Genomic DNA, 72,089 nt, shown 5'->3' on the forward strand with positions numbered 1-72,089 from the left:
TATTCTAATAAGGAAATGGTAATGGCACGGTCTTGATTTGTTAAATTACCAGAATACCCTGAAAAAGACCGAATCATCAAGAAATATTTTCTTAATATTTTAGTGGTTAAATATAATACAAGAGTTGTGTAACATGGCACATGATGATGTTATGATCTGTGAATCATCACGTTCCATTTAAAAACTCAGCATGACTTACTGTAATATAATCACGTTGATCAAGTGTCATTATATTATACTAATTCATGCTTCAGTTCCCAACACTACTTCAATAGTATACATATTTTAAATTCGAATTTTTCAAAATTTAGAAACTAAAATAGTTTCTTTTATGATGTAACACAGATAGCGCAAAGAGATAAATGATTTCGAATAACAATAGTTATGAAGATATCTTCAGAAACATTTAAGATATTTATAATGAAAGATATGACGATAACTTAGAATATCTAAGATCAGAGGATGATGAAGAATATTATTCACAAGGGTTTAGAGTCAGGAGTAAGGTATTTGATAATAATTTCAGCAGACACTGAATCATTTGGATTCTTTGAAGGCAGGTTTAGTCTTTGTGATTTGTCCACAGCCTCCTTCATGGTTTGCTTAATCTGTTTTCCAGTTCCAAACCTTCTCTTTTTCTGAGTTTTTCCAACACACTATCCTTTATTATCAAACTTTTGACTGTTAAGGTCGTTTACAGTTTTTGCTGCTTCATCAGCATTTTCCAAACTTCGAAGAACTAGTTCGCAGTTTAGGGTGTTTTTCAGAAACTTCACATTCGAAGTATATAAGTCTAGGAGATAGACGTTATATATATACCTATAACCGTTGGCGGAGACATGCTGCAAGATTTCAAAATACTGATTGCTGATTCCCAGTAATTGGCATGACAATTCTTGTTACAAGATGCGGATGAGTAAATGATGGGGTTTCGATAAATATAATGATTTTTTTGGAAAGTCAAAGATCAGTGAAGTTGTTGGTAAGTTCATTGCTAATGTGGTGAGACATAAAAGGTTCTCCGGTAATGATGACGAAAGGGCAACGTCTATATCAAGGTTATAATAAGACTGTTTCAACTGAAAAGTCGAAGTTGACTTGCTGGAGCTGTGACAAAACTGACTAATTTGAAAAGAAATCGCAAAGTTATTTTTGCTAATAAATGCCAAAGGGTCTGATATGGATACGTGTTAAATTATGACTCTGGTTTCGAGATCTTTTCAGATGCAAGACTGTGGTTAATATGTGGTTGGATCATCATCTCGATTGTTCATTATTTGAAGTGTCTTCAGGAATTTCGAAGGGTTTTGAGCACAGATTGTAATCGTTAATATACATATGATGTTCTAACACAGTTTTGAAGTCAAAGTATAGCTTGTGAAAGATGTAAGGATCTAAGAGTGATGATTTTGGTCATATCTTGAGTTGAATTCTAAGATTTCAAAATCAGAATATGTAATTAAATTTTGAATGAGTATGGTTGTTTTGATTTCTATAAAAGAATGTATATTGTTGTGAAAGTAGGGAGTATAATGGATGATTTGGTGAATCAGATTCGAAGAATGTAACATATTAATTGTGAATTTATATATCTCTCGGGTATTACCTACCCGTTAAACAAAAAATTTCACAATTAATATTTTGTACAAAAGAATTTTATTACAGTCTTTATGAAAAAATATATATATGTATATTTTCTTCAGATGTAACATAGATTTAATGAGTTAATGTTAAATTAAACTCATTTGATTTACGGTTGAAACTAGAATTGAATAATCCCTAAAGGCTTTAAAAATTACATAACTTTTACGAAGTATTTCTTTAATGACATTGAAATTATGAATCAATACTTCGTTATTTGTTGATGTATGATGTTCGGTTCGTGGAATTCTTGTGAATTTCGCAAAGTACGAATGATGTTATTTGAAAAGTTTCGAGTACATTGATGATGAAAGTGTAAAATCAAACATATATTTGAATAATACTCTTGATTTATTATGAGATGGAATTTATTGAATTAAAACAGAGATTGTAGTTAACGATGGTTAAGTTGTTAAGGAAGGATGTACATCTTAGCATATTAGTAATATGAATTTAATCAAGTAGTATTTACCCTTATTTAATTCATACATAATAGCTTAGTACAAAAGATTTATTTTGATCTCAAAATTTTTATATATATAATATACATATAATTTCTTTAGAGGGAATGAGTTAATACTTCATAACTCGTTGATACAATATACACGTTATTGATTCGTAATGATGTCCACGGTGATTCTTGAACTGACGGAGTTTGCGATGTTATAGGTGCTGCTGATTCTGATGACACTGACGGCACTGACTGTGATGGTGATGCTACGGTACTGTTGATGCTGTTGGTAAAACAAGTCTAGCTTATAAATCACGCATCATTCTTGTCAGGGTTTCTACTCTTCCTTCTATCATTTCGATTCACTCATCTGATTTATGGTTAGGGTTAGAATAGATAATCTATAAGATTTTAGAGATTACATAATCGCCGCGGAGTGTTTCTCCAATGAAGTTATGAATCAACACTTCATCGTTTGTTGTTGTTGGTATTCCTTGGTATCTACAGGGCGTATGACATTGGTGCTCGTGGGATAGATTGTAAAGTTGAGGTTTACGACGCGGTTGTGGTTGGGGGTGGTAATGGTACTGTTGGCGTTGATGATGGTAGTACTGGTTATGCTGTTGGTGCTGCTGCTGGTGTTTGTAACCTTTGCACCATATTCTCCAAAGCCACTACCCGAGCGCGAAGCTCGTTGATTTCTTCTAGTACACCAGGGTGATTGTCGGTTCAGACGAGCGGATAAATAAAATCTAGAATTTGATGTAGTATATAATCGTGACGAGATACTCTGGAAATGAGAGAGAAAATGGTGTTTCAGACAGGTTCGCCGGTAAGTGCTTTGGGTTCTTCGCCAAGAGGGCAATGTGGTGGATGGAAAGGATTGCCTTCTTCTTGTCTCCAATGATTGAGGAGGCTACGAACCCATCCCCAATTCATCCAAAATAGATGATGGCTGATTGGTTGATCCATTCCAATCACACTGCTTTCGGAGCTTGAGTGGGATTCCATATCGGAATTCGAGGGACTTGAACTAATGACGAATTCCATTTCGTTCGATTGAATAAAGAATTTTTCGATATGAAATGATTTTCCGGCTATCGGGTGGTATTCTAATTACATAGAATATCTATATATATAGCGCAAAAGATTTCGTAGATTACGGAGGAATTTACGGGATATGTCAGGCAAAGTTTACAGTAATAGATATGAATTTTGTCTATACACTATTCATGCAATCAATGCAGTAACACGTGTCTAGACTAAGAATGATAAGCAGGCAATTTTCAACAAAAATGATAAGCAAAACTTTTGACAATGCAGACACGGTCGAAGTCCAGGCTCACTAATGCATCCTAACGACTATCAGTTAGACACACTAATGCAGACCTGGTTCGCTAAGACCACCGCTCTGATACCAGCTGAAAGGACCCGTTCATATACATTATAAACGATTCACAATAGTTGATTACATCGCGAGGTATTTGACCTCTATATGATGCATTTTACAAACACTGCATTCGTTTTTAAAAGACAAACTTTATTCACATATAAAGTTGACGGCATGCATACCATTTCATAATACATCCAACTATAATTGACTTAATAATAATCTTGATAAAATCAATGACTCGAATGCAACGTCTTTCGAAATATGCCATGAATGACTCCAAGTAATATCCTTAAAATGAGCTAATGCACAGCGGAATATTTCTTTCAAACCTGAGAATAAACATGCTTTCAAGTGTCAACCAAAAGGTCGGTGAGTTCATTAGTTTATCATAATCATTCATTTCCATTATTTTAATAAACCACAAGATTTTTATTAAACATAATTCCAATAGCAGAATCCTCTCGTCTGCATAAAGGTAAAATCATTTCCAATAATATAATAGACCACAAGATTTTCATTTTTCATAAACATAATCCTCAAGCAGAATCCTCTCGTCTGCATTAAGGCAAAATCATTCATATGGTGAACACCTGGTAACCGACATTAACAAGATGCATATAGAATATCTCCAAAACAGAATCCTCTCGTCTGTATAACAGAATCCTCTCGTCTGTATAAAAATCGAAGTACTAAAGCATCCGTAACCCGGATGGGGTTTGTTAGGTCCATAGATCTATCTTTAGGATTCGCGTCAATTAGGGGTACTGTTCCCTAATTCTTAGGCTACCAAGCTAAAAGGGGTGATATTCGATTTCGATAATCCATTCATAGAATGTAATTTTTGAGTACTTGTGTCTATTTCGTCAAACATTTATAAAACAGCGCATGTATTCTCAGTCCCAAAAATATATATTGCAAAAGCATTTAAAAGGGGAACAAATGAAACTCACAATACTGTATTTTGTAGTAAAAATACATATGACGTCATTGAACAAGTGCAATGTTGGCCTTGGATTCACGAACCTATATTAATTATATATATTTATATGTTTGATCAATATCTGTCTAACAATTTAGGTCAAGTCGTAGTGTATCACAATCCTAATGCTCGAGACTAAATATGCAAAAGTCAACAAAAGTCATATTGACCAAAATGTCTTCCAAAATTTATACATGATTATTATATAGTTTAAATATAGTCGTTTTATTTATTTAAATATTTTTAATAGGTTTTATTAAAGTAAATAATATAGTTCTTTTATTAATAAATAAAATTTTATATTAAAATTTATATAATAAAAATATACTTTTATATATCTTAAGTAATAAAATTTATAAAGTTCATTTAATATCATAAAAATAATATAATAGGTATTATTAATGTAATTATATTATACGTAGTAAAATATCTTTGTATCACATATTTATTTGATAAAATAATATTGATAATAATAATAAGTAAAAGTTATATTATTTTGTAATAATTATTATTATTCTACTAATAAAAATAACAATAATTATATTTTCTAAAAATGATAAAATGATAATTTTTATTAACAATAGTACTAAAATGATAATAATAATGATGTTTCATATTAACAATGGTATTTTTATTAAAAATAATAATTTTAGTAAAAATGGTAGTTTTAATATTAATAATACTTTTAATAATAATAATAGTAAAATAATTAAAACGATATTTTTCCTTTAAATCAATATCTTACAATATCTTAATTTCATCATGATACTCATACTCATTATTTCCTAATCGCTTCGTTTAATAGCTTTTAGTCGTCTTTTATATCGCGTTCATATTAATAATAATAATAGTAATCATAATAATTAGATGTTACTAATATTAGTTTTAATTATAATAATACTACTAATAATAATTTTAATGATAATACTAATAACTATTTGAATGATAATAATAATAATAATAATAATAATAATAATAATAATAATAATACTAATTATAACTTTAACGATAATAACGATAGTAACAATAATAAAAATAACAATAATATCTTTTATTAATAACGACTATGATAATAATAATAATAATAATAATAATAATAATAATAATAATAATAATAATAATAATAATAATAATAATAATAATAATAATAATAATAATAATAATAATCTCCATCTCCATCTCCATCTCCATCTCCATCTCCATACTTATTAAAAGAGGAGTCAAATAGTGAAATAATCTTTCATTTTGACTCTTGAAAACAAATCCTAACCATTAGATTAAAAGTAACAACATTCATCCAACCACTGATTCAAAAACCGAAATTTTATTACTAATCACATTTAAGAATCTTAATTCAAAGACTAATCTACCCTTATAATTTAACAATATTACAATAATATTCTTACGATTAATTATCTTTAATTAATAATTCGATCCAAAAAAATAGGTCACTTACCAAATTAATCTCCATACTATAACGATCCACATATATATTGATTCATGTATTTTATACGGAGTATCATTTTAATTAATTCTGTAAAATAATTTAACACTTCATATTCATTGAACCTTGATGAGTTTTTAAAGATAAATAAATAAAATCATTATTAAATATTTAATATTTTAACCAAAGGTGTTTATTCTGTAATATGTCCAATGAATATATCATATACATACGTACTCTGTACTTTGTATCCTTTTATATTCTTTGGTACTTAATCTCGGATCAAAACATCATCAAAAAAAAAAAAAAAAAAAAAAAAGGGAACTGATATACGTATATGAACATCGTCATCATCATCAATCCTCATCACTCATTTATTTAAAACCATATTACATCCATCGACCCTAATCCCATCTAGGATTAGCTGAAATTATTCCTTAAATGGATCAAATTAATTTGATCAATAAATAAATTTTTCAACAATAATTGGGAATGCTTTGACCAAAAATTTTAAATAGCATAATATCCGCATGAAATCCCCTAAACTGCAATCAATCTATTCTTATCTCAATCCCCAATAATCAAATCGTTGAACACTTCAGAATTGCAACACATTTAAATTTCAATTTCAGATTTAATCACTTCCGTAATTATCTCAATTGATGTTTATCTCAATACTTCACAACCGCAGTTTGATTATCACTGGAATTTAAGGTTTCGAAATCAACTTAACATTAATGCGCTATAAAAGTAGTCTTATTAGACGACAAGGGAAATGACACATGCAAAATGAAAAACGTAGTATACGAAGAGGTTTTGCATAGAATAAGAATCAACTCATAGCCTCATAGGTAAAAATATTTATGTCCATATTATTACAGTCACAAAATTACTATTATTTCAATTACCACTTAGTGATTATTTAAATTTCTTGACAATCCAGGATGTTCACATCAGTCCTGCGCTTATCAGCATCAGCTGGGTTCAAAAAGCTAATAAAGGTAATGCATTATCCATAATAGTAGCAACGTATATGCACGGATGCACCTAATAGTCCATTATTATCCTTCATTTCTTAACGCACCCTGCAGCAATGTTAGTGACTTTTGGAAATGACTATTTGTTCAGGATTATTAGTTACAACGCTAATGGTAATTTTTCTATCCGAAATAAGAAATTTGAAAAGTTTCAGATTGGGTGGGTCGTTTTGGTTATCAAATGTTAATGAACTTATTTCTTATTGAAGGTGAATGACCTTAAATTCGTTGTTATGTGGTTCTAATTTGCTAAATCAGAAATGAATCTTTTTTTGTTTGCATTTCCTGATATCAGTTTTGATGAATAACTACAATCGAGGATTAACGAACATGTGTATCGATTACCTGGATCACACGCTAAACTGTCACCAAAACCAACCACTGCATTCCGGTAAAGATTTAGCTATTACGATCCTTGCAATCCTATATATTAACACAATTCATTGTGGGATCTATATGCTTTATTTCAGACTTATAATATCATTTATTATTCTTTGAATCGTATCATTTATTATTCTTTGAATATGATTTATGAATGGTAATTTATTTGGTTTGTCATTTCATTGTTTAAAACAATATCTAACAGATGCATTTTTCAGAATTATCTTTATATCTTTATACGTTATCATTCATATATCTCAAAACCAATGAAGACTTAAAATAAGATATGTAGTGTTGCAGGTTTCACTATTATGTAAATTATTGACCTTACAAATTTATTTGCTATGTTCAAAGTAACAATATTTTTAATAAAAATGGTTCAGATATTATTATTTTAAAAAGATGTTGCACGTCAATTATAGAGCAATTTTATCAATTGAATCGTGGAGACAAATCATCAAATCAACTTCTGATTCAAAATTCTTTAGCTAAATGATAGGAAACCTTTTTTATCTAAAATAAAAGTCAAATAAATCCTTTCCTTTCCTCACATAAAGCGTGAGGTCCCATCCAATGTGTCAGACCCACCTTCTCCCAATTTACAGCCTGCCACGTGTACACACTATCTGATTTTCTTTATATTTTTTTTTAAATTACCAAATAAATGAAACGTATCTCCTCCAATCCCTATTAGGTTCGGTCGTCGATTAATTTACCTCTCCATCACATACCCGCTTTTATGTTCGTCCGGCGAACAAAACTAACAACGACTCTTCGTACAAACACCTTTAATTCTGAATTCGTCATAAAATTACCTACAGATACATATGTTTTTCACTGTGTTTTTTTTTAAAACCGATTGTTAAATCCCAGACAGATTTCAATTTTAGGGCTTCTGCTAACTAAATCGCGTTAACTAAATCGCGTGAGGCGATTATCCTAAAAAACGATTTTCGGACCATCAATCCAGATTCATCATTCGTATTCATCTTGATGGTGTTAATTCGTATTCATCAAATCCTCTCCGGAGTCTTGCTATTGCCCTAATTGGTTTTTCATCTCTAAAGGTATCTCATTTTGTGATTTTTTTACTATTACAGTATAAGTTTTGTACATCAATTGTAATTGCCCTGTTACAACCTATCTGTATCCTGATGTTTATATAGCCGGAATTTATAACATATGATTGTATATAAGCATAAGGACAATTAGTAAACATAATTGAGTTATGATGTTCCAACTCGCTATGATATTATACTATGTTTATGACCTTATGATGATTTTGAAAATGTCTGATATATGTTGAATTTATATATACGCAACTTTATTATATCTTCGATGAGCCAATTGTAGATATGAACGGGTCATTGTACGGAGCATGAATTTACACCTGAACCATTTGTTTATGTTCAAGGTAAATTTTGCATCTTTTGTTTGAAGTGTGTTCGAATATTAGTGTGTGTATTTTCAGTGTTATAAATGCTTGCTAAAATTTTACTGTTATTAAATATGTAGGATTATGGCTGGAAGCCGAGTTCTCCGTATAGTTATACTATATGAAACCTTAAACATACGACAAAATGGCTATTTAATTTAATCATAACCAATTTTAATTACGGTAACTATTGTATCACTTAAGCCAAATGGATACTGATTTTTTTTTTTTAGTTTTTCAGGTATCAAAGTTGCAGGATGACATTCGAGCACTCGATCGACTTAGTAAATCAAAAAAAAAAAAAAAACTGCACTTTTAAATGCAGAGAGAACCAATGAACATTATAGATTGGATGGAAATATGAACATTTAATAAAGACACTTTGTGATAAATGTTTTTATTTTGGCGGAAAAATGCTCGAAGAAGTAATATATAACAATTATCGTGTTTTTCGAACGTATGTTAAGGTTTTAGATATTAGGGTTTAGATTTTAGGGTTTAGATATTAGGTTTTATAGGGTTTAGATATTAGGGTTTAGAAATTTAGGGTTTAGATTTAGGATTTAGATTGAGTTTTTAACACGAACAGTTTAGAGTTTAGAGTTTGGGGTTTAGGGTTTGGGGTTTAGGGTATACATATATATATATATATATATATATATATATATATATATATATATATATATATATATATATATATATATATATATATATATATATATATATATATATATATATATATATATATAGGGTTTAGGGTTTAGATTTAGGGTTTAGATTTAGGGTTTAAATTTAGGATTTAGATTGAGTTTTTAACACGAATGGTTTAGAGTTTAGGGTTTAGTGTTTAGGGAATAAACCCAAAACGCTAAATCCTAAACCCCAAACTCTAAATTGGAGTAAATTTTGACAAAAAGTACTTCACAAAACATGAAAAAAAACGTTAACATTCTTCACGATCAATATTATCTTGAATGTTATTTTGTCGATCTTTTTCCCGCCTAAATAATATCGTGTGATCTTGATGCCTAAAAAAATTCCAAACAAAAAAAAAATTGCTTCCCACCGGTTCTCCCCGATTGGTTACTTCCCCATTAATCCTGCCCCAATAAGGTCATAATTAAGAGAGAAACACTTTTTTGGGGGGAAGTGGGGGGAAGTAATTTTTTTTCTTTTTTAATTTTGGTTGTTTTCGAATTTTTTTTTCAGACATCAAAATTAGGTAAAAATATGAATATTTAAAAAAGACACTTTGTGACGAATATTATTATTTTGATGGTAAAACCCTCGAAGAAAAAAATGAAAACATTCAATGCATTGAATGTTTTGATTCCGAGTTTATTTGCATCGTTTTGTTTTCATCTTGTGTGAAGTGTTTTTTTTTCGAAATTTAGCCCGATTTAGAGTTTAGGGTTTAGGGTTTAGTGTTTTGGGTTTAGTCCCTAAACCTAAAACCCAAAACCCTAAACCCTAAACTCTAAACCGTTGGTATTAAAATATTTAATCTAAACCCCAATTTCTAAACCCTAAACCTAATTTCTAAATCCAAAACCCTAATTTCTAACCCTAATAGCTAAACCCTAATTTTTAACCCCCTAATTTCTAAACCCTAATTTCTAACCCCTTAAAAAAGCCCAGAATTACATAACAAGTAATGGTCCATCGATTAAGTTTTCATCAAGTTTTTATTTTTAACTTAACCCGCGAATTCGCGGGTCTTTAACTAGTAATAATAATAATAATAATAATAATAATAATAATAATAATAATAATAATAATAATAATTAGATTATAACTACGATAATAACGACGATAATAATAATCATTTTTAATAATAATACAAAAATTTAATTGACTATAACTTCTAAACCATTCATCGAAACCATTCGATATCTAAATGAAAAGTTCTCAAATTTTCGCTAGCTTTCCAACGACATGCATATCATATACCTTATCTTAATAGCATATGTATTTAATTCAAGATTCGACATAACCTATCTAACGACAATAACGAACGTATAACCATGCATAATCCTATATATATACTCGAGCACTAGTCAGGGATACACTAATAATATATAAAAGTTAAGTTATGAGTGCTCACGTATCAATATCGAGATTCAATATTGCAGGAAAAGTACGTAGACGCAACGGAGATGATAAACACTAGTTTGACTTACGAGCAATACTCCCGAACCATACCCATAACCTCCATAGCTATAACCCATAATTTCCTTAGCTCTATCCCCCTCGAAAAACAATTTCGAAATCACTCGGACATCACCCGTCGTAATATTTTATGTATACTAATAATATCTTGAAATAATACGGAGTAAATATATATATGTAAATCGATTGAGAGAGTTTACAGAAAAATATTTTCAAGTTTCTATAAAATAATGAACTTATTGAATTCTATTTATAATAAACTTTTGAATTATTAAAGTGAATTATTAAAGTATGAATTATTAAAGTGAATTATTAAAGTATGAATTATTAAAGTGAATTATTAAAGTATGAATTATTAAAGTGAATTATTAAAGTTAAAGTAAAGTAAAAATAAAGTAAAGGTAAAGTTTAAGTATAGTAAAAGTAGAAAACTATGTACGTATAATACGCGTATAAATATATATAATATTAATTTAAATCGTTATATATATTTAATAAAATAAAATATAAATATCGTTATCTTTATCATACTGGTTAAGTAATGAGTTGTCAAAAGTGGTTCTAGATATTTATAAAAATTATATACGTTTTAATAATAAAGTTCTTTTTAAACTGAAAACGTTTTTGTACGTTTGAAACTAAATCAAATAAATATGATAATTTTGTTTTCCAAAACTAAATATATTTAAGAATCATTTTGTTTAAAGGTTAAAATAATGGAAATCGTTATATCATAAAACGTTTTAGAAAAGTAGAATCATATATATTCATAATATGTTTCAAGTTTTTAAATTACAGTCTGTTGGTGAAGCATGCGATAAAGTTCAAAGGTTAAATAAACGTATGAAATCATCTTTATGAAAAATGTCGAGTTACTTAACTTGTCGATATCCAACATCTAAGTTATTTACACTCCACGTTCTTACTTATAAATCACTTTACCATTTTCCGAATGTTGTCAAAAAGAATAGATTTCTTAAATTACAGTGGACCTCATAACATAGACCCGTAATCATATCACAATGTATCTGATAAATCAATCATTTGATAATATCTTCTAATTCCATCGATAAACATATTGAAACAAATACGTTCATGTAAAGTATTATACGTTTAATACTTTATTAATATTCTCAAGTTATAATATATATATATATATATATATATATATATATATATATATATATATATATATATATATTTATTTATATATAACGGTTCGTGAATCGTCAGAATTTGGTCGAGGTTATAATGAATGTATGAACACAATTTAAAATTCTTGAGATTTAACTTAACAAACTTTGCTTATCGTGTCGGAATAATATAAAGATAAAGTTTAAATTTGGTTGAAAAATTTCGGATTGTCACAGCCGCAACGCGTGGGCCGGTCCGGACTAGTTTTTATTTATATATATATATATATATATATATATATATATATATAAAAGGTCGAACAAAACGTTTATACAGTTCCCTTGAAAACACGAAAAGTAAAACGAAACCAGTTGATGGAATCTAACAAATAGCGATCCGTCTATGTGAATTTCACCGTAAATCTAAATCAAAACCTAAAACGAATATAATTCTATTTTCAATTTCAATTTCAATTTCAGATGGAATCAAATTTGTGTTGTTGTAAATGACCAATTTCATTCCACTCATGCAGAATCATTCCCCGCGTTTGCTTTTCATCTAAATTTCTTCCTATAAATACCAATTATGGCGTTACGCTTCTTATGCAACTTGCTTCTGCATTCCATTTTAGTGATTGATTTCTTCGATTGTATTCAGGTAACTAAACTCCTCATTCTGTTATTTTAATCTTAATCTTAATTACCTTTCAACCATCGTCAAAGTCCCTGAAATGAATTTCAAATATTCAAAATGAATACCTAGTATTTATTAATGAAATCTTATATTATTCTTGCAAAAACGTTGATTATCGCTCGACCACATCGTATGATTTTTGTAAATTTTAAAGTATGCTCGGTTGTGCACTTGTGCTCAAAACAGTCATATAGTTCTTTTTTTTTTTTTTTGCAAAAATTTTACGTTTGTCGTTAAAATCACCTTAAGTTGCTTAAAAGTTTGACTTTGACTTTGACTTTCACAATCAGTCTTTAGAATGTTTTACGGTCAAGAATTTAGAAGTCAAACAATATAATCAAACTTAAGCGTTATGTGAAATCCTTGAATAGTAGTAGTCTACTTGTCTTCAAATATTGCAAATGGTTGGATAACAAGTTTTTGTTATGAATGCAGGATATGTCTTCGTGCTCAATCTTAATTGATCAAGCCTTAATAAAGTTATTACAGCACTCGTAAGCCGTATACTATGGGTGTCATACCAATCGTAAGTATCCTATCCTATGAAGATGGTACACACATTGAATATCTTCATTTTTTGCTTATTTGTTTAATTGTCCGTTTTTTTATTATAGGAAAATGATGATGGGCTACATCAAACACGTATCGGTATGCTTTTTTGTCTGTAACTATTTTTCCTGTTCCTTTTTTAGTAACTACTATAGCTAAATTTTATGTTCTTATTTGGCAGTGATTCGCAATGGAAGAGAAGTATTGTTACAGGTAAGCAAAGTTGACACAATTATATTAAAAACAACTGAGTTTGACTTTTTCTACTATGCTTAAGTACCTTTGACAAAGTTTGACTTTTTCTGATTTGGTGTTAACACGTTCACCATTAACAAATGTATACATCCGCTAAGGATTGATCTGATTAAAACAAATGATAATACATTTATTTGTTAATTTTCAGGCTTTCAACTGGGAGTCACATAAACATGACTGGTGGAGAAATTTGGAGAGAAAAGTACCTGATATGGCGAAATCCGGGATCACGTCAGCATGGTTACCGCCTGCAACAAATTCATTTGCTCCTGAAGGTTCCTTCAACAAAATCAACATTATTATTTATTATTTATAACTAATATTAATAAATATAATAAATCATAACATACTAGTCTTATATTAATTATTAACCATTAGTATTACTATCATATTCACAGGCTACCTTCCACAGAACCTGTATTCTCTCAACACATCATACGGGTCTGAGTCTTCGCTTAAAGCATTATTAAATAAAATGAAGCAGTACCACATTCGACCAATGGCTGACATAGTCATTAATCACCGTGTGGGGACCACCCGAGGACATGGTGGAATGTATAACCGTTATGACGGGATTGCATTACCATGGGATGAACGTGCTGTTACATCTTGTACTGGTGGACGGGTACAAACTAATATTAGTAAAATATTATTTTTTTTTACAGTAGTTACCAAATTTGAAGTGTAATATTTGCTTTCTTTATGGTTTATTATACAGGGTAATCGTAGCACTGGAGACAACTTTAATGGGGTTCCAAATATTGATCATACACAAGATTTTGTTCGAAAAGATATTATTGGTTGGCTTAAATGGCTAAGACACACTGTTGGTTTTCAGGATTTCCGTTTTGATTTTGCAAGAGGGTATGTCAGATAGATGTTTTTCATATATTATTATATGTAGATATATGTAATATATCTCGTCTGAGACTTTTCGTTATTAATTATGTATCTACTTGTGTTACCCATAGTTATTCTGCAAAATATGTGAAAGAATACATCGAGGGCGCAAAACCAATATTTTCTGTTGGAGAATACTGGGACTCGTGCAACTATAATGGGTCGTTCCTGGAATACAACCAAGGTATTTCACTTGATAACAAAATCATCGAGTGTGAATAAATGGTCAAAATGGGTAACTTTTGGTAGGTAATGAAATGGGCCATATCAGGTTGGGTTGATCCCTAACTTGTTTGTCAATTGATTAAAATTATGGTTTCCTGTATAGAAAAGTTTGTATTTCAAATTTGATATCTAAATTTGTCTTACTTTCAAGACAAATTGGATATTTTCAAGAAATTTTTTAGGGGTTTTAATGCAATGAAGTACACTTCGGACACTTTTCAAGACTCGACATGTTTCAGTCATATAGCCTATTATTGTTATCGTACCCATTTGACTCGATAGAGATAAAAAAAACATAACCCAAATTGACCCATTCATAAATAAATGGGTCAAGCTACATTTAGTTTCTATGATTACACTAACCTTATCGTTGTTTTTGACTAATTTGAATTGCAGATAGTCATAGGCAGCGTATTATCAATTGGATTGATGCTACGGGGCAACTCTCTACTGCATTTGACTTCACAACAAAAGGAATTCTTCAGGTACACTCTAGATGCCGTGTATTACTTCACAACAAGATTAATCTACTTTAAATGATATCTTATGTCATTATTTATTTATTTATTGTAGGAAGCTGTTAAGGGGCAACTTTGGCGTTTGCGTGACGCACAAGGAAAGCCTCCAGGAGTGATTGGATGGTGGCCTTCTAGAGCTGTAACTTTTCTCGATAATCATGACACGGGATCAACTCAGGTATTATTACGATACTCTTCAAAGAAACTTCGTCAAAAAATGTATGTTTTATCTGGAAATCAGTAGTCTGATTAATAAAGATCGACTTCTTTTCATGTTTCAGGGTCATTGGCCATTTCCTTCTAACCATATCATGGAGGTAAAGGACTCTGTTTCGTTATATTATACACTATAAAATATATTTATTTTATCTATGATCTTTTGCAACGAATGTATCTTATAAACTACTCTTAAGTAGTACACACCTCAATAAGATAAATAATTAGCTTATGACATCTAACAGACCAACGTTTAATTTATGATAAAAGGTAGTTTTTTTACCCTCTATGCTGATTCTTGTCTGTCTCTAAGTTATATGTAACTTATTTCTAATTTGATATTGAACTAAAAATGCTTGGTAAATTATGTTTCATGCATATTAGCATGTAGTCTAATACAGATTAGTATATTAGTCCACCCATCCGAAAAATAAGCAACACATTTCTAGGCAAAAAGCTGGCTTTTTCATATTTGACACTTGAAAATAATTAAAATTAATTCTTGATTGTATATGTTTATGTTTGTCGTTTTCTGATATAACTTGATGACACTATTCAGGGCTATGCTTACATCCTTACGCATCCAGGGATACCGTCAATCTTCTATGACCATTTGTATGACTGGGGCACTGTCATTCATGACCAAATCGTGAACCTGGTATGTATATGTGGCATAATGGTCAGGTTGGGTAATAGGTCTGATACTGTTTGATACTATTTGGATCACGCCAAACATTGACGGGTTGGGTTGGGTTGGTAATAGGTCACAACAGGTAAGTAGTGTTAAATGACCCATTTTTAGCAAATGGGTTGGGTTGGGTAACAGGTTTTTTACCCGTATTAATATGTTTCATATCCGATCCATTGTCATCTCTACCCTAAAATGACCCATTTTTCGTAAATGGGTCGAAATAGCACCTTTACTAGTGCATTAGAGTTCAGATCAACAGTGTCATTCTATGTCATCTCACATTTTCCCATTCTTTTCTCACATATTAACATCATTTAAATACAATGTGCAGATCCATATTCGCAAGCAGCAAGACATCAACAGCAGATCATCCATTAGAATACTTCAAGCTGAGTCCAATCTTTACGCAGCCATAATCGGAGATAAACTGTGCATGAAAATTGGTAGTGGTTCATGGAGTCCAACAAGTGCGGAGTGGAAATTAGCAGCCCACGGGCACCAGTATGCAGTTTGGCATAAGTAAGCTTAACAAGACTCATAGTTCTTTTCAATAAGATACATAAGTTCACAAGATTCTTGATAAACTCCTATACGTACGTGTTACAGAATAAAGTAGTTAGTCAAACAATATGTATTGTAATGTAATCATAATCAGTTGTTCCGGCATTAATATGCGGGAACATTTACATTGGCGCATATCCCATTTCAAAAGAAGTGTAAAATAGAATATACATCAATAAAGGTTCTACCGATAGAAGCTTTTTCCAGATTTTTATTTTCGTGACTACAGTTTGTAATTTGAAATAAAAAAAAAAAGATTATTAGAAGTTCAAAAGTCAACTTACATCCCTCTTTAGTCTTTTTTCTTCAAGCCAATAAAGTTTGATTTTGTCCCCATTAAGGGTGAACCATAATCCTAAACGACCCAATCACAAATTAAAACTGACCTCTTAACAACAGAGTTGGGGTACCATTAGGATGCACTAAATGTATGATTCAAACTCATTAACTTATTTTAAAAGCACGAATAGGGAAGGGTTGAACACAAAGCCAACGAGTAATCCTGCTAGGCTGCGTACATCAGAGTACGGGGCCGGATTACCGATTACTCGCCCTCCCGGGTAGCCTCAACAGGAAAAACCTTCTACCTTTTACCTTACGAGCACGAAGCAAGTAGGCGAATGAAATAGGAACAAGCATACCTCAACATTGATCCATTGACCACCCTTCAAATTTTTACAGACCGGTTAAATCGCCTTTATACATAAGGATTGTGAGGTTAGGATCTTGGGGTGCTAAAAGTTTTGGGGTGATAAACATTACACCCTACTTCTTAGCCTTGCATCATTAAATACGTTTTGAACCTTGGTACTGCACAAACACTTTAAAACACATTTAGTGTCATATGGCTAAAAAATTGTGTTGTAAATAAGGATCACCTCCCCATTACCCGGGTTTGGGCAAGGAGGGTAGAAATTTGATGACTCTTAACTGAACTTCGCTCATATCAATAATGTAACCTTCCTCGACTCCTTAAGACCTCTTCACACATCATCTCTACAATTTCAAGCTAAATTTCTTTACCTTTTAAGCTACAATCACTTCCCTGTATGCAATTTTTTACTTAGGGCCTGTTTACTGTATTTTTCATTAAGTTATGTATGAATCTTCTATCTATCTATAACCTATTATAATTCTTATGCATATGCCACGTAGCTCTACCACCTACTGCTTAACCCCTATTCTGAAATTTTATCTCACAGCCTGCCATCTGTCACAATTTCATTCGTCCAATTTTAAAGCCAAAAAACAAAACCCGTCTCTCTCTCTCTCTCTCTCTCTCTCTCAAACGCTATCTTTCCCATTCAATTCACTGAATCTCAATCGGTACCTTGATTCTCATCACATGGAATTCTTATATCATCGATCATTTTTTATCGATGCAATTCTAAATCATCAACATCACATACTTGTCTGCCGAATCATCAACATCACCGAATTGTCTACCGACGACATGAAACCACCGGCGCCGTTAAACAATCGCCGCTGACAAATAACCGTCGCCGCCGTAAGTGAACATGAAAACATATCGTAAAACATATGTTTTTATAAATACTGAAAGAGAAAATTGGAACAAATGCTTGAATGAGATCATCAATTCTGTGAAATATAGCTTAAATCATGAATACTCGAATTAGAAGTATATGATTTCGCAGTTTTTAGGGTATGTAATTTAGTCATCTTTCTTATTCTTATTAGCTTTTTTTCTGTGTTTTTAATTATTATACATATTAGGGTTTTATCTGTTTTATTCTTATTACCGATTCTGTTTATATATCTTTCTAATCGGTATAAATAAATCTAAATTAATTTGTCCAATTTAAAATCGTTTTTTGCCTAGGTTTTGCATAAATGTCAATCAATTTGTATATATCCAACATAAGTTTTGCATACTGTATGTGGCTAATGGTTAGGGTGGAGATGGCATCACCGTTGCTATGTAACTGATTATAGGTTAATATTATGCTTCAATTATCAATCGGAAAGTAATATCATCTATGATGATGCTTTGTATAAAATCGATCATTTGTTCCTGAGCAGCTAAACATATCATAGAAGCTTCAATAGATTTTATGTTTGTCATACACTAATACTATTATAAATATGCAGGAGTTCTTTTGTGAAAACTGCTGATTGTTGTATTTTAATATGTTACTTTTGATTCTGATTGTGCAGATCATGATATATGTTGTATTCACATAAAGTTCCAGCGCTATAGAATCCAAGAACAGTGTTAATGAGTCTTCACCTTCACAAATGATGGTTGATAATGATGGTGGTTGTTTATGTCATGTAGCTTGCTATTCGAATAAAGACATTGTCAACTCGACTGATAAATCATAATGGCACGTCCACCTCAATGGATAACAACTTATGGAGAGTGGGTCGTTTATTGACTGAATATAAGTCATTTTAATGAGATGAAAGATTACATCCTGATGATGTTGTTTCCGATTTTACTCAATTTTTGTTTGAGTTGTATGTCTTCTAAACAGACTTCTATTAGACAACCCAGGTTTTAACGTAAAACTCATGAACCCGTTTCATATTTTACAAAGGTGGCTATCTAGACCCATTTACAGCAACTGAGTTAGCTGCCTCTACTATCCCTTCTATGTCTAAATGTATTTTTCAATTTATCAACCAGTTTATTGTTTTATATCCCATGGCTGTATGAGCTTCGAAAATACCAACTTTGACGCTGTCACATTCTAAATACGAATATTGTCTTTAATTTGGGTTGATTTTCCTTCAGGTAAAGAAAATGAGGAACTGGCTGCAACTTTAAGACCTGAAGGTGAGGTTAGCTTTTATCAGAGGTCGAGCCTATAAAATGGCCGACTTTAGTCTTGATCTAGATGATGCCGACTTGCTGAGATAGTGACCCATCATTGTTAGTTAACTTCACTTAACTTTTTGCATTCAATATTGCTTCGTTTGAATAGAGGCACCTGTTTTTTAATTTTTTATTATGTTTTTTATGGCGGTTAGGGTAGTGATTAAGTAGCTTATTTTGTGTGTTTTTTATAGAAGCATATACTGTTACTCATATCCATGATACTTATATTTCAGAATATGGTATTTGAAGATGTGTTTTGTAATATGTGTTATCTTAACTATTTGCAGGGGTAACTGATAAATTCATTATTCATTCCGAAATTGTTTTGGTGGTTCAGCACTTCAGCAGTTGTATCATCTAATGTTACAAATGATGTATTGAATGATGAAGCCTGAAGGTATCTTTGAAAAATAGCATTTTTTTTTATAGAGGATTTTTTTTTTTAAAGTTAAAGAATACTTTGTTTCATGTGTTTTTATTTTGTTTCTTGTTTCCTGTCAGGTATTACATCATATTATCATGACCTAGGAGACTGCGGTAACATTTGTGGACATTTAATTGCTATATTTTGGTATGAAGAACGTGTCAATCCGTGTTCAAGAGAACGTAATACTCCGTATTTGGTATCATCAATGTTTTGAGGGTGGTCGTGTTTATCTTCCGACATAGACAAATCCTCCTGAATCATATATGCATCCAGCAGGCAAGTATGTCCTACACAGACTAGCACCTTTGACCACACCCCACCACCATCATTCGATACCTCAGTTAACCCTTATGGTAATATACACAACACACGCGTGTACAGATATTGAAAGGGGTAGTAGTAGCAATAACTTAATCAGATAAATAGGGCCACACACACACACACACACACACACACATCTTCACCCTTATGCATATGCCACGTGGCTCTACCACCTACTGCCTAACCCCTATTCTGAAATTTTATCTCACAGCCTGCCATCTGTCCCAATTTCATTCGTCCAATTTTAAAGCCAAAAAACAAAACCCGTCTCTCTCTCTCTCTCTCTCTCTCTCTCTCTCAAACGCTATCTTTCCCATTCAATTCACTGAATCTCAATCGGTACCTTGATTCTCATCACATGGAATTCTTATATCATCGATCATTTTTTATCGATGCGATTCTAAATCATCAACATCACATACTTGTCTGCCGAATCATCAACATCACCGAATTGTCTACCGACGACATGAAACCACCGGCGCCGTTAAACAATCGCCGCTGACAAATAACCGTCGCCGCCGTAAGTGAACATGAAAACATATCGTAAAACATATGTTTTTATAAATACTGAAAGAGAAAATTGGAACAAATGCTTGAACGAGATCATCAATTCTGTGAAATATAGCTTAAATCATGAATACTCGAATTAGAAGTATATGATTTCGCAGTTTTTAGGGTATGTAATTTAGTCATCTTTCTTATTCTTATTAGCTTTTTTTTTTCTGTGTTTTTAATTATTATACATATTAGGGTTTTATCTGTTTTATTCTTATTACCGATTCTGTTTATATATCTTTCTAATCGGTATAAATAAATCTAAATTAATTTGTCCAATTTAAAATCGTTTTTTGCCTAGGTTTTGCATAAATGTCAATCAATTTGTATATATCCAACATAAGTTTTGCATACTGTATGTGGCTAATGGTTAGGGTGGAGATGGCATCACCGTTGCTATGTAACTGATTATAGGTTAATATTATGCTTCAATTATCAATCGGAAAGTAATATCATCTATGATGATGCTTTGTATAAAATCGATCATTTGTTCCTGAGCAGCTAAACATATCATAGAAGCTTCAATAGATTTTATGTTTGTCATACACTAATACTATTATAAATATGCAGGAGTTCTTTTGTGAAAACTGCTGATTGTTGTATTTTAATATGTTACTTTTGATTCTGATTGTGCAGATCATGATATATGTTGTATTCACATAAAGTTCCAGCGCTATAGAATCCAAGAACAGTGTTAATGAGTCTTCACCTTCACAAATGATGGTTGATAATGATGGTGGTTGTTTATGTCATGTAGCTTGCTATTCGAATAAAGACATTGTCAACTCGACTGATAAATCATAATGGCACGTCCACCTCAATGGATAACAACTTATGGAGAGTGGGTCGTTTATTGACTGAATATAAGTCATTTTAATGAGATGAAAGATTACATCCTGATGATGTTGTTTCCGATTTTACTCAATTTTTGTTTGAGTTGTATGTCTTCTAAACAGACTTCTATTAGACAACCCAGGTTTTAACGTAAAACTCATGAACCCGTTTCATATTTTACAAAGGTGGCTATCTAGACCCATTTACAGCAACTGAGTTAGCTGCCTCTACTATCCCTTCTATGTCTAAATGTATTTTTCAATTTATCAACCAGTTTATTGTTTTATATCCCATGGCTGTATGAGCTTCGAAAATACCAACTTTGACGCTGTCACATTCTAAATACGAATATTGTCTTTAATTTGGGTTGATTTTCCTTCAGGTAAAGAAAATGAGGAACTGGCTGCAACTTTAAGACCTGAAGGTGAGGTTAGCTTTTATCAGAGGTCGAGCCTATAAAATGGCCGACTTTAGTCTTGATCTAGATGATGCCGACTTGCTGAGATAGTGACCCATCATTGTTAGTTAACTTCACTTAACTTTTTGCATTCAATATTGCTTCGTTTGAATAGAGGCACCTGTTTTTTAATTTTTTATTATGTTTTTTATGGCGGTTAGGGTAGTGATTAAGTAGCTTATTTTGTGTGTTTTTTATAGAAGCATATACTGTTACTCATATCCATGATACTTATATTTCAGAATATGGTATTTGAAGATGTGTTTTGTAATATGTGTTATCTTAACTATTTGCAGGGGTAACTGATAAATTCATTATTCATTCCGAAATTGTTTTGGTGGTTCAGCACTTCAGCAGTTGTATCATCTAATGTTACAAATGATGTATTGAATGATGAAGCCTGAAGGTATATTTGAAAAATAGCATTTTTTTTTATAGAGGATTTTTTTTTTAAAGTTAAAGAATACTTTGTTTCATGTGTTTTTATTTTGTTTCTTGTTTCCTGTCAGGTATTACATCATATATCATGACCTAGGAGACTGCGGTAACATTTGTGGACATTTAATTGCTATATTTTGGTATGAAGAACGTGTCAATCCGTGTTCAAGAGAACGTAATACTCCGTATTTGGTATCATCAATGTTTTGAGGGTGGTCGTGTTTATCTTCCGACATAGACAAATCCTCCTGAATCATATATGCATCCAGCAGGCAAGTATGTCCTACACAGACTAGCACCTTTGACCACACCCCACCACCATCATTCGACACCTCGGTTAACCCTTATGGTAATATACACAACACACGCGTGTACAGATATTGAAAGGGGTAGTAGTAGCAATAACTTAATCAGATAAATAGGGCCACACACACACACACACATCTTCACCCAAAACAAATCTACAATCCAAATTCTAACAGAGTTTTCAACATGGGGTTAACTAAGCTATAGTTGCCATTGATTATAGGAAAATAGATGAAGTGTTTGTGGCTTTTCATGTTAACTGAGCTAAAAGGTGTATATTTGGGAATAATTTTGTGCTATGGGCTACTAGGCTGTATATTTGGGAAACAAAACAACTATCTAATATTTACAAAGTCTTCCTTTACATTTTTCATCATAGTAATACAGAAACACAATATAATTTTTTCTAAGAGATTTCAAGTCGGGTCATATGTGTCATACTAAAGCATACTAAAGCATAAATAGAGGCAAAAGCATTATCATAAGATGTCATACTTATAAAAGTGTAATTGTAGGTGATGGTACCACAAAACAAGCAACAAATGTCACAACCAAAAAAAGTTTTATAAGTGCTGGGAATGTTTTGAGAGCTAAAATTCGAAGACCAATATCAAGATGGAAAGAGATTATTCGAAAGCCATTGAACAAGAAACCCGAGCGATCAGCCATACATAAAAGCTACAGCGATCCAACTTCTCCGATTACGAACAACAATGGTGATTTGGGGTCCACAAAGATAATAATCGATGCTGAAACAGAAGTCATAAATATATTAAATTGGCCTGAAAAAGCGGTGGACGTAAAACCAAATATTATCGCTTCTGGTGTAAGGAGCTAAGGAACAATGGGTCAACCCAATTACTAAACACAGATCTTGGCGTTACCCAACAAGCTACCTATCATTTTGCCACCTTTAAGTTACACACTGTATGATGCAACATATGCTAATTCTTGAAGATATATTTTAGGTATGTAAGGATCGTAGTAAGCAGATGGTGGGGATATACATTTCAATATGGGTCCGGAAAAGGCTGAGAAGACGTATTAAACAACTTAGAAGTTGAACCAGTTGGTGTCAGGCTTATGGGCTACATGGATAACATGGTAAATAAGCTCGGTCTCAAGCTTTTCAAGATATTTTATAGGTGATTCGTTCAAGATAGCGGTGGCAATTTCAACCCAATAATTTAAAATTGGGTTCATATGGGTTATGTGTTATCTAATGAATGAAAATGGGGCAAGAGGGTTTTCAGATGAATATGGGTCCTCAAACCATTTCTTTTTTTATTTTTATTTTTGGAAAATTAAAGCAGCACAGTGAGAAAATTGATTTCCATGGTGAAAGATGCATTAAATCAACTTATGTTCATTTTATAACATTATGATTTAAATGACTACATAGTAGTTGTATTTTTCTATATGTTTGTAATGTATTTGGTTTGTTCATGGTTGGTAATGATTTTGATAGTGGCCTTAATTATCAGAGATGGTGGTTTGACTTTTAAGAGTCAGATATTTGATTTTTTTCTGTTATTTTTTGATAATATGGTGAGTTTAGTTTTGACAGGTTATGACTTAAATGGTGGTTTTGGTTTTTTGTGTATTTGGATCGTAGTTACACGACGAGAGAAATTTTGGGCATCTTTTGCATTTTGGTGATTAATAGTTATGATTGGTGGGATGTGATTACAAGGGTAGAAAGAAGAGATATTGTCTCAAATGGTATCTATTGGTGGGCCTTTTTTGGTATATATTGGTCGAATCAGAATGATCTGGGCATGTATGTTAATAATGGGCCGAAGTATACAGAAGACACGAGATGAGCAAACGGGATGGTTTGGAGATTCATAATTTATTGGCAATTTTAATAATATTAATCATTTTGTTAGTTTTGGTTTGATATTAGTCATTTTAGAGGTAATCATTGTACGTGTTTGGGACGTACACTAAAACATCCCCTCCTTTTTGTAACTGTTTAGTTTTTATTTTATATAATTTTTTCGAGGATTTGGCCCCTTTATTAAAAAAAAAAAAAAAATTGTTTTTAGTCTCTCATTGAAAAGTAATTTTATTTAAACTATATTAATTTTTTAGTATCATAGAACAATTAAATGAAATTTGGTAACAATGATTACAATCTAATATTCATTACCGTAGTAACGTTAATGACAACATCTTTTCAAATACTTGGATACTACATGAGCAATTTTGAATTTTACTTTTGATGTCCATTTGCAAACGTTTAATGTATTTGATAGTTTTCATTTATCATTAAACATGTAGATGGAACATGCATGAATTAACATAACGTTTACATGTATTTGATAGTTTTCTTTTATCATTAAGCATGTAGATGGAACATGTGTGACTTAACATATTGTTAGTTGCTGATACAACATTTACTTAATGTATAACACATACAACATGTACGAATACTAACGTATTATTATATCAATTTTTTATGCCACCGTGCAACGCACGGGCTATTAAAGCTAGTATAGATGACATTATGGATATAGATAACTATATGCATTAATCAGTGAATAAATAATCTTGTTTACTTTTTCTGCCGAATAAAATGACTGCATGATAAAATTGACTATTATACCCCTAAAGTAAATAATTTTTGTGTTTAACAAAACACTTCACTATCATTATCATTATACTATATATACTATATTAAATTACATCAACATTAATATTAACATATTATTGTAAAGATACAAGCCAAAATGCAGGAAGTACAAGTACTTGACATACTAACACCAACAACTCCGATAAGCAAATACTCCATAAATCGTTTAACACCAAAACCATCTCAAGTTTATATGAAATCTACTAATCTTTTGTTCTATAATAAATTAATAACTAGTTTAACCAATAGAAACAAGTATTTTATCAAGATGAGTACCATTCAACCAAGAACCCATCTTTTCGTGAAACCCATTTTATTGTAAATCTACTACGACTGGATTTTGAGAACTATCTGGAGATGGTGGTACGAAGAAGATGCAGTAGGTGGTTTGTTTTGGGGAAGTGGCCGGAAGTGACGGTGGCGGTGGAGGTTTCGATGGTGGTAGTGGGGAAGAGACGGTCGAAAGTGATGGAAGTGGTCGAAAGTGATGACCGGAAGTTATAACGCCGGGGAAGTGACAAACGAGTTCAATGGTCGGACCACCACTATTTGGTGTTTTCAGACAATGGTTAGAGCAATAGCAGATGTTAGTTCAATATGTTAAAGAATGTAAACAGAAGAAAGGGTAATGTGGGAAAAAAACAAGGGAAAGATAGCTATATGGGGAGGACACATGTTTTTCAACTTTCTGATAAAGGTGTCCAGGAAGACAAGATTAATAAAAAGTCCTAAATAAACAACCATTAGTTCTGACCGAAAAATCCATCCACTCAACTAAGCCCAATAAGTCCTTAGTAAACAGGCCCTTAGAACACTATATAAGAGCGAAATACTATGCCTATATGGTGACGCGGCTAAACTATGGTGAAGCGATTTTACGAGGCTTTTATACATTTGATTTGATACACTTTAGATGACTTTAAACAGTCCATTTGAGGAATTCCTTCAGGTAAATCTGTTAGCTTTTGTGTATTTGAGCCTTTAAGGATCAAACCTATTTATATGTAAATGATCGGATTTGACACGTCTAATCAGATGTTACGAGAGCTTTTAAAAATGTTACAGCAAGATGCAGTTTTCAGCTGTAACATTTTTTTTTTTTTGAACAGTATGATGTAGTTTTGGTTTAGTTCTATACCTAAAATTTTGAGTAGGTAACACCAACATATTAACTTCCCTCTATCAGATATCATGATAAAGTGCTAATTCATTTTATGAAATGAATATATGGTATAAGAGAGCTCCCAATGGAGTAAGACCTTCATTTTAGTCCAGGTCCGCCACATCAGCGCCACATTACCACTTCCTTCTCAGGACAAAACACTCCCAACCATAACACTCCTTTCTTCCCTTAATTAATTAAATGTACAAGTTTAAGAAGCAAAAAATACCACATTTTTGAGCATTCCTTCCGTCCAGAAATATGATTAAAAAGGACGATCAGCAGCACGAGATGGTGGGCGAGTATCTGGGCGGGACCTGGGCGCCTTTGCTGCCATCGGCTTCCTTGTGGGCGTGAGCCTGGACAAATAAAGAATTCTATGCAACAAAGTCATCGTAAACAAGAGATAGTATTCGGCTAGACATTCAGGCATCAATTAGGTACAAGGAAACATCACAGATAATGAAACAGCCATGTTCAAGACTGGAGCTCCGTACGATAACAAATAGTCGATAACAGTTAGATCTAGCCATAAAGTTTCAGCCTATCGAGATCAAAATTAGGTCTCCACAAAAACATTTCTAAGCCTCAAACCACTACGCTAAAGTCTACTCCTACTATAAAACCAAAATCAAACATAAATTAAATCACTATAACTAATCTCTAAAGTCTAAAAATTTCCATTTTGTACATTACAATCATTTCAACAACTAAAATGAAAAATTGAAATCAAACATATTATAAATATAAATACTTCAGATTAAGGTTTACCATGTTCTTATTCAACATAACATATCCTTACAGAATTCATAAATTGAAAAATGTATCATCATATAACATGAACCCTAATCTATAACACTCATAGTTCAATTACTTTCCCCAAACAATACACGAAGCCGATTAGCAAAAGTACCGGTAGAATCAACCGCAGCTTCAGCAAGAAGACTATTTTTAATAAAATCAATACGATCAGAAAGTGAATTTTGTTCTTGTTGTAGAGCAGCTGTATCTTCTTCAACATCTTTGATTCGATATTTTTGACCTACTGATCGCATGCTTAGTAGAAATATACCAGACATTGCGAAGAATTGAATGAAACTGTGTTTTCTTTTGATCGCGTTAGCCACGAAACCGAGCGATTGTTTTGGCGGTGGGACGCCGGCGGCTGCGGTGGAGTGCGACGGATCCATGGCAGTGGTTTTGGTTTGGATTTAGAAGTGTGTTTGTTTGTACTAGTATATTGTCTGATTGAGTTGGGTTTGCATTATGGGCTGGCCCAATTGACTGTTAACAAGGTAGTGAAAACTACATAAGCTGCGGCCTGCGAATATACATTGTTAATTTTTTTTTGGACACAACAGTCAGTTAAGTCACCCCGGGGCTTAACCACCAACGCGTTCCCCATCAATGCGTTCCTCTCTTACAATTGCTACACCCGCCCCCAACTGCATGCCCGAGCAGTGGCGGAACTTGAGATTTGTGATTAGAAGGGTGAACATAATTTTTTTTTAATGTAATACTTGAACATAATAAGCATCAAATCAACAATAAAATAAGATAAAGAGGCAAAAAGCGTCGAATTTTTTTTGTCTATATGTTAATATGCAATACGGAATATTAAGTTTAAAAGATAAAAGATGGATACATGCTAGTAAGAGATAGTACTTTGAATCCTTGATGTAAAAATTTGGGGTTTTTTACATTTTACAGGATGACAACAACAACAATACCCGATACCACATGAGTGGTGTATGGGGGAGGTGAGATATAGACAATCATTTCTTTTTCCGAGAATAAAAACAAGTCATTTCTTTACCCAGAGTGAAACACTCTCAAAAGTAGAGAAAATCATCTGTCCTCTATTCGACGGATAAAGAGATTGCTTTCGAATGGACCTCCGGCCAATAAGTAGGAATTTTTTTTAAAAAAAATTAGTAAAATAAAATTAAAAAATAAAATTGAGATAGTGACAACTCTTTGCTTTTTTGTGCAACTCACTTTTTTATATTTTGTTTTTGCAGTAGGGAAAAATCTAGAAAGGTGTTATAAAATATCTAGATTGTGTTATAAAATATCTAGATTGGATGTTAATTTTATTATTATTATATTTCTTGCATAGTAATATTTTATACTATAAATAGACATGTATGGTAACCATTTAAGGTGCACCATTTCTCTTGAAATATCAATATCAATATTTCTTCTCTCCTTCTTCTCTCTTTTTCTCTCTTTGTTCTTATAACCATTAAAGGTAGTTATAAGCCTACTGAATTATAACACGTTATCAGCACGAAAAGCTTAGTGTAATTAAAAGATATCTCAAACGATCACGAATCACTAATCAAGGTATGAAATTATTAATAATTTTCAGACTCGAATATATCAAATTTTGAACTACTAACATTTATATTTATGTTATTTAAGTTATATATGGTCGGTTATACCACCTGAATTATATTTCTGTAATCTAACTTTTACTAACTTCACTAACATTTATATTTATGTTATTTAAGTTATATATGGTCGGTTATACCACCTGAATTATATTTTCTGTAATCTAACTCTTATTAACTTCACTAACATTTATATTTATGTTAATAAGACCTCATGATTGTACGCAACACGTCATTTGACAACACGGTACTTTATGTACGCAACACGTCATTTGACAACACGGTACCATGGGTCGAGATTAATTCCGATCAATACGAATACGACGGGGTCTTTATATGTTATCTAACATTTATGATTACTTATGCAATTAATCATTATTTATTTCATGCATACTAATGTTTATTCTTAAATTTATAATTTTAAAAGTTAAAATAAAAAAATAGTTTGTATTTTTATTAAAAGTAAATCTTAAAAGTTAAAATAAGAAAAAGTAGTTTGTACTTTTATTAAAAGTAAATCTTAAAAGTTAAAATACAAAAAGTAGTTTGTATTTTTATTAAAAGTAAATCTTAAAAGTTAAAATAAGAAAAAGTAGTTTGTATTTTTATTAAAAGTATATCTTAAAAGTTAAAGTAAGAAAAAAAAGGGGATGGTAAAATGGAATAATTTTTTTTTGTCAAAAATGAAGTATTGAAAATGAAGTGGTCTCCTTCTATAACTAAAAAAAAAAAAATATATACTTTTATCAAATGAATTTTTTTGTGGCCGACAATTTCAAACACGAGTCCGTGTTTAGTTTATCAAGAATATCTCTTGTTTTGGTGAAAGGTCACGATCACGATATCAGGTGTTGTGAAAGAATTAAAAAATTGGTCAAGTGGCCTTTTTAAAAACTAAAAAAAAAAAATTTAAACAAAAAGTTTTTTTTTATATATTTATAATTTACGGGTAACGTAAAAAAAAGGGAAGTTTTTTTTAAAAAAAAAAAAAACAAAGAAAGTGTTTAAATGAGTTTTACAGAAAGGGGGAAAGCAAAGTAAAAAAAAAAACTTTTTTCCAAACAAAGGTAAATGAAAGTAGGACTTAATACAAGAAAAAAGTAAACATCTCCTAGACGTGATAAAATCTATCAATGATAAGTATTAGACTTGATGAGCTAAATGTGACAAAAATGTTTCAACATGTCTTATGTTAATTTTCTAAAATAAGTTATTATTATTCCGAGTTTAACACATATACATATGTTAATTAAAAACAACCTTTTTGTTCTTATGTAGTGTTGGGTTGCAATTTTGGTTGTATGCCATAATTCCATCGAGTAGAGTGACAATAGAAAACTTTTGATGATAATCAATAAAAAACTTTTTTCCAAACTTGTCAAATGTTTTGTTAAAAACGTGACCGTTGAAAAAAGGAGGTTGAATAATAAAACTTAAAAAACAAATTATTTTTTTAAGAGTGTGCATCAAAATGGCCCGTTTAATAATGGGGAGTAAAAATATAGTCAAATTGTTTCAACGAACAAGGGTTCAATTGGATGTCTCTTAAAAAAAATCCGCGGGTACGGGTGATGGATCCAATGGATCCGCATCCACGACCCGCGGGTGCTATCCCTAATTGTGACAAGTACAAATCAACTAAAAGTCTAAAAAATAAATGCTCTTATAGGGACCAAATGTTCACAATAATTGCCTAAGCTAGATATGAAACAAATAGTTCATAAAAAAAAAAAAGGTCGTTGTGCGTTTTCGGGATGATAGCCGAAATACACTTACAAAAGTAGGTCAGCCGTCAATTCTTTATGGCCATATCAACGTAGATCAATAAAATCATTTATGGTTTTGATAAAAGATTAATTAAAAATTAATTGTTTTTTGGTCTTGGATTCTCGGTAACAAAAGCAAAGGTTGTTTTTGGTTGCCACAACAAACAAGACAGAGGTTGTTGACTTTTGTTGTTAAACATGGCACAAGTAAACAATAACAATAGATTATTGTTTTTGAAAAGAATAATGATGCGTTAATTTTATTGTATAAAATAAAATTAAAAAAAATGGTTTTCATTGATGACTATGAACAAACGCAAACAAAGTGTTTGTGGTATTTGGTGATTAAAAAAAAGTGCATCTAAAGCTTCTACTGAAAATAATATGCATCTAAAGCTTCTACTGAAAATTAATGTGCAAGGTACAACGTATAACTATATGGTCAAATTCATTTGTGCCTTCGGAGTCACAAGTATATGATGTATATATATATTACTCAATTAACAAAATAGTAAATCTAAATTAATTCATATGAATAGTAAAACGAAATTAATTAATTTACTATTCACATAAAAAAGCGCATATGATAAGCGCATATGATAAAAAACGAATATGATGAAAAGCACAACGCGTATGATGAAAATCGCATATGATTAAAAGCGCATATGGTGAAAAACACAGCGCATATGATTAAAAGCGTATATGGTGAAAAGGATATATGATAAAAAAAAAAAAAAAAAACACATATGGTGATTAATGGAAAGCACATATGGTGATTAATGAAAAGTATATTGTGAAAAAGAATCACAAATGTTTCTTGAAAGAATTCAAGGTAAGATATATGAACCAATTCATCCATCATGTGAAGCATTTTGATAATAGACGCATCTAGCGGATGGTCTCATATTTGTATGTTATCAAGCCGTAATATGGCATTTGCAAAGTTTCTTGCACAAATTATTAAATTGAGAACACATTATTCTGATTACACCATTAAAAGGATGAGACTTGATAATGCTGGTGAGTTAACATCTAAAACATTTAATGATCATTATATATCTACAGGGATTGTTGTTGAACATCCAGTTGCTCATGTGCATACACAAAATTAGTTTAGCTGAATCAATAGCAGCTAATAACTAGACAATTGATAATGAGTACAAATCTCTCAATATGTATATGTGGACATGTAAATTTACATGTTGCGACATTAATTCGCATTATACCATGTGGAAGTCATAAATATTTTCACTTAATACTTGATTTTGGCCAAGAGCCAAATATTTTTCACCTTAGAACATTGGTTGTGCAGTGTATATTCCAATTGTATCACCACAACACAATAAAATGGTTCTTCAAAGAAAGATGGTAATATATTTTGAATATAAAACATCTTCAATCATAAGATATATTGAACCCATGATGGGTGATGTTTTTACAGCACGTTTTGCTGATTGTCATTTTAATAAAACATTGTTCCCTGGATTAGGGGGAGAAATAAAAATAAAAAAATAAAATGATGCTTCATGATGTGAACATCAATTAAGGTATATTGAACTCGCACAAAAGAATGTGAAACGAAAGTTCAAAAAATAATGCATATGCAAGAACTTGCAAATTAATTACTTTATGCATTTACATATATAAAAAAAAAGGTGACTAAATCATATATACCAGCGATAAATGCTCCAGCTCGAACTGAAATTCCAAAAGTTGGCAATAATGTCACTGTTGAGTCTTTGCCACGCATCAAACGTGGAAGATCAATTGGTTCCGAAGATAAAAATCCTCGGAAAAAAAAATCAGCTGATAATGAGGTAAAAGAAAGTGTTCAAGAAGAACCACAAATCAATATTCCTTCTGCAGAGGATATTGATAAATGTAAATACTAAAATTGCGATATATTATGCAATATTATGGAACCGAAATGAAATTAAAATCTCTATGAGATATTTTCATATAATGTTACAATGACATCATGAATAAAGATGATGATCTGGAACTAAAATCTGTCATTGAATATACAAAATGGACATGATTGAGCTAAATGGAAAGGAGCAATACGAGCTGAATTAGAATCGCTCGATAAAAGAAAAGTTTTCGGATCAATCGTTATCACTTTTAAAGATGTGAAACGTATGGGATACAAATGAATTTTTTTATCCGAAAAGAAATGTGCAAATGAAGTTACAAGGCAAAACTAGACTTGTAACTCAATATTTCCCACAAAGACCAGAAATGAATTAGGAGGAAAAATTATCCTCCTGTAATGGATACAATTACTTATTAGATACTTAATCAACCTGGTAGTTATTTAAATGCATCTCATGAATGTTGTTACTACTTATCTGTATGGATCACTTAATAGTGATATATATGAATATACCTAAAGGGTTAAGGTATCATAAGCATCTAATGTAAAACCCAAGGGAATATATTCCATTAAATCACAAAGATTTCTAAGTGGGTTTATACAAACGGGACGTATGTGGTATAACCGATTAAATGACTACTTGATAAAAAAAAAGGGTATAAATATAAACTTATTTTGCACGTATGTTTTATAAAAACAATGTTCGGATATGAGATCGTAGTTGTTTATGTCAATGTTCTTAACATCATATGAACAAATAAAGAGATCTATGAAATCATTCAACTTCTAAAGAATTATTTTGAAATGAAAGATCTTGAAAAAACCAAGTATTACCTTGGATTGCAAATTGAGCATATACCTAATGGTTTACTTGTACATCAAACAACTTATACCGAAAAGATTTTAAAACATTTTTTAAAAAAAAAAAAACAAACTCATTGTTGTTAGATCACTTGATAGTGCTCCAAATGAACATATATTTAGTAGCAATATCGTTCCAATATGTAAAGTTTTTAAATGTAATTTCCTTATTTTTAGTTGTAATAGTTAAATAAATAAGTGCGAAGACGAAAGACGCAAATCGCTCGAAAATAAAGATTTAAAGACAAAAACAAAGATTTGAAAGACCAAAACGTCCAAAAAGCTCAAATGTACAAGATACAATTAAAAAGGTTCAAATTATTGATGAAGAACGTCTAAAAATGACAAGAGTACAAGTTACAAAACGCAAAGTACACGATATAAAATAGTACGCAAGGACGTTCGAAAATCCGGAACCGGGACATGAGTCAACTCTCAACGCTCGACGCAACGGTGTAAAAATTACGAGTCAACTATGCACAAGAATAAAATATAATATTTAAATAATTCATAATAAGAATAATATTAAATAATAAAAAGTTGTTAATTTAGCATAGTTCAGGGGTCGTAGATAAAAATTCAATTTCATATTGGCGATGATTATCGATCAATTTAAAAGGCATCCCTTTTTCTATCCTAAAAATCTATTATCAATATCAATATCTAAAAATCTCTATCATAATGTTAATGTAATAAGATATAACAATAATCTTAATTTTAATTTTAAATTATGATAATAATAAGATTTATGATAGAGATCGTTTGAGTGTGTAAGTCGAAATTCTGTCCGTGTAACGCTACGCTATTTTTAATCATTGTAAGTTATGTTCAACCTTTTTATATTAATGTCTCGTAGCTAAGTTATTATTATGCTTATTTAAAACGAAGTAATCATGATGTTGGGCTAATTACTAAAATTGGGTAATTGGGCTTTGTACCATAATTAAGGTTTGGGCAAAAGACCGACACTTGTGGAAATTGGACTATTGACTATTAATAGATGGGGGGTATTGTCTAATTGAGTGACAACTCATTGGAGTATGTCGAACCTATCTTCAAATTAATTATCCTAATAATTAATAATGATTATGGTTGTCCTATTTAGTGACGTTCATATGGAATCTATTATAATCATTTAATTAATTATTCGGGTTGGGTAATTGATTATTCAAACTGATCAAGTGGGTAAATTAATATTCATATCTAATCAAAACAGGGGTAGATTACATACAGTGATAACTGGTGTAATTGTTGACAGAAGTGATAACTGCGTCACAGTTTAAATCCTTAATTAGTTGGAATATTTGACTTCGGGTATAAGGGTAATTTGACGAGGACACTCGCACTTTATATTTATGACCGATGGACTATTATGGATAAAAACCAGATAGGTATCAAATAAACCATGACAAAGGACAATTAACCCGAGTAACAATAAATTAAAATCAACACGTCAAACATCATGATTACGGAAGTTTAAATAAGCATAATCCTTTTATTTCATATTCTATCGCAATTTTATTTATTGTTATTTTATTTATCGTCATTTATTTATTTTACGCACTTTAATTATTGTCATTTATCTTTACGCTTAAAAATATAAAATCGACAAACCGGTCATTAAACGGTAAAAACCCCCCTTTTATAATAATATTACTACTTATATATATATATATTTATATAAATATAGTTTTATAAAAATATAGTACGTAATCACTAGCTCCCTGTGGAACGAACCGGACTTACTAAAAACTACACTACTCTACGATTAGGTACACTGCCTATAGTGTTGTAGCAAGGTTTAGGTATATCCCATCCGTAAATTAATAAAACTTGTGTCATATTTTGTAGTATTTCCTAGTAAAAATAATACTATTTTGTATACACCCCCTACAACATCAAGTTTTTGGCGCCGCTGCCGGGGAGCACTAAAACGCTATATTTTTAATTTATATTTGCAAAAATATAAAAAAAAAAAAAAAAAAAACGTAAAAAAAAAAAAAAAACGCAAAAAAAAAAAAAAAAAAAAAACGTAAAAAAAAAAAAAAAAAAAAACGTAAAAAAAAAAAAAACAAAAAACGTATCTAAAAAAAAAAAAAATATTTTTAAAAAAAATATTTTTTTTAAGATTTTGTCTATAAAAATTTTTTTTTTTTTAGTTTTATTACCTTTAGATTTTTAGACTATATTCGCAACTTTTAGTATTAAGTATAGTTTTTGCCTTAGTATTTATTTTTACTTCTAGAATTTTTAGGCTTTGCCGTAAAATCCCTTAAGTGCTTTTTCTTTAGACTAAGATTTAGGTGCCTTAAAATTTTGCGACGCTATTTTTCGTGCTACTTTCTTATTTTTATTTATCTTTCGACGCCGTTTACCTATGTATCAATTACAATTCCAATTAGTGATCTCTATTTGTAGTTTTAATTTTAAGATAGTGATAGTTATAAGGTTGGATTAACCGCGTGTTTACAAACCACTCTTCGTCTTTTTCATTTTTCGACACTTTTCGACGCGCAATCTTTTTCTCTCTTATTTCTCGCCATTCTAGTTTTTAGGACTTAGAATTTTTTCTACTTCTTCTCTAAATTTCTTAAAATTACGAAAATTTATTTTAAGTGGTTAAATTGATAGACATCAAAATTTTCTGGTTCGTAGTAATAGTTGGATTTGTACGTGGACCGGGTTATTGGAGCCAAACTGTAGTGACCCGAACTTTTCCATGTTTATATATATTAATTGAGATTGATGTTTACATGATTAAATGTTTCCAACATGTTAAGCAATCAAACTTGTTAAGACTTGATTAATTTAAATAGGTTTCATATAGACAATTGACCACCCAAGTTGACCGGTGATTCACGAACGTTAAAACTTGTAAAAAAACTATATGATGACATATATATGGTTATATATATAGTTAACATGATATTATGATAAGTAAACATATCATTAATTATATTAACAATGAACTACATATGTAAAAACAAGACTACTAACTTAATGATTTTGAAACGAGACATATATGTAACGTTTATCGTTGTAACGACATTTAATGTATATATATCATATTAAGAGATATTCGTACATCATAATATCATGATAATATAATAATTTAAAATCTCTTTTGATATTATAAACATTGGGTTAACAACATTTAACAAGATCGTTAACCTAAAGGTTTCAAAACAACACTTACATGTAACGACTAACGATGACTTAACGACTCAGTTAAAATGTATATACATGTAGTGTTTTAATATGTATTTATACACTTTTGAAAGACTTCAATACACTTATCAAAATACTTCTACTTAACAAAAATGCTTACAATTACATTCTCGTTCAGTTTCATCAACAATTCTACTCGTATGCACCCGTATTCGTACTCGTACAATACACAGCTTTTAGATGTATGTACTATTGGTATATACACTCCAATGATCAGCTCTTAGCAGCCCATGTGAGTCACCTAACACATGTGGGAACCATCATTTGGCAACTAGCATGAAATATCTCATAAGATTACAAAAATATGAGTAATCATTCATGACTTATTTACATGAAAACAAAATTACATATCCTTTATATCTAATCCATACACCAACGACCAAAAACACCTACAAACACTTTCATTCTTCAATTTTCTTCATCTAATTGAACTCTCTCAAGTTCTATCTTCAAGTTCTAAGTGTTCTTCATAAATTCCAAAAGTTCTAGTTTCATAAAATCAAGAATACTTTCAAGTTTGCTAGCTCACTTCCAATCTTGTAAGGTGATCATCCAACCTCAAGAAATCTTTGTTTCTTACAGTAGGTTATCATTCTAATACAAGGTAATAATCATATTCAAACTTTGGTTCAATTTCTATAACTATAACAATCTTATTTCAAGTGATGATCTTACTTGAACTTGTTTTCGTGTCATGATTTTTGCTTCAAGAACTTTGAGCCATCCAAGGATCCATTGAAGCTAGATCCATTTTTCTCTTTTCCAGTAGGTTCATCCAAGGAACTTAAGGTAGTAATGATGTTCATAACATCATTTGATTCATACATATAAAGCTATCTTATTCGAAGGTTTAAACTTGTAATCACTAGAACATAGTTTAGTTAATTCTAAACTTGTTCGCAAACAAAAGTTAATCCTTCTAACTTGACTTTTAAAATCAACTAAACACATGTTCTATATCTATATGATATGCTAACTTAATGATTTAAAACCTGGAAACACGAAAAACACCGTAAAACCGGATTTACGCCGTCGTAGTAACACCGCGGGCTGTTTTGGGTTAGTTAATTAAAAACTATGATAAACTTTGATTTAAAAGTTGTTATTCTGAGAAAATGATTTTTATTATGAACATGAAACTATATCCAAAAATTATGGTTAAACTCAAAGTGGAAGTATGTTTTCTAAAATGGTCATCTAGACGTCGTTCTTTCGACTGAAATGACTACCTTTACAAAAACGACTTGTAACTTATTTTTCCGACTAGAAACCTATACTTTTTTTGTTTAGATTCATAAAATAGAGTTCAATATGAAACCATAGCAATTTGATTCACTCAAAACGGATTTAAAATGAAGAAGTTATGGGTAAAACAAGATTGGATAATTTTTCTCATTTTAGCTACGTGAAAATTGGTAACAAATCTATTCCAACCATAACTTAATCAACTTGTATTATATATTATGTAATCTTGAGATACCATAGACACGTATACAATGTTTCGACCTATCATGTCGACACATCTATATATATTTCGGAACAACCATAGACACTCTATATGTGAATGTTGGAGTTAGCTATACAGGGTTGAGGTTGATTCCAAAATATATATAGTTTGAGTTGTGATCAATACTGAGATACGTATACACTGGGTCGTGGATTGATTCAAGATAATATTTATCGATTTATTTCTGTACATCTAACTGTGGACAACTAGTTGTAGGTTACTAACGAGGATAGCTGACTTAATAAACTTAAAACATCAAAATATATTAAAAGTGTTGTAAATATATTTTGAACATACTTTGATATATATGTATATATTGTTATAGGTTCGTGAATCAACCAGTGGCCAAATCTTACTTCCCGACGAAGTAAAAATCTGTGAAAGTGAGTTATAGTCCCACTTTTAAAATCTAATATTTTTGGGATGAGAATACATGCAGGTTTTATAAATGATTTACAAAATAGACACAAGTACGTGAAACTACATTCTATGGTTGAATTATCGAAATCGAATATGCCCCTTTTTATTAAGTCTGGTAATCTAAGAATTAGGGAACAGACACCCTAATTGACGCGAATCCTAAAGATAGATCTATTGGGCCTAACAAACCCCATCCAAAGTACCGGATGCTTTAGTACTTCGAAATTTATATCATATCCGAAGGGTGTCCCGGAATGATGGGGATATTCTTATATATGCATCTTGTTATTGTCGGTTACCAGGTGTTCACCATATGAATGATTTTTATCTCTATGTATGGGATGTGTATTGAAATATGAAATCTTGTGGTCTATTATTATGATTTGATATATATAGGCTAAACCTATAACTCACCAACATTTTTGTTGACGTTTTAAGCATGTTTATTCTCAGGTGATTATTAAGAGCTTCCGCTGTCGCATACTTAAATAAGGACGAGATTTGGAGTCCATGCTTGTATGATATTGTGTAAAAACTGCATTCAAGAAACTTATTTTGTTGTAACATATTTGTATTGTAAACCATTATGTAATGGTCGTGTGTAGACATGATATTTTAGATTATCATTATTTGATAATCTACGTAAAGCTTTTTAAACCTTTATTGATGAAATAAAGGTTATGGTTTGTTTTAAAATGAATGCAGTCTTTGAAAAACGTCTCATATAGAGGTCAAAACCTCGCAACGAAATCAATTAATATGGAACGTTTTTAATCAATAAGAACGGGACATTTCAGTTGGTATCAGAGCGTTGGTCTTAGAGAACCAGAAAATTTGCATTAGTGTGTCTTATCGAGTTTGTTAGGATGCATTAGTGATTCTGGACTTCGACCGTGTTTTCTTTAAAAATGATTGCTTAACATTTTTGTTGGAAACTATATATTTTTAACATATGAATATTATGTGATATATTAATCTCTTAACGTGTTTGATATTATGTGATAGATGTCTACCTCTAGAACAAGTCCCATTGACTCACCTTATAATAATGAAGAGTCAAATGTAAATTGGAATTATTCGTGGACTGATTCACAAGTTCCCGAAGAGGAACAGGAAGAAGAGTCGGAACCGGAAGAAGAATCGGAACCGGACGAAGAATCGGAACCGGAAGAAGAATCGGAACCGGTGGGGGAAATAATAAAACGGTTAAGTAAAAGAGAATCCTCAACCAACCGACCAAGGTTAATTATGGTCAATGGTGTTTCCGCCAAGGAAGCAAAATATTGGGAGGATTACCAATTCTCCGATGAATCGGATTCCGACGAGAATTCCAATGATGTTATAGAAATTACCCCAACTGAATTTAAAAAGGCAAAAGAAAATAATAAGGGAAAGGGCATAAAAATAGAGAAATCTAATTCCAACCCCGATGAACTTTATATGTATCGTCAACCCCCGAAGTTCTTAAGTTGTAACAATGACCCGGGAACCTCTAAACCACCAGGTTTTTCTAAACCAATGTGGACAACGACGGCTCGTATTAGGGGAACATCATATATCCCTAGAAACTTGGCAAAACGAACCAAAACCGAAGAAGAAGAAACGACCGAGTCGGAATAAGATAGTTGTATTCGTGTGGTGTAATATATGGAATATAGTGTTCTTATGCTTTATGATATATGTAAAAAAATTGCTTGTATTAATAAGTATTTTTTATGAATCTAACTCTTGTCTATTTTACAGTTTAAAAACACAAAATGGATAGACAACCCAATATTTTAAGAGACCTACCCGGAGACATCATTGATGAAATCTTGTCTAGAGTCGGCCAGAATTCTTCGGCACAACTATTTAAGGCGAGATCAGTTTGTAAGACATTCGAAGAACGTTCCAAGAATGTCTTGGTTTATAAGAGACTTTCGTTTGAAAGATGGGGGATATCACATTGGGAAACCCATAAGTTACGATGTGTTTACTTTGACGCATATATTGCGGGGAACCCAAATGCTATTTTACGCAACGGGTTAAGAAATTATTTTGACTCAATATATCCGAATATTGGACTTCGTGATTTAGAAAAAGCGGCTAACATGCAACATAAAGAAGCATGTTATGCTTACGGATTAGTAATGTTCGCTTCTCACCAAAGTGAGAACAAGAACATCGGGCTACAACTATTAAACAAAACGTTTCCACAAGTGACGGAGTCGGTAATTGGGGTAAGAAATGAGGTTTTTAGATTATTACGGGACTGTTGGACATTACGTAACCCTCGTCCCTTTGATGACGTTACAACACGCTGTCTTATCAACGGCCATAACGGTTATGTTGCACAAGACCAAGGATGGGAAGTAGTCCTAGTAAAACCAGAATGCATGACTTGTTTCTGGACGTATGAATTACGTGTCTTTATTGCCTTTGCTGAACGACTTGTGTACTAGCTAGAATTGTCTTCACAACTATCTTGTATCAAAGTTATTGTGTGCTATATTTCATGCTTTATGTAAAATAAGCGGTATTGTAAGTTTGTAAAATATTGTATAAAAGTTTGAACGCGAAATATTATTATAATCAGTTTTTCATATAGAATTGTAGTAGTTGAATTGTATATTAGCTACTAAGTATGAACTTAACGGGTAGGTACTACCCGAATTTAAACTTATAAAACGCTAATATGAAGAAAAAGCTTTTATAAATGAGTTCATATTATGCTACGAAATACTATTAACTACTCTTAATATTCTGTATGATTAACTTATTCCATTTAACTATTTTGAAGGAAATGGCACCGACTACTCGACACACCGTGAATATGAATGAAGAGGAATTCCGTACTTTTCTAGCTTCAAACATAGCCGTAGTACAGGCTGCGCTACATACCAATAATAACCTTGGATCTAGCAGTACAGGAAATCGTGTAGGATGCACCTACAAAGAATTCACTGCCTGCAAACCTTTGGAATTTGATGGAACCGAAGGACCGATCGGATTGAAACGGTGGACCGAGAAGGTTGAATCGGTGTTTGCCATAAGTAAGTGTACTGAAGAGGACAAAGTGAAGTACGCTACGCATACCTTCACAGGTTCTGCGTTAACATGGTGGAATACCTATCTAGAGCAAGTGGGACAAGATGATGCGTACGCACTACCGTGGTCAGCATTCAAGCACTTGATGAACGAGAAGTACCGTCCCAGAACCGAGGTCAATAAGCTCAAGACAGAACTTAGAGGGTTACGAACCCAAGGATTTGATATTACCACGTACGAAAGACGATTCACAGAATTGTGCTTATTGTGTCCGGGAGCATTCGAAGATGAGGAAGAAAAGATCGACGCGTTTGTGAAAGGATTACCGGAAAGAATCCAAGAAGATATAAGTTCACACGAGCCCGCCTCCATACAACAGGCATGTAGAATGGCTCACAAACTAGTGAACCAGATTGAAGAAAGAATTAAAGAACAGACTGCTGAAGAGGCCAATGTGAAGCAAGTCAAAAGAAAGTGGGAGGAAAACAGTGATAAGAATCACCAATACAACAACAACAGCAATTACAACAATAATCGCAACAATTATCCCAACAATCGCAACATCAATCGCAACTACAACAAACGGCCCAACAACAACAACAACAACAACAACAACAACTACAACAATCATCCCAACAACAATAATAACCGCAACAACAACAACAATCAGAAGCAACTATGCCAAAGGTGTGAAAAGAATCACTCGGGGTTCTGCACCAAATTTTGCAACAAGTGTAAAAGAAATGGTCATAGCGCGGCGAAGTGTGAGGTCTACGGACCAGGGGTTAATAGAACGAAAGGAACAAATGGTGTCGGAACGAGTAATGGCGGAGCAAGTAGTGTCGGAGCAAGTTATGCCAATGTAGTTTGTTATAAATGTGGAAAACCAGGCCACATTATTAGAAATTGCCCGAACCAGGAGAACACGAATGGACAAGGCCGTGGAAGAGTTTTCAATATTAATGCGGTAGAGGCACAGGAAGACCCGGAGCTTGTTACGGGTACGTTTCTTATTGACAATAAATCTGCTTACGTTTTATTTGATTCGGGTGCGGATAGAAGCTATATGAGTAGAGATTTTTGTGCTAAATTAAGTTGTCCATTGACGCCTTTGGATAGTAAATTTTTACTCGAATTAGCAAATGGTAAATTAATTTCAGCAGATAATATATGTCGGAATCGAGAAATTAAACTGGTTAGCGAAACATTTAAGATTGATTTGATACCAGTAGAGTTAGGGAGTTTTGATGTGATAATCGGTATGGACTGGTTGAAAGAAGTGAAAGCGGAGATCGTTTGTTACAAAAATGCAATTCGCATTATACGAGAAAAAGGAAAACCCTTAATGGTGTACGGAGAAAAGGGCAACACGAAGCTACATCTTATTAGTAATTTGAAGGCACAAAAACTAATAAGAAAAGGTTGCTATGCTGTTCTAGCACACGTCGAGAAAGTACAAAGTGAAGAAAAGAGCATCAATGATGTTCCCATTGCAAAAGAATTTCCCGATGTATTTCCGAAAGAATTACCGGGATTACCCCCACATCGATCCGTTGAATTTCAAATAGATCTTGTACCAGGAGCTGCACCAATAGCTCGTGCTCCTTACAGACTCGCACCCAGCGAGATGAAAGAACTGCAAAGCCAATTACAAGAACTTTTAGAGCGTGGTTTCATTCGACCAAGCACATCACCGTGGGGAGCTCCTGTTTTGTTTGTCAAGAAGAAAGATGGTACATTCAGGTTGTGTATCGACTACCGAGAGTTGAACAAACTTACCATCAAGAACCGCTACCCACTACCGAGAATCGACGACTTATTTGATCAACTACAAGGCTCGTCTGTTTATTCAAAGATTGACTTACGTTCCGGGTATCATCAAATGCGGGTGAAAGAAGATGATATTCCAAAGACTGCTTTCAGAACACGTTACGGTCATTACGAGTTTATGGTCATGCCGTTTGGTTTAACTAATGCACCAGCTGTGTTCATGGACCTTATGAACCGAGTGTGTGGACCATACCTTGACAAGTTTGTCATTGTTTTCATTGATGACATACTTATTTACTCAAAGAATGACCAAGAACACGGTGAACATTTAAGAAAGGTGTTAGAAGTATTGAGGAAGGAAGAATTGTACGCTAAGTTTTCAAAGTGTGCATTTTGGTTGGAAGAAGTTCAATTCCTCGGTCACATAGTGAACAAAGAAGGTATTAAGGTGGATCCGGCAAAGATAGAAACTGTTGAAAAGTGGGAAACCCCGAAAACTCCGAAACACATACGCCAGTTTTTAGGACTAGCTGGTTACTACAGAAGGTTCATCCAAGACTTTTCCAGAATAGCAAAACCCTTGACTGCATTAACGCATAAAGGGAAGAAATTTGAATGGAATGATGAACAAGAGAAAGCGTTTCAGTTATTGAAGAAAAAGCTAACTACGGCACCTATATTGTCATTGCCTGAAGGGAATGATGATTTTGTGATTTATTGTGACGCATCAAAGCAAGGTCTCGGTTGTGTATTAATGCAACGAACGAAGGTGATTGCTTATGCGTCTAGACAATTGAAGATTCACGAACAAAATTATACGACGCATGATTTGGAATTAGGCGCGGTTGTTTTTGCATTAAAGACTTGGAGGCACTACTTATATGGGGTCAAAAGTATTATATATACCGACCACAAAAGTCTTCAACACATATTTAATCAGAAACAACTGAATATGAGGCAGCGTAGGTGGATTGAATTGTTGAATGATTACGACTTTGAGATTCGTTACCACCCGGGGAAGGCAAATGTGGTAGCCGATGCCTTGAGCAGGAAGGACAGAGAACCCATTCGAGTAAAATCTATGAATATAATGATTCATAATAACCTTACTACTCAAATAAAGGAGGCGCAACAAGGAGTTTTAAAAGAGGGAAATTTAAAGGATGAAATACCCAAAGGATCGGAGAAGCATCTTAATATTCGGGAAGACGGAACCCGGTATAGGGCTGAAAGGATTTGGGTACCAAAATTTGGAGATATGAGAGAAATGGTACTTAGAGAAGCTCATAAAACCAGATACTCAATACATCCTGGAACGGGGAAGATGTACAAGGATCTCAAGAAACATTTTTGGTGGCCGGGTATGAAAGCCGATGTTGCTAAATACGTAGGAGAATGTTTGACGTGTTCTAAGGTCAAAGCTGAGCATCAGAAACCATCAGGTCTACTTCAACAACCCGAAATCCCGGAATGGAAATGGGAAAACATTACCATGGATTTCATCACTAAATTGCCAAGGACTGCAAGTGGTTTTGATACTATTTGGGTAATAGTTGATCGTCTCACCAAATCAGCACACTTCCTACCAATAAGAGAAGATGACAAGATGGAGAAGTTAGCACGACTGTATTTGAAGGAAGTCGTCTCCAGACATGGAATACCAATCTCTATTATCTCTGATAGGGATGGCAGATTTATTTCAAGATTCTGGCAGACATTACAGCAAGCATTAGGAACTCGTCTAGACATGAGTACTGCCTATCATCCACAAACTGATGGGCAGAGCGAAAGGACGATACAAACGCTTGAAGACATGCTACGAGCATGTGTTATTGATTTCGGAAACAGTTGGGATCGACATCTACCGTTAGCAGAATTTTCCTACAACAACAGCTACCATTCAAGCATTGAGATGGCGCCGTTTGAAGCACTTTATGGTAGAAAGTGCAGGTCTCCGATTTGTTGGAGTGAGGTGGGGGATAGACAGATTACGGGTCCGGAGATTATACAAGAAACTACCGAGAAGATCATCCAAATTCAACAACGGTTGAAAACCGCCCAAAGTCGACAAAAGAGCTACGCTGACATTAAAAGAAAAGATATAGAATTTGAAATTGGAGAGATGGTCATGCTTAAAGTTTCACCTTGGAAAGGCGTTGTTCGATTTGGTAAACGAGGGAAATTAAATCCAAGGTATATTGGACCATTCAAGATTATTGATCGTGTCGGACCAGTAGCTTACCGACTTGAGTTACCTCAACAACTCGCGGCTGTACATAACACTTTCCACGTCTCGAATTTGAAGAAATGTTTTGCTAAAGAAGATCTCACTATTCCGTTAGATGAAATCCAAATCAACGAAAAACTCCAATTCATCGAAGAACCCGTCGAAATAATGGATCGTGAGGTTAAAAGACTTAAGCAAAACAAGATACCAATTGTTAAGGTTCGATGGAATGCTCGTAGAGGACCCGAGTTCACCTGGGAGCGTGAAGATCAGATGAAGAAGAAATACCCGCATCTATTTCCAGAAGATTCGTCAACACCTTCAACAGCTTAAAATTTCGGGACGAAATTTATTTAACGGGTAGGTACTGTAGTGACCCGAACTTTTCCATGTTTATATATATTAATTGAGATTGATGTTTACATGATTAAATGTTTCCAACATGTTAAGCAATCAAACTTGTTAAGACTTGATTAATTTAAATAGGTTTCATATAGACAATTGACCACCCAAGTTGACCGGTGATTCACGAACGTTAAAACTTGTAAAAAAACTATATGATGACATATATATGGTTATATATATAGTTAACATGATATTATGATAAGTAAACATATCATTAATTATATTAACAATGAACTACATATGTAAAAACAAGACTACTAACTTAATGATTTTGAAACGAGACATATATGTAACGTTTATCGTTGTAACGACATTTAATGTATATATATCATATTAAGAGATATTCGTACATCATAATATCATGATAATATAATAATTTAAAATCTCTTTTGATATTATAAACATTGGGTTAACAACATTTAACAAGATCGTTAACCTAAAGGTTTCAAAACAACACTTACATGTAACGACTAACGATGACTTAACGACTCAGTTAAAATGTATATACATGTAGTGTTTTAATATGTATTTATACACTTTTGAAAGACTTCAATACACTTATCAAAATACTTCTACTTAACAAAAATGCTTACAATTACATTCTCGTTCAGTTTCATCAACAATTCTACTCGTATGCACCCGTATTCGTACTCGTACAATACACAGCTTTTAGATGTATGTACTATTGGTATATACACTCCAATGATCAGCTCTTAGCAGCCCATGTGAGTCACCTAACACATGTGGGAACCATCATTTGGCAACTAGCATGAAATATCTCATAAGATTACAAAAATATGAGTAATCATTCATGACTTATTTACATGAAAACAAAATTACATATCCTTTATATCTAATCCATACACCAACGACCAAAAACACCTACAAACACTTTCATTCTTCAATTTTCTTCATCTAATTGAACTCTCTCAAGTTCTATCTTCAAGTTCTAAGTGTTCTTCATAAATTCCAAAAGTTCTAGTTTCATAAAATCAAGAATACTTTCAAGTTTGCTAGCTCACTTCCAATCTTGTAAGGTGATCATCCAACCTCAAGAAATCTTTGTTTCTTACAGTAGGTTATCATTCTAATACAAGGTAATAATCATATTCAAACTTTGGTTCAATTTCTATAACTATAACAATCTTATTTCAAGTGATGATCTTACTTGAACTTGTTTTCGTGTCATGATTTTTGCTTCAAGAACTTTGAGCCATCCAAGGATCCATTGAAGCTAGATCCATTTTTCTCTTTTCCAGTAGGTTCATCCAAGGAACTTAAGGTAGTAATGATGTTCATAACATCATTTGATTCATACATATAAAGCTATCTTATTCGAAGGTTTAAACTTGTAATCACTAGAACATAGTTTAGTTAATTCTAAACTTGTTCGCAAACAAAAGTTAATCCTTCTAACTTGACTTTTAAAATCAACTAAACACATGTTCTATATCTATATGATATGCTAACTTAATGATTTAAAACCTGGAAACACGAAAAACACCGTAAAACCGGATTTACGCCGTCGTAGTAACACCGCGGGCTGTTTTGGGTTAGTTAATTAAAAACTATGATAAACTTTGATTTAAAAGTTGTTATTCTGAGAAAATGATTTTTATTATGAACATGAAACTATATCCAAAAATTATGGTTAAACTCAAAGTGGAAGTATGTTTTCTAAAATGGTCATCTAGACGTCGTTCTTTCGACTGAAATGACTACCTTTACAAAAACGACTTGTAACTTATTTTTCCGACTAGAAACCTATACTTTTTTTGTTTAGATTCATAAAATAGAGTTCAATATGAAACCATAGCAATTTGATTCACTCAAAACGGATTTAAAATGAAGAAGTTATGGGTAAAACAAGATTGGATAATTTTTCTCATTTTAGCTACGTGAAAATTGGTAACAAATCTATTCCAACCATAACTTAATCAACTTGTATTATATATTATGTAATCTTGAGATACCATAGACACGTATACAATGTTTCGACCTATCATGTCGACACATCTATATATATTTCGGAACAACCATAGACACTCTATATGTGAATGTTGGAGTTAGCTATACAGGGTTGAGGTTGATTCCAAAATATATATAGTTTGAGTTGTGATCAATACTGAGATACGTATACACTGGGTCGTGGATTGATTCAAGATAATATTTATCGATTTATTTCTGTACATCTAACTGTGGACAACTAGTTGTAGGTTACTAACGAGGATAGCTGACTTAATAAACTTAAAACATCAAAATATATTAAAAGTGTTGTAAATATATTTTGAACATACTTTGATATATATGTATATATTGTTATAGGTTCGTGAATCAACCAGTGGCCAAATCTTACTTCCCGACGAAGTAAAAATCTGTGAAAGTGAGTTATAGTCCCACTTTTAAAATCTAATATTTTTGGGATGAGAATACATGCAGGTTTTATAAATGATTTACAAAATAGACACAAGTACGTGAAACTACATTCTATGGTTGAATTATCGAAATCGAATATGCCCCTTTTTATTAAGTCTGGTAATCTAAGAATTAGGGAACAGACACCCTAATTGACGCGAATCCTAAAGATAGATCTATTGGGCCTAACAAACCCCATCCAAAGTACCGGATGCTTTAGTACTTCGAAATTTATATCATATCCGAAGGGTGTCCCGGAATGATGGGGATATTCTTATATATGCATCTTGTTATTGTCGGTTACCAGGTGTTCACCATATGAATGATTTTTATCTCTATGTATGGGATGTGTATTGAAATATGAAATCTTGTGGTCTATTATTATGATTTGATATATATAGGCTAAACCTATAACTCACCAACATTTTTGTTGACGTTTTAAGCATGTTTATTCTCAGGTGATTATTAAGAGCTTCCGCTGTCGCATACTTAAATAAGGACGAGATTTGGAGTCCATGCTTGTATGATATTGTGTAAAAACTGCATTCAAGAAACTTATTTTGTTGTAACATATTTGTATTGTAAACCATTATGTAATGGTCGTGTGTAGACATGATATTTTAGATTATCATTATTTGATAATCTACGTAAAGCTTTTTAAACCTTTATTGATGAAATAAAGGTTATGGTTTGTTTTAAAATGAATGCAGTCTTTGAAAAACGTCTCATATAGAGGTCAAAACCTCGCAACGAAATCAATTAATATGGAACGTTTTTAATCAATAAGAACGGGACATTTCACAAACAGTCCTCAATTATATTGAGACCAAACGAATCCTGCCCCTCTGCTGCATCTTTTGACTATTCGAAACGTGGGCAAAATCAGAAAAGTCTATTAATTGGATAACTTATTATAATTTTTCTTTCCTTTTTAAAACTAATAGGATATTCAGTGAATGCACCGAGCAAGACGTTCACCACCTTTTGTACGTTCACCACCTGTAACTAGATCAAGACATTTAGCAAATATAACCGCCGTTGATTTTTCTTTAGAATCGTCATCTAGTCGACCAAGTACTCCAATTCAAATTTCCGATAATCCATCTTTTGAACCCGATTTCACAACTAAGAACCCGGAAGATATTCAAGGACAATTCCAAGATCCTGAACACCAAACCGTTAAATCAGAATCCTCTAGTGATTCGGATACAACAAATCCAATCATGGAAAATCTAGAACCTCTAAGTATGGAAGAATGAATGAGAGCTAAGCGCACTGGCCAAGGTCACACCATTATTAAACCAGAAGTTAATGCTCCAGATTATGAAATTAAAGGACAAATTCTACACATGGTAACTAATCAGTGCCAATATAGTGGTACGCCGAATGAAGACCCAAACGAACATCTTCGTACGTTTAATAGGATCTGTACACTATTCAAAATCCGAGAAGTGGAAGACGAACAAATTTATCTCATGTTATTTCCCTGAACTTTAAAGGGAGAAGCCAAAGATTGGTTAGAATCGTTACCTGAAGGGGCGATTGATACATGGGATGTTTTAGTTGAAAAATTTCTTAAACAATTCTTTCCGGCATCTAAAGCCATGAGACTTCAAGGAGAAATTGTTACGTTCGCGCAAAAGCCAAATGAAACATTATATGAGGCGTGGACAAGATTCGGAAGGATGTTGAGAGGATGTCCTCAACACGGATTAGATACTTTTCAAATAGTACAAATCTTCTATAAAGGCGTAGACATCGCCACACGAAAAGACATCGACATAACAGCTGGTGGTTCCATTATGAAGAAAACCGCAACTGAAGCTTACAAAATTATTGATAACACAGCCTCCCACTCACATGAGTGGCATCAAGAAAAAGATATCTTTCGATCATCTAAAGTGGCTAGAGCCGATTCTAGCCATGACTTTGATTCCGTTTCAGCAAAAATAGATGCTTTCGAAAGACGAATGGAAAAGATGAATAAAGATATTCACGCAATACGAATCAGTTGTGAGCAATGCGGTGGACCACACTTATTGAAAGATTGTCACATTGAACCAACGATGGAACAACGAGAGAATGTTTCCTATATGAACCAAAGGACGGGAAGTAATTATCAAAATAATTATCAACCGCCAAGGATAAACTTCAATCGAAATCAAAACATTCTTTACAATCCAAATGGACCCAACAACAACTCGTATAACCAACAAGGTTCGAATAACCAACCAACTCAAAACAACACTTTCAATCCACAAAGACATGGCTTGTATAAACCACCACAACAAACCGAAGAGAAAAAGCCAAATCTAGAAGAAATAATGGCAAAGCTAGTTGAATCTCAAACACAATTTATTACATCTCAAACTCAAACAAACGAAAGGTTTGATCAGTCATTAAGAACTCAACAAGCTTCTATTTTGAATCTAGAAAAACATGTTGGTACTCTTGCTAGCATGATGAGTGAGAGGGAACAAGGAAAGCTACCGAGTAATACTGAAGTAAATCCTCGAAATGAGAATGTTAATATGGTTTCAACAAATTCTGAAAAACCAGCTCCAGAAGATGGGAAGGTTTTAGATGAGAGTAACAATGAAGAATTTACAACACCACCACCACCCGAGTATGTAAAGCCAGTGGTGGAACCATATAAACTACCCATACCGTTTCCAATAAAAGGAGTTGAGTATGAACAAGTGATAGGTAATAAAGATTGTGATACCTCTGGAAAGAAGAAGAAGAAAAAGAATAAGGAAGTACAAGAAACAAAAGCCGTAAATATAAACCCGGTGAAGACAGTTCCACCAAAACCTCCTCCTAGGATAGGTGATCCGGGTGAATTTATTGTTCCTTGTCTACTTAGTGATTGTGTCATGTATGATGCACTAGCAGATTTAGGTGCAAGTGTAAGTGTTATGCCTCTTTCATTATATAAGAGATTAGGTGTAGGTAAGTTAAGTCCAACGGATATGAGTGTTCGACTCTTTGATCAAACCATTAAGCACCCAGTTGGAATTGCTGACAACCTACCCATTCAAGTAGGTAATTTAACCTTTCTAGTCGAATTCATTGTCATTGACATAGAAGAGGACTCAAACATTCCTCTAATTTTAGGTCGACCATTCTTAGCGTCCACCGGGGCGTTCTTTGATGTAAGAAACGGTAGAATGACACTTAGTAGTGGTGACAAATCGATCACCTTTATGATTCGAAAGTTTAAATCTCCACCAGCCAAAACCGTTGAACCAGTAAAAACAATTGGTAAGAACCATGTGCTTTTACCAACTCCAACGGTAATACTTAGCAATAATGAAACGCCTAAGTGTGGGGAAAATGAAGTAACACCTAATGATGACATGATAACAAAGAACCCCGTTGTTGATACGAAATTAAATGATCCCGTTATTAATAGTTCAATGAAGAAACTTATTAAACGGATTCGCGATGCTAGAACCAAGGGGAACTTTAAGTTATGTAACCGGTTAGTATCCAATCTATCACCTAAAGAAAAGGAGAAACTAGTTGAAATTGTGGATATTACACAGGAATCCGACCAATGGCTTAAAGAAAAAGTCACGGATATGCAAGTTGATTATGGACCAAGAGAAATTAACGATGAAGTTAATCACAATTTTGACACCACGGCTACCTAAGTGTGGGGAGATTCAAATGTTCTAAAAAGAAAATGCTGTTTGGAGTTAGTTGTTCTGTTCTCGTGTAGTTCCGAGAATGGAATTCGATTGGTCTTTTCCGCTAGCAGACACTAAAGAACTAGTTTTCTCCCCCATTCTGATTTTTTTTTTATTTTGTAGGTTTTATATGAAATTAATATGCTTTTTAAATTTAAGTTTTGTGTGAATTTAAAAACAAAATTTACTTTATTTCATTAAGTAAAAAAATGATTTCTAAAATTCGTCGAGAGTTGAAGATTAGGTAGTTGAACCGAAATTACTTTACCCGAGGGCGGGGCGACAAATTTTGTTATCATTTTTTTTAATTTAATTGATTTAAAGTATGCAAAAAAAAAAATATTAGATTTTATAAATTTTTGAACGTGGGGTAATATACCCAACTTCAAAATTATGTATGTTTGTATTTTATGTTATATACAAAACAGGGTAAAATAACGCACTTTCAAAGACTGTCATTAAGTTCAGAAAAAGGTACTAATTTTGACGACAAGAAACAAAATATCAAATGTGAAATAACAACAATATGTTTGCAAACTCGGTATTTTTAATCATTTTTCTACACTAATCACCCTCATGAATTTAAATTTTTACTGATTTCTTGCAAATGAGGGCATTGCAAGATCTCAAGTGTGGGGAAGGGTTATAAATTCTCTCGGGTTTGCACTTAGTTTATTTGCCAAATTTTGTGAAAATTTGAAAAATTTTCAACTAAATGAATTTAAAATCATGTTTATACATATTTATGAACGGTGAAAACTAGGTGATAATACCGAAATTATCGTTACCTCGAAAAGGACATAAATTGAGAAACAACCCAAAATGCTTGAATTCATTTAAAATGGGATAGAAGAGAATAAAAAGGCAAAGAAAAGAATAAATAAAAGCTAAGTGTGGGGAGAATGTACCAAGTTATTCAATTAAAAACTATCTATCACATTTTTGTATAAGAATTATTGCAGGTACTTTTGCTTTGGACGATACTAATCAGTTTTACCCGGTTTACTGTAATATATTTTAAAGAAAGATGGATCTACACGATGAATCAATTCCATCATTAAAAGGAAGTAAAGTCTTCCGAAAAAGACACGCGCTTCTTGATTTAGGTCATGAAGTTGTCGTCCAGACCAGCTGTAGGTTGACGAAAAATTTAGAAAAGTCATCTCTAAAATCAGCAGGAAATCCACGGACCTCAGCATCAAACAGGGTTGCCAAGTGGTCAGATTTATCCTAACCATGAGAAGGATTTATCTCGTACAATGGGGAGGCACCGTGCAAATTAGCTTGATAAGACTAATGAATCAGATCCCCAGAAAAGGATAATCTCCTTAAAGATTAAAAATCAGCTTTTAAGACTGATAATACTCAATCCTAGAGATTGACCTTAAAGATTGAGAATTCAAACTCATGGAATTCGATGATATCTAAACTCGAGCATGAACGAGAAAATATTTTGATCAAAAATACAAACCGATTTGTTTTCTGAAAAACCATTTTCAATGCGTTCATTACCATTGAACGTAAAATCCTAAGAAATTCGCCTTGAATTCATTAGGTCACCTGAACCAAATCGGGTGTCAACCGTAAGAACGGTGGTTGCATAGCATGGTCGGAGACAGGACCTTGTGCCAGACCGAAAAATCATAGGATGATCTTTACTATTGCTCCTACCAAGGATAGTACTAGCATCCGACACGTTAAAAGACCATAACCAAAAGCATGTCATTAGACATTGCCTTAACAGTTTCTTGTTCATCGCTTTCCTTTACAACCGGACGGTAGTTTGCCGAAAGGTAATATACGGAACAAGTAAACTGGATGTGTGCTTTCCGATACCGGGATAGCAGTGGATTACACGAACCTAAATGTTTTTAGCCAAAATATTGATCCACAAATATATTTTGCAACACCAATGGTGGATCAAATCAGAAAACTTATCTAGGGTAAAAGCTAGATTGAATTTTCAAAAGATCAAATGTTTTCATAAAGATCCAATTTACTTAAGGATCTACATTTTCATAGTCATGTGGGACTGTAAACCGCCTTTCAAATGTGCACTTTGCTTTGGAAACCGAAAGTAAATCGGCTATTTGATTGCAAGTGTCGTTGTCCTAAACCCAAGGCAACTGTGGATGACACACCCACCTTTAACCATATCGTTACTATCATTGTTTATACCGCTATATCAAAATCACTGATGTACAAAGTGTGATGAATAAATAAGTGATTCATGTATGTTTTTATTTCAAGTTCTGTATTGCTTGAGGACAAGCAACGCTCAAGTGTGGGGATATTTGATAGTGCTCCAAATGAACATATATTTAGTAGCAATATCGTTCCAATATGTAAAGTTTTTAAATGTAATTTCCTTATTTTTAGTTGTAATAGTTAAATAAATAAGTGCGAAGACGAAAGACGCAAATCGCTCGAAAATGAAGATTTAAAGACAAAAACAAAGATTTGAAAGACCAAAACGTCCAAAAAGCTCAAATGTACAAGATACAATTAAAAAGGTTCAAATTATTGATGAAGAACGTCTAAAAATGACAAGAGTACAAGTTACAAAACGCAAAGTACACGATATAAAATAGTACGCAAGGACGTTCGAAAATCCGGAACCGGGACATGAGTCAACTCTCAACGCTCGACGCAACGGTGTAAAAATTACGAGTCAACTATGCACAAGAATAAAATATAATATTTAAATAATTCATAATAAGAATAATATTAAATAATAAAAAGTTGATAATTTAGCATAGTTCAGGGGTCGTAGATGAAAATTCAATTTCATATTTTGCCTATAAAAGGCGATGATTATGGATCAATTTAAAAGGCATCCCTTTTTCTATCCTAAAAATCTATTATCAATATCAATATCTAAAAATCTCTATCACAATGTTAATGTAATAAGATATAACAATAATCTTAATTTTAATTTTAAATTATGATAATAATAAGATTTATGATAGAGATCGTTTGAGTGTGTAAGTCGAAATTCTGTCCGTGTAACGCTACGCTATTTTTAATCATTGTAAGTTATGTTCAACCTTTTTATATTAATGTCTCGTAGCTAAGTTATTATTATGCTTATTTAAAACGAAGTAATCATGATGTTGGGCTAATTACTAAAATTGGGTAATTGGGCTTTGTACCATAATTAAGGTTTGGGCAAAAGACCGACACTTGTGGAAATTGGACTATTGACTATTAATAGATGGGGGGTATTGTCTAATTGAGTGACAACTCATTGGAGTATGTCGAACCTATCTTCAAATTAATTATCTTAATAATTAATAATGATTATGGTTGTCCTATTTAGTGACGTTCATATGGAATCTATTATAATCATTTAATTAATTATTCGGGTTGGGTAATTGATTATTCAAACTGATCAAGTGGGTAAATTAATATTCATATCTAATCAAAACAGGGGTAGATTACATACAGTGATAACTGGTGTAATTGTTGACAGAAGTGATAACTGCGTCACAGTTTAAATCCTTAATTAGTTGGAATATTTGACTTCGGGTATAAGGGTAATTTGACGAGGACACTCGCACTTTATATTTATGACCGATGGACTATTATGGATAAAAACCAGATAGGTATCAAATAAACCATGACAAAGGACAATTAACCCGAGTAACAATAAATTAAAATCAACACGTCAAACATCATGATTACGGAAGTTTAAATAAGCATAATCCTTTTATTTCATATTCTATCGCAATTTTATTTATTGTTATTTTATTTATCGTCATTTATTTATTTTACGCACTTTAATTATTGTCATTTATCTTTACGCTTAAAAATATAAAATCGACAAACCGGTCATTAAACGGTAAAAACCCCCCTTTTATAATAATATTACTACTTATATATATATATATATTTATATAAATATAGTTTTATAAAAATATAGTACGTAATCACTAGCTCCCTGTGGAACGAACCGGACTTACTAAAAACTACACTACTCTACGATTAGGTACACTGCCTATAGTGTTGTAGCAAGGTTTAGGTATATCCCATCCGTAAATTAATAAAACTTGTGTCATATTTTGTAGTATTTCCTAGTAAAAATAATACTATTTTGTATACACCCCCTACAACATCATCACTCAATATTGACACTGATCTATTTCATCCCTGCGAAGATCATGAAAATCTTAAACAGATCGAAAGTTTCATATTTTAGTGCAATTGAGGTTCTTATGTATCTTATAGATTGTACAAGACCTGACATTTCTCTTGCAGCTAATTTGTTGGCAAGATTCAGCTCAAATGACAATGGAGCGGGATCAAACACATATTTTGATACCCTTGAGAAACTGCTGATTTAAAATTATTTTATTCTAACGTTTCAAAACAAGATTTGGTTGATTATGTATATGCAGGTCATTCATCAAATCCTCATAAAGATAAATCTCAAACTCGATATGTATTCCTAAATGGAGGTACCACAAAATCATGGCGTTCTTAAAACGAACACTTATTGCAACATCATCAAATCATGACGAAGTGATTGCATTATATGAAACTACTCAAAAATGTGTTTGGTTGAGATTAATAACACAAATCATTAATGATTCTTGTGGACTAGAACGCTATAAAAGACCAACAACTATCTTCACCAATAACTATATATGAAGATAATGCAGCTTGCATAATACAAATGAAAGAAGAGTATCAAAAGTGACTGAACAAAATATAAATACTGAGGAGGCGCCAAAGCCATAGACGGTCTTAACGGTCATAAGTTTGGTGGAAAAGAATGGTATGTTGGTAAGGCTCAGAAAAGACTACAAGGGAATAGGAATTGAAACAAGGGTTTGAGCAAACCATGAAGGAGACTGTAGACAAATCACAGGGGCTAAACTTGTACATAAAAGATTTAGATGATACAGTTTCAAATGAAAACCTCAGATTCTTCTCATATACTCAAGATCTCGTAAAAGACAACCAGATTAAAATGAGATACGTTCAATCAACAACTCTGCTGATCTTTATACCAAAGCACTGCCAACTGCTATTTTCAGAACACACGTTCATAATATTGGCATGAGGCATGTTCAGAAGATGTAACAACTCAGGCGTTGCCTACTTGAGGGGGAGTCAACTCTATGCTGCACTCTTTTTCCCTTAGCTAAAGTTTTATCCCAATGGGTTTTCTTTAGCAAGGTTTTTAACGAGGCAGTACTAGTTATTCTCTAATAAAATTGTCATCCAAGGGGGAGTGTTATAAAATATCTAGATTGTGTTATAAAATATCTAGATTGGATGTTAATTTTATTATTATTATATTTCTTGCATAGTAATATTTTATACTATAAATAGACATGTATGGTAACCATTTAAGGTGCACCATTTCTCTTGAAATATCAATATCAATATTTCTTCTCTCCTTCTTCTCTCTTTTTCTCTCTTTGTTCTTATAACCATTAAAGGTAGTTATAAGCCTACTGAATTATAACAAAAGGGAAATTTTTAAAGAGAAGAAAGAAAATGAATTGGTTGAGTCTAAGAAAAGAAAATTAAAGTTACAACTTTAGGAGAGCTCATAAAGATTGTGTATTTTTTTACCCATTAGATATAATAAAAGTACAATTTTGACCCAAAAATTTAGGGAGGCGGGTGACCTCCTTGGTCTTCACAAAGCTCCGCCCATGTGTTCAAGAGAAAACCCGCACCAATCCTATACGAGGTAAGTGTTAGCATATAGATTATATTATCCTATGTCTTATGTATTGTAATGGGTTTAGCCCACTTATGTATTGTAATGGGCTAACCCATTACAATACATAGGTTAATATAATCTATATGCTAACACATGTTAAAGAATGGTAGACATAATATTATTGCTTGATTCCTTTGATTGTGCATACATACCATTATATAAGCTAAACAATAGAAAAAACCCTAGCAAATATAAGTGGGTTAAACTCATTACAATACATAAGACATAGGCTAATATAATATATATGCTAACATCCCCCGCAGTTTGAGCGGGAGTACGGCAGACACTCAAACTGGAGCGAAACTCGTCAAACAGAGCATACGAGAGGCCTTTGGTAAAGATGTATGCAAACTGATATCTCGACGGAACGTGAAATACTCGAACCTGTCCCTGGGCGACTAAGTCGTGAACAAAATGTATATCAATCTTTGTGTGTTTGGTTCGCTGGTGTTGAACAGGTTTAGTGGAGAGATAGACGGACCTGAGATTATCACAGTAAACCAAAGTAGCCGAGGTGAGCGGGGAGTGAAGCTCATGAATCCAGCATGTTTCGGCAACAACATTAGCAACTCCGCGATATTCCGCTTCGGCACTGGAGCGGGATGTCATGAGCTGCCGCTTGGCAGACCAGGAAAGAAGATTGTTGACGAGAAAAACACAATAACCAGACATGGAGCGTCTGGTGGTTGGGAAACCAGCCCAATCTGCATCAGAATATGCAACTAAAGTGGTAGGAGATGACGCATAGAGCTGCAGACCAAGATCGGTAATCCCCTTAATATAACGAAGTATCCGTTTAAGAGCGTATAAATGCTGCTCTCGAGGATCGTGCATAAAAGGACAAATCTATTGAACATCATATGAAATATTCGGGCGAGTGAACGTGATTAATAAAATCAAAGACTTAATTACGCCATTGGTCCTTAAAGTTTTAGATTTTTTTCATCCTTGTCCTTCAAGTATTTTTTTTTCACCCTAACCCTTAAAGTTATTTATGATATTGTTTCATTTACATCCCCATGGTTAACTGCCGTTAAGTACAACCCGTTAGTGCCTTGTCACGTGATTAATAACCAAGGTTATTGGAGTATATATGAAGCGGTGTTCCTGTAATCGACTGACTGCAACACTTTTAAATCTTATCTTAGCAAACCCTAGTTCCCAAAATTCAATCGTCCATTCCTAAACCCTAGTTTTCAAATTACGAAAAATGGTTAATTTGTTTTTAATTTTAATTGCAGGTGCGACATTGTTGTAATTATGAGTTGTGGTTGAGTCAATGTAAGTATCTTTGTGGTATGACCCACATGTGATGGATCGAGAAGCATTGTTGGAATTGAAGAATGTGTTTGAAATTGAAACTCAAGATTGAGGAACGAAAAAGAAGACGACTCCAGTTTGTATTAGTATTGTTATTGTTATGTTTAGGTATTGTGTAATTGGATAATTTTTAGAGTACTTAGGTTCAATGTTTAAGTTCAAGTATGTATTGGACAATTTTCAGATTATTTATTTCAATGTACCATGATGAAATGTTCAAGTATGTTTCAGTTAGCTTCAGTTTATTTCAATGTACAGTGATGTGTTGGTGTTAATGTAATATGCATTGTATATTGGTCTTTGGCCAATTTGGGTCAGTGATCTGAATTTACCACAAGTGTTGAGTGATCTAAGGTAATCTGAATTTACCACAACTTTGATCTTTGGTTAGTTTTGGTCAGTGATCTTAAGTGTATTCATCCAAAGTTACCACAAAGTTTGTAAGTGTAAACTAAAGTGGTCCTCAAAGTGTACAGTGGTCCTTAAAGTGAGAAGTCAGAATTTGTTATAATTCAGTAGGCTTATAACTACCTTTAGTGGTCTAGTTCTTGACTGTAGACTACTAATAAGTATATAGAGAGAATATGAGAGAATATGAGAGAATATATTTAGTGTGTGTTTTATAAACTCATAACACACATATTTATACTCAAAAAATCTACTATACAATATCTATAATAATAATAAAATTAACATCCAATTTAACTTTTATAGCACTCCCCCTTGGATGACAATTTTATTAGAGAATAACTAGTACTGCCTCGTTAAAAACCTTGCTAAAGAAAACCCATTGGGATAAAACTTTAGCTAAGGGAAAAAGAGTGCAGCATAGAGTTGACTCCCCCTCAAGTAGGCAACGCCTGAATTGTTACATCTTCTGAACATGCCTCATGCCAATATTATGAATGTGTGTTCTGAAAATAGCAGTTGGAAGTGCTTTGGTGAAAAGGTCAGCAGAGTTTTTGCTGGACTGAACATATCTCATTTCAATCTGGTTGTCCTTAATGAGATTTTGAGTGTATGAGAAGAATCTAGGAGGTATGTGTTTTGTTCGGTCACTTTTGATATACCCTTCTTTCATCTGTGTTATGCAAGCTACATTATCTTCATAGATAGTTGTTGGACTTTTATCGCGTTCTAGTCCACAAGAATCAGTAATGAGTTGTGTCATTGATCTCAACCAAAAACATTCCCGAGTAGCTTCATGTAATGCAATCACTTCGGCATGATTTGATGATGTTGCAACAAGTGTTTGTTTTTGAGAATGCCATGATATTGTGGTACCTCCATTTAGGAATACATATCCATTTTGAGATTTAGCTTTATGTGGATCAGATAAATAACCTGCATCTGCATAACCAACCAAATCTTGTTTCGATTCGTTAGAATAAAATTATCCTAAATCAGTAGTTCCTCGAAGGTATCGAAATATGTGTTTGATCCCATTCCAGTGTCTTTTGGTAGGAGCTGAGCTGAACCTTGCCAACAAATTAACTGCAAAAGAAATGTCAGGTCTTGTATAATTTGTAAGATACATAAGAGCTCCAATTGCACTAAGATATGGTACTTCTGGTCCTAGGACATCTTCATGATCTTCACAGGGACGAAATGGATCAGTGTCAACATTAAGTGATCTAACAACCATAGAAGTACTTAATGGTTTTGCCTTGTTCATATTAAAACGTTTTAAAATCTTTTCAGTATATGTTGTTTGATGTACAAGTAAACCATTAGGCATATGTTCAATTTCTAAACCAAGGCAATACTTGGTTTTTCCGAGATCTTTCATTTCAAATTCTTTCTTTAGAAGTTGAATGGCTTCATGGATCTCTTTATTTGTACCTATGATATTAAGACCATTGACATAAATAACTACGATATATATCTGGTCATTGTTTTCATAATTAAAACACATGTGCAAATAATTTTATATGTATACACTTTTCTTATCAAGTAATCACTTAATCCGTTATACTATTGTATCAACTCATATAAAAATCTTTGTGATTCAATGGAATACATTTCTTTAAGTTTTGCGTTAGATGTTTCTGATACCTTAAACCCTTCAGGTATATTCATATATATCACTATCAAGTGATCCATATAGATAAGTAGTAACAACATCCATGAGATGCATTTAAGTAACTACCAGGTTGATTAAGTATCTAATAAGTAATTGTATCCATTACATAAGGATAAGTTTTCCTCATAATTCATTTCTGATTTTTGTGGGAAACCTTGAGTTACAAGTCTAGTTTTGCCTTGTATCTTCATTTGCACATTTCTTTTTCGGATAAAAATTCATTTATATCCCATACGTTTCACATCTTTAAAAGTGATAACGATTGATCCGAAAATTTTTCTTTTATTGAGCGATTCTAATTCAGCTCGTATTGTTCCTTTCTGTTGAGCTCAATCATGTCTATTTTGATATTCAATGACAGATTTTGGTTCCAGATCATCATCTTTATTCATGATGTCATTGTAACATTATATGAAAATATCTCATCAAGATTTTTCGTTTCATTTCTGTTCCATAATATTGCATAATTTATTGCAATTTATGTATTTACATTTATCAATATCCTCTGCAGAAGGAATATTGATTTGTGGTTCTTCTTGAACATTTTTTTTTACCTCATTATCAGCTGATTTTTCTTTTCTAGGATTTTTATCTTTGGAACCAATTTGTCTTTCACGTTTCAGACGTGGCGAAGACTCATGAGTGACATTATTGCCAGCTTTTGGAATTTCAATTCTAGCTTAAGCATTTACTGCTGGTATATATGATTTAGTCACTCTTGTTGTATCTTTAAATGCATAAAGTAATTAATTTGCAAGTTCTTGCATATGCATTATTTTTGAACTTTCGTTTCGCATTCTTTTGTGTGAGTTCTATATACCTTAATTGATGTTCACATAATGAAGCATCTTTTTATTTATTTTTCATTTCTCCCCCTAATATAGGGAACAATGTTTCATTAAAGTGACAATCAGCAAAATGTGCTGTAAAACATCACCCGTCATGGGTTCAATATATCTTATGATTGAAGATGTTTCATATCCAACATATATTTCCATCCTTCTTTGAGGAATCATTTATTGTGGTGGTGCAATTAAAAATACACTCCACAACCAAATGTTCTAAGATGGAAAATATTTGGCTCTCGACCAAAATTAAGTTGGTAATGGAGAATATTTATGACTTGCACTTGGTTTAATGCGAATTAATGTCGCATCATGTAATTTTACATGTCCCCATATAAATATTGAGAGTTTTGTACTCATTTATAATTGTCTAGTTATTAGCTGCAAGCGTTTATCTATTGATTTAGCTAAACCAATTTTGTGTATGCACATGAGTAACTGGATGTTCAACAACAATCCCTGTAGACATATAATAATCATTCAATACTTGAGATGTTAACTCACCAGCATTATCAAGTCTCATCCTTTTAATGATGTAATCAGAATAATGTGTTCTCAATTTAATAATTTGTGCAAGAAACTTTGCAAATGCCATATTACGGCTTGATAACACACAAACATGAGACCATCCGCTAGATGCGTCTATTAGAATCATGAAATATCAAAATGGTCCACATGATGGATGAATTGGTCCATATATATTCCCTTGAATTCTTTCAAGAAATATTGGTGATTCTTTCTCAATGTGCTTTTCATTAATCACCATATGCACTTTTAATCATATGCGCTGCGCTTTTCATCATATGCGCTTTTCATCATATGCGCTTTTTATCATATGCGTTTTTAATCATATACGCGCTTTTCATCATATGCGCTTTTCGATGCTACGTAGATATTTCTCATTATCGGTTATCATTTACTAATAATCATATCCATTATGATATATATATATATATATATATATATATATATATATATATATATATATCAGAGAAACTCAATTAATTTCTCTTTGATTTTGAGAAAACAAGGCATTGTTTATCAGAAAATTTTTACCATTTGGTAATATGAATTTTTGCCTTTTCCATTCCTTATATCAAATTTGCAAGACCTGATATAGTATTTATAATTCCTTCATTTGATTTAAATCAATGAAATATTTCTTAGATTTGATCATAGTGTGTATGTTACTATTATCTGCAAACAAGTTACAATCTGAGAAAGAACCGCATTAGAAAGCGACTCAACAATCGTACTAGTAACCTAGTAGCAATAGTCATGATAAGCCCAATTAATCATCATAAAACTGGACTCCACATTTTTTTTTTTTCACAAAATAATATATATCAAATATAAGGTAACATTTCAAATATTAAATTACCATGTAAATCGATCTAATATATCAAAGGTCTGTGAATTATATTCACTTGAAAGATATGCATATTAAGTATACAACTAATTTATGTACAGATCAAATATATTTCTAATCTTAAAAGATCATGATGATTATCAATTATGCATTAAATATTAAAATAATCCAACATGCAATTTATCGTGATTTAAAAAAAAAATCAAATTGCATCAGTGTATAGCACATATAATCATGTATATGGCGAGAGTTTAAAAGAGTACACCGATCACAAAATAATATGCCAATCTAATCCACTAACTTATTAATCAATTAGATTAATAATAGCATAGGTCATGATATAACAAATTAATATAACCACTTTTTCCAAGTTTCATGTTAGACCAATTAAAAACTTACAAGGTAGCAACCATAACCATGTAGCATATATAATCACAATATATACATATATACATATATAAGTATAAAATTACTTGATGCATACATCAAATACACCAAGTATACTTTGTCTTAAAAAATCATGATTATGATTCATCAATATTCATTCCATAAATAGAATATTCCTAGTCAATACAAAACGTAAATACAAAACGTAAATCAATGATTATATTCATCATGCATAAGACTCAAAAATAGTTATTCTATCCGAAGATAACTAGACACAAATATGTTCTATAACATGCTCATATGTAGTCGGTTTATACAATCATACAAGTTAAAACAGTATACCACAATATGATAACATGAGAGTAGCAGATCATAGTATTGCAATAAATATATATATATATATATATATATATATATATATATATATATATATATATATATATATATATATATATATATATATATATATATATATATATATATTTCTTCTTTTTGGAATAAAATAATATTCACAACTATTTAATTACTTCATAGATCTAATGTGTTAATAACTCAAACGAGAAATATCCAGTTTACGACTACATATATATTATAATAATAAAATATATTCAACAACTTAGGTAGAGTTTTGGTATACACAACTTTTGATTTCATAACCTGCTTCATATTATCAAATAAAATATAAATCATATTATACCAATTTTATAGGCTGACTAATCGTTTACATATTCAGTTAACAAAAAAAAAGGAATATATTCGGAACTTATGTTCCTTTCTTATTTTAACTTTTAAGATTTACTTTTAATAAAAATACAAACTACTTTTTCTATTTTAACTTTTAAGATTTACTTTTAATAAAATACAAACTACTTTTTTTTTTATTTTAACTTTTAAGATTTACTTTTAATAAAAATACAAACTACTTTTTCTTATTTTAACTTTTAAGATTTACTTTTAATAAAAATACAAACTACTTTTTTTATTTTAACTTTTAAGATTTACATTTAATAAAAATACAAACTACTTTTCTTATTTTAACTTTTAAGATTTACTTTTAATAAAAATACAAACTACTTTTTCTTATTTTAACTTTTAAGATTATAAATTTAAGAATAAACATTAGTATGCATGAAATAAATAATGATTAATTGCATAAGTAATCATAAATGTTAGATAACATATAAAGACCCCATCGTATTCGTATTGATCGGAATTAATCTCGACCCATGGTACCGTGTTGTCAAATGACGTGTTGCGTACATAAAGTACCGTGTTGTCAAATGACGTGTTGCGTACAATCATGAGGTCTTATTAACATAAATATAAATGTTAGTGAAGTTAATAAGAGTTAGATTACAGAAAATATAATTCAGGCGGTATAACCGACCATATATAACTTAAATAACATAAATATAAATGTTAGTGAAGTTAATAAAAGTTAGATTACAGAAATATAATTCAGGCGGTATAACCGACCATATATAACTTAAATAACATAAATATAAATGTTAGTGAAGTTAATAAAAGTTAGATTACAGAAATATAATTCAGGCGGTATAACCGACCATATATAACTTAAATAACATAAATATAAATGTTAGTGAAGTTAATAAAAGTTAGATAATTTCTTACCTTGATTAGTGACGTGTGCTTGCTTAGATAAACTTTGATTATACAGAGCACTTCGTGCTGATAACGTGTTATAATTCAGTAGGCTTATAACTACCTTTAGTGGTCTAGTTCTTGACTGTAGACTACTAATAAGTATATAGAGAGAATATGAGAGAATATGAGAGAATATATTTAGTGTGTGTTTTATAAACTCATAACACACATATTTATACTCAAAAAATCTACTATACAATATTTATAATAATAATAAAATTAACATCCAATTTAACTTTTATAGCAGAATTGATTTTTTATTAGAATTCCTATGTTCATATCCTGATTGAATTATATATAGTTTTCCTACATCATAATGTGGCACATGTTTTGTCAACATAAACCAATTACTACTAGTCTCTCAAAGGTATATTTATGCAGTGACGCATGATTACAAGGGCAGGTGGTGGCCATGGTCCCCCTAAAAGTTTTCTCCTTACTAAAGGGTTTAAATACGTTAAGTTTCACTCTTGGTCCCTGCATATTAAAATTAGAATTTATCAAATTCTAGGTTATTGAATATATTATAATTAGATTAGATTTAATTAGGTTACTAAATTAACTTACAAAACTCTATTACTATTTTCAAGTTCATCGTCTTTGCATTTTATCTTCAGTTTCAACTTTCCTGAAATCATCAATGAAGGATATTCTATTTTATTATTTCTATTATGTTATTATATATATATATATATATATATATATATATATATATATATATATATATATATATATTCAAATTCAATAGAAAGTATAATTTTACTATTCCTAACATTATTTTATTACCAAAATTCATTTTTTCAAAATAACCTCCAACTTTGATAAAAATATAAATCGGTCCCCGAAACTATGAATTCACTATTCCCAACATTATTATATTACCAACATTCATTTTTTCAAAATAACCCCAACGTCGCGAGTTAATTTTTTTCAACAATACCGTTGAACTCGAAATAATTTTACGAACACAACGCAACTAACTACTCACAAAACGGATGTCTTTTAAATAACGCTAAATGGTTTGAGGAACCTTTCATACACATTGTTTTTTTTTTTTTTTTTGAAACACTTGGTTTTCCATTAGGGCTCCCTTTAGAGTTTCGCTGTGAAGCGCGGGCTCCTTAACTTGTTAATATAAAATAGACATATAACGTATTTACATTGTTTTTATTATTATTTCATCTATTCTCTTGTATTAATCTATAGATTCTATTAAATTTCTAAAATGATGACATCATAAATAAGTTTTTTTTTTCTTAAAAAAAAAATTAAAATAAAAAAAAACTTTAGAAGTCATGTTGATGATGTAATAATACTAATTAATAATTAATAATTATTGATTAAATATAAAAAAACTCCTACGAGTTAAAAAGCAGATGATCATTTGGTCCTTTGAAGATACGCTCCTTTTTTCTCAAATCAAAATAACCCTAAAAGATACAGCAACTTCAACTTCTTCTTCTTCCTTTCAGGTTAGTGTTTCTCTTTTAGCTTTACACATTTCCTAACGAATCCTCAGCTTCTTCTTCTTCTTCTTCTTCTTCTTCTTCTTCTTCTTCTTCTTCTTCTTCTTCTTCTTCTTCTCAGGTTAGTTTTATGTTACTCGATTATTACTTCTTCTTCCTTATAGGTTACGGTCATCTGCATTTAGTTTTGATAAATTAACCATTTTCATGTGTTTAGGTTTAATCTGTTACACTCTTTAATTTAATCTTTATGTAATTCTGAATGTTATGAATTGCTACATGTTAAACACGTTAAATTTCTTACAGAAGGTGATAAATTTTCAGGTTTCAGGCTTTCAGCTGATATATACATTCATTGTTTTCAGTGAAGAAGAAGCAGGAAATGGGAACAGCATCCGTCGCTTCTGATGTGGTTGTGCACATGTTGTTGATCTCAAAACATTAAGAAGTTGAAAGAGGTATTCCATGGATTATATACAGGTACGAAAAGGTTAGTGGTTAAATGGTGATTCTTGAGTTCATGAAAGGTGTTCGATTAAATGTCTCAGACAAAAAGTGAACATGGTATGAATTATAAATGATACAACCAAGGTGAGTTTGAAGTGAGCAAACTGCTACAACTATTCTAACGGTTGCAGATGTATAATGTATTTTCATTTGAACTTCTATTAACCTATATATGATTTTAGGCTGAGTAGGTTTGAATTATAAAGGTATGATAGTTATTATTACTCGGTATCATTTATATATGCATTGTTTAGTTCACTTTTTGAGTATGTATGCTGATAGATTTTTAATCTTTTCGTTTTGCTTTAGTAACAGTATTATTGATAGAGTTGAAATTTAAATTTTGTTTCCTTTATAAATTTTAGAATTTGAAGTTGAATATGTCAACCTTTGATATGTGAAGGTGCAAAATGAAGTGTGAGCTGAATGGGTGTCAAAGTGGGTCACAATGAAAGAGGTAGTGCATAACAATAAATATAATGTGAATCTCGAAAATGGGTAACAGGCTAAATGGGTGTCAAATTAAGGTAACCTTTCACTAATATAATTTTTCAGTATATATATTTGTTAGTTTTAGGTTTTATATATTTCCTCAGGTCATAGTTTAATTTTATCGAATTTTTATCTTGGGGGTATTTAACATTACAAAGAACTCGGTCACATTTAAATGCATCCGAATATTCCATGTAAGGCTACTATGTAATGTATAGCTAACTGTATGATTCCATATAATGTCAGGTTCAAATTTGATATTTTGTACCAACTTATCTAGCCATATTCAGGTGTGTTTTGTTCACTTCATCTTATATCATCATATTCAAGTTTGCTTGATGAAATGTATGAAACTATGAATATAAATAGTCAATTATTGCTTAGAGATAACAACAACTATATATAGATTTAAAGTCTACTGTTTTTTGGTGGTGACTTTTTCATTGTAATACATGGTTTAATATTTTGTATTTCTAAATGTTACCTAAATGTGCGTTAGAGCAAAATGCTGCATAATTCCCATTTCTTATGTTTCAAATTTGTTGTTGCACATATCTGCATCGTCATTTACATAGTATACAAGTGTCAACACCCTCCTTTCTTCGATAGTAAATAAAATGCTGACATTTGCTACCTTGACTTTGTATGTGGCTTACACGAGGTTCACATGTCTAATTTACAATGAATTGGTTTTGTTGCTTATTTAATTTTTGCATAAGAACTTCTGTTTCAGTTTGAATGTTTCTAACTACAAGTTTCACTTTACCATATACATATCTATTAATAAACTACATCTAATATGTTAAGATTGACCCAATCTATTATCAAAAGCTATTTTGACTTTTGACCCTTTTTGTGTTTACAACATTTAAGATTTTATGAAAAAAAAAAGGTTTAAATTAGTAGTATAAATTGCTCCTAACCTATTTGTATAGATATTACTATCTCAGTCATCGGGGAAAATGGTCCACTTTGATCCAATTAGTAATTAGTAACCTGTTGGTAATGCATTCACAATCACTTTCGCATACTGTGACGCCCCGTACAAAACCATCATGTACGGATCATCAACAACAGGATCATCACAAGATCAAACACTATATGCTGTTTGAAAACCGATTTGCATTCATTAAAAGATAACGTTTTACAAAGATAACATGTCATAAGACTTATTACAAACGTTGCTCCAAAATAACATAAGTTTACGAATGCAAAACATAAGTTTCATAATTTGAGACATCTCTAGTAATGCAGCGGATAACTAGTACAGTAGGTCCATAACAGCAATTCAATAACAGCATGACAGCAAGTCTAACAGCGGAAGCAATAAACCTCTAGGCACCTGAGAAATACACGCTTAAAAAGTCAACACGAATGTTGGTGAGCTATAGTTTAAGTTGTAATAGTAACGTAAGATAGGCCACGAGATTTCAGTGCTGCAACAGCGTATCAAAACAGTATGAAAAGTATATGCATAACCGTGGGCACCCGGTAACTAGACTTAACGTTTATAACCCCCTGAAAGTACACTTGGCGAGTGCGTATGTTCACGAAGTATTAAACATGAAATGTCCCGTTCTTATTGATTAAAAACGTTCCATATTAATTGATTTCGTTGCGAGGTTTTGACCTCTATATGAGACGTTTTTCAAAGACTGCATTCATTTTAAAACAAACCATAACCTTTATTTCATCAATAAAGGTTTAAAAAGCTTTATGTAGATTATCAAATAATGATAATCTAAAATATCCTGTTTACACACGACCATTACATAATGGTTTACAATACAAATATGTTACAACAAAATAAGTTTCTGGAATGCAGTTTTTACACAATATCATACAAGCATGGACTCCAAATCTCGTCCTTATTTAAGTATGCGACAGCGGAAGCTCTTAATAATCACCTGAGAATAGACATGCTTAAAACGTCAACAAAAATGTTGGTGAGTTATAGGTTTAACCTATATATATCAAATCGTAACAATAGACCACAAGATTTCATATTTCAATACACATCCCATACATAGAGATAAAAATCATTCATATGGTGAACACCTGGTAACCGACATTAACAAGATGCATATATAAGAATATCCCCATCATTCCGGGACACCCTTCGGATATGATATAAATTTCGAAGTACTAAAGCATCCGGTACTTTGGATGAGGTTTGTTAGGCCCAATAGATCTATCTTTAGGATTCGCGTCAATTAGGGTGTCTGTTCCCTAATTCTTAGATTACCAGACTTAATAAAAAGGGGCATATTCGATTTCAATAATTCAACCATAGAATGTAGTTTCACGTACTTGTGTCTATTTTGTAAATCATTTACAAAACCTGCATGTATTCTCATCTCAAAAATATTAGATTTTAAAAGTGGGACTATAACTCACTTTCACAGATTTTTACTTCGTCGGGAAGTAAGACTTTGCTACTGGTTGATTCACGAACCTATAACAATATATACATATATATCAAAGTATGTTCAAAATATATTTACAACACTTTTAATATATTTTGATGTTTTAAGTTTATTAAGTCAGCTGTCCTCGTTAGTAACCTACAACTAGTTGTCCACAGTTAGATGTACAGAAATAAATCGATAAATATTATCTTGAATCAATCCACGACCCAGTGTATACGTATCTCAGTATTGATCACAACTCAAACTATACATATTTTGGAATCAACCTCAACCCTGTATAGCTAACTCCAACATTCACATATAGAGTGTCTATGGTTGTTCCGAAATATATATAGATGTGTCGACATGATAGGTCGAAACATTGTATACGTGTCTATGGTATCTCAAGATTACATAATATACAATACAAGTTGATTAAGTTATGGTTGGAATATATTTGTTACCAATTTTCACGTAGCTAAAATGAGAAAAATTATCCAATCTTGTTTTACCCATAACTTCTTCATTTTAAATCCGTTTTGAGTGAATCAAATTGCTATGGTTTCATATTGAACTCTATTTTATGAATCTAAACAGAAAAAGTATAGGTTTATAGTCGGAAAAATAAGTTACAAGTCGTTTTTGTAAAGGTAGTCATTTCAGTCGAAAGAACGACGTCTAGATGACCATTTTAGAAAACATACTTCCACTTTGAGTTTAACCATAATTTTTGGATATAGTTTCATGTTCATAATAAAAATCATTTTCTCAGAATAACAACTTTTAAATCAAAGTTTATCATAGTTTTTAATTAACTAACCCAAAACAGCCCGCGGTGTTACTACGACGGCGTAAATCCGGTTTTACGGTGTTTTTCGTGTTTCCAGGTTTTAAATCATTAAGTTAGCATATCATATAGATATATAACATGTGTTTAGTTAATTTTAAAAGTCAAGTTAGAAGGATTAACTTTTGTTTGCGAACAAGTTTAGAATTAACTAAACTATGTTCTAGTGATTACGAGTTTAAACCTTCGAATAAGATAGTTTTATATATATGAATCGAATGATGTTATGAACATCATTACTACCTCAAGTTTAGTAGGTAAACCTACTGAAAGTGACAAGAAATGATCTAGCTTCAAAGGATCTTGGATGGCTTGAAAGTTCTTGAAGTAGGATCATGACACAAAAACAAGTTCAAGTAAGATTTTTACTCGAATTAAGATAGTTTATAGTTATAGAAATTGAATCAAAGTTTGAATATGAATATTACCTTGAATAAGAAAGATAACCTACTGTATATAATAAAGGTTTCTTGATCTTAGATGATTACTTGGAATGGATTAGAAAGCTTGAAAGTAAATTAGTAAACTTGAAGGGATTTTTGAAGTGTTCTTGAAGTGTTCTTCCTATGATGATTATAGCTTGATTCTTGAAGTGATTTTTGATGAAGATGATGATTAATTACTGGAAAAATACGTTCATAATAGTGTGGGTGTGTTGAGAGAGAATTAGAAAGAGAATTGGAAGTGAAATGGAGTGAATGATGAGTGGTAATTGGTGAGTGGTGAGTGGGGT

General features: G+C 32.0%; 2 protein-coding genes and 2 long non-coding RNA genes across 7 annotated transcripts; 3 read left to right on the forward strand and 1 right to left on the reverse strand.

The window, feature by feature from the left end:
• Positions 1-12,658: 12,658 nt before the first annotated feature.
• Positions 12,659-20,214, forward strand: LOC139839487 (probable alpha-amylase 2). 4 transcript variants are annotated; one of them, XR_011756966.1, is made up of 17 exons: positions 12,659-12,721; positions 13,193-13,283; positions 13,372-13,405; positions 13,488-13,519; positions 13,710-13,836; positions 13,960-14,186; positions 14,280-14,425; positions 14,533-14,645; positions 15,083-15,171; positions 15,260-15,382; positions 15,486-15,521; positions 15,980-16,078; positions 16,443-16,630; positions 18,848-19,052; positions 19,428-19,565; positions 19,799-19,908; positions 20,013-20,214. XR_011756966.1 is itself a non-coding variant. In XM_071829560.1 (14 exons), exons 2-14 carry the CDS (start codon positions 13,266-13,268, stop codon positions 18,852-18,854), a joined length of 1,239 nt encoding a protein of 412 aa, XP_071685661.1. In that variant the 5' UTR covers positions 12,659-12,721; positions 13,193-13,265; the 3' UTR covers positions 18,855-19,299. The 4 variants fall into 4 exon arrangements, 2 of the variants coding, with proteins under 2 accessions (XP_071685661.1, XP_071685662.1); XR_011756967.1 differs by having other exon boundaries at positions 18,848-19,017; XM_071829560.1 differs by lacking the exons at positions 19,428-19,565; positions 19,799-19,908; positions 20,013-20,214 and having other exon boundaries at positions 18,848-19,299.
• Positions 20,215-20,588: 374 nt separating this feature from the next.
• On the forward strand, positions 20,589-22,515 carry LOC139843971 (uncharacterized). Its single transcript, XR_011757770.1, has 3 exons — positions 20,589-20,935; positions 21,451-22,168; positions 22,402-22,515. It is a non-coding gene; the product is annotated as an uncharacterized lncRNA (long non-coding RNA).
• A 118-nt stretch (positions 22,516-22,633) lies between these two features.
• Positions 22,634-24,246, forward strand: LOC139840143 (uncharacterized). Its single transcript, XR_011757249.1, has 2 exons — positions 22,634-22,815; positions 23,365-24,246. It is a non-coding gene; the product is annotated as an uncharacterized lncRNA (long non-coding RNA).
• Positions 24,247-27,405: 3,159 nt separating this feature from the next.
• On the reverse strand, positions 27,406-27,868 carry LOC139904091 (uncharacterized). Its single transcript, XM_071886025.1, has one exon. The coding sequence runs from the start codon at positions 27,834-27,836 to the stop codon at positions 27,513-27,515; it is 324 nt and encodes a 107-aa protein (XP_071742126.1). The 5' UTR covers positions 27,837-27,868; the 3' UTR covers positions 27,406-27,512.
• Positions 27,869-72,089: the final 44,221 nt, after the last annotated feature.

This window comes from Rutidosis leptorrhynchoides, chromosome 4 (genome assembly GCF_046630445.1).
Source record: "Rutidosis leptorrhynchoides isolate AG116_Rl617_1_P2 chromosome 4, CSIRO_AGI_Rlap_v1, whole genome shotgun sequence".
NCBI classification, from domain to species: Eukaryota; Viridiplantae; Streptophyta; class Magnoliopsida; order Asterales; family Asteraceae; genus Rutidosis; species Rutidosis leptorrhynchoides.

Excerpts from the sequence above, each read along its gene's own strand:
- LOC139904091 (XM_071886025.1), bottom strand. The coding sequence starts at position 27,836 with ATGGATCCGTCGCACTCCACCGCAGCCGCCGGCGTCCCACCGCCAAAA.
- LOC139839487 (XM_071829560.1), top strand. Across the intron at positions 14,187-14,279 it reads CATCTTGTACTGGTGGACGG|GGTAATCGTAGCACTGGAGA; the intron begins GTACAAACTAAT and ends TTTATTATACAG. Across the intron at positions 16,079-16,442 it reads ATGACCAAATCGTGAACCTG|ATCCATATTCGCAAGCAGCA; the intron begins GTATGTATATGT and ends TACAATGTGCAG.